The sequence below is a fragment of the Triticum aestivum genome, chromosome 3D, assembly GCF_018294505.1.
Source record: "Triticum aestivum cultivar Chinese Spring chromosome 3D, IWGSC CS RefSeq v2.1, whole genome shotgun sequence".
In the NCBI taxonomy this organism is placed as follows: Eukaryota; Viridiplantae; Streptophyta; class Magnoliopsida; order Poales; family Poaceae; genus Triticum; species Triticum aestivum.
Window position 1 is genome coordinate 545955995 of NC_057802.1, and position 71909 is coordinate 546027903.

Below are 71909 nucleotides of genomic sequence, written 5' to 3' on the forward strand. Positions count from 1 at the left end.
GTAGTGTAGCTCCTTGCTTGCGAGTACTTTGGATGAGTACTCACGGTTGCTTTTCTCCCTCTTTTCCCCCTTTCCTTTCTACCTGGTTGTCGCAACCAGATGCTAGAGCCCAGGAGCCAGACGCCACCGTCGGCGACGACTCCTACTACACCGGAGGAGCCTACTACTACGTGCAGCCCGCTGACGACGGCCAGGAGTAGTTAGGAGGTCCCAGGCAGGAGGCCTTGCCTTTTCGATCGTTGCTACTTTTGTGCTAGCCTTCTTAAGGCAAACTTGTTTAACTTATGTCTGTACTCAGATATTGTTGCTTCCGCTGACTCGTCTATGATCGAGCACTTGTATTCGAGCCCTCGAGGCCCTTGGCTTGTATTATGATGCTTGTATGACTTATTTATGTTTTAGAGTTGTGTTGTGATATCTTCCCGTGAGTCCCTGATCTTGATCGTACACATTTTCGTGCATGATTAGTGTACGGTCAAATCGGGGGCGTCACAGGCTGGCCGTCCGCTCTGATCTCTGGCGCCTCCTCTTCACCTTCCTCGTCCTCCTCGTCTTCTCCCTCGTCACTAGAGTCGATCACTTTGGCTGAGTCCTCGCCATCCTCCGGGTTCAGCCCGAACCACTCTGGTGGCGCCTCGGCGCCGTTCTCGGCCAGCTCCGGGATGAAGATGCTGGTGTTGGTGTACTCGGCGATCGCCGCCGCTCGCTTGACAAGATCACCCTCCACCGCCACCAGCTCCTCCTGGGCCTCCTGTCGAAACATGGTCAACTGAGCTAGATTTAGCCCAGGGTACCACGCCTTGACGAACTCCAAGGCCCGGCGTGCTCCGGCCCGGGCCGAGGAGCCCTTCCACGCCTCAAGGAGGCCGGCCGCCACCTCCAGCCAGTCGGCAGTCCGGCTGGGTGTGCGCGGAGCCGGCATGTCTAGCCACAGGGCGGCGATCGCCTGGGCGCCGACACGCTGAAGGCGGCGCAGCATCCGATGAGCCGGCCGAAGACTAGCCTGGATGCTGAGAAGCTGCTCGCTAAGAGTGCAGGGGGCGTCGGCAGCGATCTGCTCGCCTTCTACCCTCCGTCCTTCGCGATCGGCCTCGATAGCCTGGTTGGCAGCACCAGAGTGACCTGGGAAGAAGTCTGCTCGGACAAAAAGCAAAAGAGTCAGATCAGAAACAAGAAGTCGGCTTGATCAGAAGCCAGCGGCTTGAAGAAAGAGTAAAGAAGGCAGCTTACCGTCGACCATGTCTTCAATCTCGCCGAAGCCGGCTGTCAGCATTGCCTCCTTGTCGGTCCAGGCAGAGCGCTCGGTCTCAAATTCAGCAAGGAGACCGGCCTCCTTGTCCTCCGCATCCTTCTGGGTCTTCTTGAGAAGCTCCGCCTGCTCCGCCAGTTGCGTGACCAGCCGGTCACGCTCCTCGGCCAGTTTGTTGCAGTCCGCCTCCTTGGCACGCAGCGCGGTGTTGGCTTCGCCCAGCTGCTGCTGTAGGGCGGCGTTGGCCTCTGCAAAAGCAGAAGAAGAAAATGACATCAACAATCAACAAAGAGAGATATAGTTGCTGGGAAGATCCGGCCCGACTGCACAGCAGCGGCCCGAATCTCGAGGACTACAGCCCGCGGGTGCGCCAGTGCGCCCCCGCGGAGAAAGAAGTTATCAAATATCAACAGAGAAGAAGAACAGTTGCTAGGAAGATCCGGCCCGACTGCTCAGCAGTCGGCCCGAATCTCGGGGACTACAGCCCGCGGGTGCGCCAGCGCGCCCCCGCAGAGAAAGAAAAAGACTTACTCCGGCTCTCCGACAAGTCGACGGTCTGTTGATCCAACTCCTGGACTTTGGAGTTGAAGGTGGCTGCACGGAGGTTATGATAATCCTGCAGCAAAGATATCAGATAGTATTAGTACTCGGAGCTTGCCAATTAAAGTTCCGAGCCGCCTGCATGGATAATGAAACTTACATGGCGAGGATTCAAATCCAAAACCTAACATGAATTGATGCGATGATACAAAGTCAATTCGAACCAAACTGAGTACTATTATTCATTTTTCTTGGACATAACTCATTTTCCAGATGTACATTATGTAAACGTAATGGATAATGAAACTTTTCATGAACGAACCACCCGGCGCGGCAACGCGCGCCTGTTCTTCTAGTAAGAGTCTAAACTACGTAATAAGTATGCCACCGTCGGTGGTGGGTGTGGATGCTGCCAGCCAATGTTAATGAGTAATGACTGTCACAGCGTGTGAACGCCCTCGACGATAGCGCTAGTCAAGTCAAGTCGAGATAATTAAATCAGTGGGCGGCGTGAGAGCATGTGCACAAGCGTGAGTAACGGCACCGTGCGATAATCAAATTTCTGTGTGGCACGAGAGAGCATCCCATGCGGTGCGTTGTCGCCATCACCCAGCTCAGCTAGCCCCGCTCCCCCGGCGAGAGGGTGACCAGTTCGACAGCAAACCACCAGTGGGCGGGCGGGAAGAGAGGGAGGAGCCATGGCCGAGCTCGCGGCGGGTGCCGTGAGATCGCTGCTGGTCGTCATCCACAGCGAGACGGTGCTACTGCGTGGCGTGCGGGACGACGTGCAGTTCATCAAGGATGAGATGGAGAGCATGAAAAGCTTCCTGGCGCACCGGGCCAGGTCGACACCCCCCGGTGGCGAGCACGATGAGCAGGTGCGCACCTGGATGAACCAGGTGCGGCTGCTTGCCCAGGACTGCAACAACTGCATCGACCTCTACCTCTATAGGAGGAACCCCGATATCCACGGCGCCAGAGGCGGGCTCGAAGGCTACCTCTGGTGGGCACCCTGGTTCCTGCGCAAGCTGGCCGCGCAGCACCGCGCGGCTGACCAGCTGCGCAAGCTCAAGGAGCGAGCGCGTGACGTCAGCAAGCGGCGGTTGAGGTACGGCGTGGAGGTGCCGGCCAAGTCAGGGGAGGGGCAATCGGCGTCATCATCATCGTGGGCTGCTGCGGCCGAGGACGACGAAGAAGACAGTGACGGCCAACTCATGAGGGCAATGGCGACCGGTGGCCATTCTGGTCCAAGAGCCTTCATCCAGCCTCGCACTCTGGACGACTACGTCAAGGCAAAGCTATGGGAGTGGATATGTGGAATTACTGCAAACGCCGGCGAAACTCGGTCCATAGTCGTGGCGTCACCATACACATATTAGGATCTCCTCACCCTTATACATGAAATTTGGGGTCCGTCGTCGCCCCGCGGCTACGATCCCATTGTCGTGGTTGACATCCCGGCAGTGCACCCGGATTATGCGCCGCTAAGGCCCAAGGAAGTTCTCTTCTACATTCTGCGCGAGCTCAAGCATGCCAAAGCCAACCCCCAGGAGCAAGGCACAGAAGTGGACCATTGGGAAGTTTACGTAAGAAGATTGCAAATTTATAATGAAAAGAAGAGGGCTATTGCTCTTCTTAAAATCGAGAAGAATATCGAAGAGATGAAGGTTTATGGTAAGCTTGATAAAATCGGAAGTGATATTCAAGGTCAACTAGAGAAGGGCAATGGACTACCCAAGGTCGATTTTGACCAGTTGGACCTCGACGTACAACTTCACCTACTGCTCCGGGTAGCGTCTCAACAAGATCAAAAAGGGAAGAACAAAGACATGCATAGATTTCCAGCGTGGGACAACAATAACATCATCGTCAAGAAGCTTAAAGAGCATATGGAAGCAAAGGAGAAGGACAATAAGTTTGAAGAGGAAGAAGCAGCCAAGCATATGTGGGTGGAAGGAGAAGAAGCCGCGGCCAAGCATATGGAGGAGGAAGGAGTAGCCAAGCATCTGGAAGAGGGGGGAGGAAAAGTAACCATGCATAGGGAGGAGGAGGAAGGAGGCAGAGAAATCAAAAGTCAGCAGATGGCATGGATTCAGCTCGATGAGGCACAATATGCACACATCCTGCAGAAGCTGTTCCCCAAGAGCAACAGCAAGCCCCCGCAGGCTCAGGACAGATCCTTGGGCAGGCAAGCTACAAAGATCACAACGCCTACATTGGGTGGGGATCAAATCAAAAAACTATTCCACGACGCGAAGGAAGACATGTTACGGGACCTGCAGCAAGGCAAATATGACAGGAGTGAAGGGATAGAAACAGAAATTGCTTCTGAAACTTTTGCCTGTTTCATGGATCAGATGATGGTCAAAATGAAGAATGAGTTCAAAGAGCAGCTCAAGATCAAAGGGCTCGTGGACGAGATTAAAAATAACTTGAATCGTCTTCCGAATAAGTGTGAATGCCCCCTGTTTATCCTCAAAGTTGATGAGCTGATGGATGTTTCCACATATGAGGATACCAGAAATGCTTTGAGCCTGTTAAAATGCAGCGCCGATATGATGATCGTCACGGCCACAAAGGACATCCAGCTGGCCAGAGAATATTGCTATCCCCAGATGGAACCTATAGACTGTTCTCTTGCTAGCCTCTACCATGATACAATGCACGAGCTTACAGGCCAGCAGAAGAATGAAGACAGCTACAACCCCCAAATTTTTCATGATATCTTACAGCAGTGTGAGCCACATGAATTCAGCATGAAAATCTTCACTCATGCTTTGTATGCTAACCCCAAGAGGAGCGATGAGGAGTTACTCAAGCTGCACAAAACTCTCCGGGTTTTGCCAACAAGATCATTCAACAGCATCGCTAAGGTGATGTTCAAGTTCTCTTACGGTGATCTGCCTAAAGAATACAAGTCATGCTTGTTGTACCTAGCTATCTTCCCTCCCGGACAAAAGATCAGGCGGTCAACCTTGATTGCACGCTGGGTTGCAGAAGGGCTGACATCCAAGGAAGATTGGCCCAGTTCTGTGCGTCAGGCCAACCGATGTTTTGACGCACTCGTTGGCCGCTGCCTAGTTTATCCTGCTGATATTGATGCCACAGGAAATATAAAGAGCTGCGTCGTAGATGATCGAATTCATGGATTCATTACCACCATTGCCAGAAAACAACACATTGTGGAGACACGACTGCCACGTCACTTGGCTCGCCACTTCTCCATTTTCAATGATCTCCAACTCCGTAGCTCTGATACAATTGATAAATTCTTCCAGGGGCTCTCTAAATCATCTCATGTATCCTTGCTCAAGGTGCTAGATCTAGAAGGTTGTCGGTGCTTTCGTGGGAAGAATCAGCGGTACCTCAAGGAAATCTGCAGCAAGATGTTACTGCTCAAGTATCTGAGCCTGAGGAGAACAGATATTACCCAGCTACCCAGCGAAATCAACAACCTCCGTGAGCTAGAGGTACTGGACATCCGAGAAACTATGGTGCCTCCACATGCAACAGCAAATATCCTGCTATTGAAGCTGAAGCGTCTGCTTGCTGGTTACATTGATTGTTCAAGCAATTTTGGCTCTAGTGGAAGGATTCCTCATAGGATTGACAAAATGGTAAACATTGAGGTACTATCGAATGTCAAGGCCCAGAAGAGTCAAGATTTAAAAGATATTGGAAAGCTACGGCAGCTGAGGAAGCTAGGAGTGGTCATCGATGATAAGGATAGTCACCTCAAGAATTTGCTTGAGACGATCAGTGACCTACATGAGTGCCTCCGTTCTCTGTCAATCACTGCTATTCCTATAGCCACACCATGGGAATGGGAGGGTACTCCTTACAGTGCAGAGTTACCAGATGGCATAGGCTCTCTCTTAGAAAACCATCCCAAGATTCTTGAGAGTCTAAGCATCAGGGGAACCACACAGAAGGGGCGTCTTCTTCCATTGTTCATAAAAGGTGATAAAAACGAACTTGCCAAGGTAACCCTATGTCACACTCTGCTGAGCCAAGATGATCTGAAAGTCCTTGCCAAGCTGCCCAAGTTACGGTGCATAAGGCTCCAACACATTGCATGCACCGAGTCTATGTTGAACTTCAAGAAGGATGAATTCAGATGCCTCAAGTACCTTCTTGTTGAGGGCTCGGCCTTGACTAATATCACTTTTGAGCATGGAGCAGCCAAAGAGCTCGAGAAGATGGTTTTGTCTTTCACCGGCATAGGTTCTATTTCTGGAGTTGACTTTCTTCCAAAATTTAAAGAGCTCGAGATGAACAACAGCTTCTGTGGCAGTTTGTTATCATCATTTGACAATGCCAAACAGATAGCCAAGCTGACTCTTTGTGGTACATTGCTAGAGCAAGATGCTCTACAACTGCTCACCAAGAAACCAAATATACGCTCTCTGGTGCTCCTGGACGAGTCTTTTGGTGGAAGTCAGAACGAGATTACATTGAAAAAAGATGAGTTCTTATGGCTCAACCTCCTTGTTGTTGACTGCTTGGCCATCACCAAGATTGTCTTCACCAGCGGATCTGCTCCTAGGCTCGAGAAGATTGTCTGGTCATCTTCCACATCGCTCTCCGGCATTGAGAAACTTCCCAGGTTGAAGGAGCTCGAGTTCAACTCCAAGATTCTCGGCGACCAAGTCCCTGATGAGGTGAGGGGGGCCATTAAAAACCACAGAAACAATCCTAGTCTTAAACTCAATGGACCAGAAACTCAAGACTAGGCAAAAAGGAGATGAAGAAGAGGACGACGATGCTGCTGCAACATTCTCTTTCTACTGGAAGAAACAGATTTGACGCTGGAAGGGACTCTCCTTTGATTCTATCTTGTGCTAGTGTGGATTGCAATTTGTTCTGCTTGTCTGTTTACTTTCTGCTGCGTGTTTATGTCCTGTGTGCATTACAACTAAAGTATCTCTGTTTACTTGCTCTACATAAGTGCCCTAGTGGCTCTGATTGAGCATAAACGGTTGTATCTATGCTTGTATTTGAATTTGTGTGGCTTTCCTATGTATCGAACATCGTATGCATTCGTGTACGGTTTCATGTAATAAAGTGTGAGGTTTGTGGACACATTTGACTTCTTATTAATGTACATTGTGATATCAGTATGCTTTCATTGGGTTTCTGCAACTCAAAGATGAACTGCTGTGTGTATATGGTTACCTGTAATGTAGGCATCTGTTGGCCATTGTTTCAAACCAGCTGAGTAGCTCTTGCACTGATGCCTGACTATGTACTTGAAGCAGAACGTTATGCAGATTAAGCATTAGCGCCCCAGGAAGAACTGAAACTGTTTTCAGCTGTATGTTGGCGTACATTTGGTTGGCAGACAACCTCCTGATCTGCGTAATTTCTCCAATTGTTTGCTGGTGGAGAAGCCAATGCAGTTCCAGAATTTACCAATCCACTTAAATTTGTGCAGACACATGCAGCAATCACGACTCTTCGCTTGCTCATGTAAGAAATCAAATCGAAGCATGAGACCTGCAGGGACAGAAGCACGGCCTATTAGGCATCGAGGAGGAAATTCAGAAAGAAAATGTAATCACTGCTGCTCTAATTCCTCTTTGGGATCAGCAGATCGGAACGAGTTGGAGCCATGGAGGAGGCGTAGTGCGCCCACCTCGAATCTGAATGACGACGAGACGCAAAACACGACACTGACGACGGCTTTGTCCTTCCTCTTCGTTGTACTGGGCGATCTTTCTGATGTCGATCGAGGCCGCAACAGAGGAGGGGGAGGACCAGCAATGGCAAAGGGAGTCGGAGGCCACGGGGAGGGTGCGGCCGCCGACCCTGGCAGAGGAAGAGAGAGGGGGGTTGCGGGCGGGGATACGGATGAGACAAGGAAGTGCATTTTCCTTTAATTATTGGAGAAATTTAATTTTACTACCCAAACAATCCACCACTTTTTTTTTGAATAATTCACTTTTTTTAGACACAATACAGCCTATGCCCTCTTGTATCTACATATCATGATATGGATACCCTTGGTCGTTAATAAAGGGAAGATGATTTTAGCCGAGGTGATCGGACTAACACTGAGTGCATTTGTCCCGGCTAGGCTTATTACGTTCTTAGTGTTCTAAAGTGGGGAAAGGCGAGAGCTTCAAGCCCGCTTTCTGGTGGCACACCCCCCAAACAAGCACCACTCGACGAGGGGGGGGGGGGGGGGGGGGGGAGGGGGGCGGGGAAAGCTACAGGCCCAAAACCTTCGACCCTTCTTTCTATATGGGGGTGCCCAGAACTGGAATAAAAAGTCAGGGTAGCCCCAACTTAAATTCTAATGAATAAAGTGAATAAAAAGAGGGGGCAATCTAAATATTGCTAATATATTAGGACCATCTTATTAATAATTCTAATGAGTTATCTTGGAATTTAGAATCAAATAAAAAACCCTATATTATGCTCAAGGAAAGTAGATATAGATAGGAGCTTATGCCCTCAAAAAAATACACTAGTTTCTTAAATTAAAAATAAAAAGGATTTTTTTCTTACGTCGAGAAATATTTGTTTTTCAAGATAAACAATGTCCGTTAGGCACCTAATCTTTATGTCATAATAGACCCGAACACTTGCCTCGGATTGACTTCAATATATAATTGCTCCAGTGAATAACAAAAAAAATAGAAGGATGGTAGATAGTAAAGAAAAGAACTAATCACAATATCTATCTTTCAAAATCTATCTTTCAAAATATATATCTTTCAAAGATTCACTAAAAAGACAGTTGGCGGGTCTCTTTGTATGTCTTGTCCGGAAAGAGGAGGACTTAATGATTATTCGTTCGCCGGAACCAGAAGTAAAAATTGTTGTGGATAGGGATCCTGTAAAAACATCTTTTGAGGAATGGGCCAGACCCGGCCATTTCTCAAGAACACTAGCTAAGGGCCCTGATACTACTACTTGGATCTGGAACCTACATGCTGATGCTCACGATTTCGATAGTCATACTGGTGATTTGGAGGAGATTTCTCGAAAAGTATTTAGTGCTCATTTCGGGCAACTTTCCATTATCTTTCTTTGGTTGAGTGGCATGTACTTTCATGGCGCCCGTTTTTTCAATTATGAAGCATGGCTAAGTGATCCTACTCACATTGGACCCAGTGCTCAGGTAGTTTGGCCTATAGTAGGGCAAGAAATATTGAATGGTGATGTAGGCGGGGGTTTCCGAGGAATCCAAATAACCTCTGGTTTTTTTCAGCTTTGGCGAGCATCTGGAATAACTAGTGAATTACAATTCTATTGTACTGCAATTGGTGCATTGATTTTTGCAGCATTAATGCTTTTTGCTGGTTGGTTCCATTATCACAAAGCCGCTTCCAAATTGGCCTGGTTCCAAGATGTAGAATCCATGTTGAATCACCACTTAGCGGGATAATCAAAGACGCATTGCCCCAAATGCCTCTAGAAAGATCCGAAGTAATTCAAGCTTGTAAAGAGTTCAAATGCGAAGACGGTATAATAATCCGCTATGATGACAATGATGCGGTTATAATTTATCAAAAAGGCAATCCAAAAGGAACTTGAGTTTTTGGCGCGATTGCCGGGGAATTGAGAGAATTGAATTTTACCAAAATAGTTTCATTAGCTCCTGAAGTATTATAAATACTAGTAGGCGATTGGATTTCCTTTTCGTGCCATATGTCGCTTAGACTTTACTTTTTTTCCCCTCTGCCCTTTCAAAAGTGGTTACTCCCGATCCGAAGCACCCTCAAGATCGTCAGGTGTGGGTCAAGTTCCCTCATTATTGCTTAACTTCCCCTTTGGGGCACGAAAAGATGGACTAGGACTTAAGTAAGGGAGAGGACAACCCCTGTTTATGGCTTACCTTCAACGAGTTAGTGCTATTCCCATTCCTTACTTTGATCCGACCCTGTTCCCCGTCCAGTTTGCTTGCTCACTAGAAGAGTCAAGCGAGAGCAGCTAGTTTAGAAGGAAAAGGACACTTGGGGCTATTCGGCCTCACTTGTCGGAGACTGAACTACCGCTCGCTTACTTGCTGATCAAGGAGGTCATTTCCACTTACTCTAAGCATAGAAGGAAGAAGATTGAAAAACTAACAAACAAATTGTCTTCAGCCCTACTTACTTATAGGCTGACTTGGCCCAGGAAACAAGGTTCTATTAGGCTTGCAGGGCTTAAAAAAGAATGAGCTAGATCGCAGGTATTTGGATACGAGGTAGTAGCGGGGTCTAGTCGAAGCGGTGCGCAAAGTGTACAAAGGCGAGTCTCACGGGCAGCGGCACGTGAGGGGTCTCCCGAACTTCATGGAAGACGCAGTTAGGGAGTTGGAAGATGCACTTTGGACTCCTGCACCAGTAAGAATGGAACTGGAATAAAAAGTCGTAGGCATTCATATATACACACGTACACGCGCCCTATGAACACACACCCTACCCCTATGAGCACCTTCGAAAGACTAAGCCGTCATATCATCTAATCACCACAGGCGCCTCGTAGTCGACGGGAATGTCTCCTCCCACTGAACGTGCATTGCAGAAATCCTGAAATAAATACAGGATAATGCTAGCTACAGTACTTGGACCCTCGTCGGTTGGGGATATCACTATCCTCCTAACCACCCAAACACAGATTGGTTCATGAATAATTCACTTTTTTTAGTGGTGCTGCGTGGGGACGGGAATGAGTGGTCTTTCCGTCCTCTCTTGCGATGGTCGGGAGGTTTGGCGTGGGGTGGGCTCGGGGCCAAGGATGCTGGGGCGGCGACCCTGGATGGTGGCCTACACATCTTGGCTCTTTGGCGAGGAACGTGTTAGCTGGTCTTCAGCGTGCTTCGGCCATGTGGGCGGCGGGATTCACGGTTGTTGGTGGTCCTGGCAAAGCTGTCACCCATGGTGGCGCCTAGCTCTGATCTAGATCTGGAGTTCCCGACCATCGCAGTGGTCCCTTGTCAGGCTGGGTCTGTGGCATGTTCTATAGGCACATAAGGTGGAAGGGTCGAGCGAAAGCTTTGCGTCTCAACGCCAGTGGTGGTGATGCCTGTGGGTGTCACATTTCCTTTGGAGCGCTGCTTTGTGCTGGAATTTTGTCTATTTTGGGCCTAGCCCAATAGCAGTTTTGGAAATTCCTAATACATCCTAGAGGCCCACGCAGCCCATTCGTGCAAGGCAAGAGGTGGAACTAAAATTTAGTCCCACATTGCTAGTTTAGAGGGAGTTGGACCTCTTTATAAGGGAGGTTCTTTCCCCACTTGTATGAGCATGAGAACAAGAGGGACATCCACGCGCGCTCCTCCTCCGCCGCTCGCCTCGTCACGACGCGCCACGGGTTGCGGGAATGAGCCGAGCCGATGTCTAAATTTTTGCCACGCACGACGGGTATACGAACGGTCACACGAGAGCTGAAACGTTTTGCTGTAGTGACTGAATACGAACGGCGCACCTCTTCGCGTGCTACCTGTTCGCTTCGTCTCCCTCCGTTGCTTCACCTCCCGTCGCAGCCTGTTCACGTCCTTCTCCTGTGCCTATATAAGAGAGGTCGCTCCTCTCCAGATAGACACACCAGAAGATCCTCTTCCTCTCGCCACAAAGTTCCTGAGCACTGAGCTGCTGCTACGATCTTTCTCATCCCGGCTTGCGGCATGCACCGCAGGTCGGGACAGTAGGCCTCCGAAACCGCACCTTTTGAGTCCTGTACGGGAGAAGGGTGATAAGGTTTTTGGGGAGCGCTTCGCACGACTACTGACTTCTTCGTCACCGACGCCCCGGACTCCGACGACTACTTCCCCGACGACGACTTCTTCCCCGACGTCGACAACCTCCTCGACGACATGGCTGGCGAGGACACTGACCCCAAGTCCAGCGCTTCTGCTGCTGCTGTCCCGTACGTGTTCTTCCTCTATCTATTAGAGGTCCTGCTACAGTTCCTTGTTCTAGTGTTTGCCCTACATATGTTAGACTATGTTTCATATATGCAACTTGCTATATTGTCTGCTCTAGATGTGTTTAGTTACAGTTCATATATGAAGATGTTGTTTACCTTCTCTTTGTCAAATCGCATGACTTATTTTATCACTGCTATACTAGTCATGCTTTATCTAGTATTTCTGTTAATAAAATCATTCGGTAAATTGCTCATATTTCCAACAATCCAAAAACCTTATTATAGGCAATTTACCCCGAGTGGTTTTGTTGCTTTCATGAGACCTCCTATGTTTGAGGGTATCCACTATAAGAGGTGGCGCGTGAGAGCAGCCTTATGGTTTCAAACCATGAGTTGCTATGAGGCCACTCTTGGCAAACCTGAAGGAGAGCTTGATGCTCAACAGGCACAAGCTTTTCAGAAAATGGATACTCTGTTTAAGGCTGCTCTCTTGAGTGTTCTTGGTGAGAACATAGTTGATGCTTATGCGTCAATTGATAATGGAAAAGATATGTGGGATGCACTCGAGGCCAAGTTTGGGGTCTCGGATGTTGGCACTGAGCTGTACATCATGGAACAATTCTATGATTACAGGATGACTGAAGAGCGCTCCGTGGTTGAGCAAGCTCATGAGATACAGTCATTTGCTAGAGAACTTGAGCACTTCAGTTGTATGCTACCGGACAAGTTTGTTGCCGGAGGTATCATCACTAAGCTTCCTCCTTCGTGGAGGAACTTTGCTACCTTACTGAAGCATAAGAGACAGGAGTTTTCCGTCCCGGATCTCATTGGCACTCTTGATGTGGAAGAAAAGGCGAGAGCAAAGGACACACGTGCTCGAGGTATTGAGGGAGGATCTAGTGCCAATCTGGTACAGAAGAAGAACTTCCAGCCCCACAAGTTCAAGAACAAGGGCAAGTTTGATGGTAAAGCAAAGTTTGATGGGAAGAACAAGGCTGTGCAACACACGAACTTCAAGAAGAAGAATGACAAGAAGAAAGGTGTTTGTCATGTGTGTGGGGATCCTGATCATTGGGCTCCTAGTTGCCCTAATCGCTATGACAAGCGTCATCCTGGGAAAGGCGGCAAGACCGCTAATGTTGTCATTGGAGACACTGACATGAAGGATGCTGGGTATGGTATATTTCCCACTATTCTTTCAGTATGTCATTCTCCTGATTGGTTGATTGACACGGGTGCTAATGTGCATGTATGCGGTGATATTTCCATGTTTTCGTCTTATCAGACCGCAGGGACTTCAACCGTGCTGATGGGCAACGGTTCAAGTGCTTCTGTTCGTGGTGTTGGCACGGTCGATCTGAAGTTTACTTCGGGGAAGATCGTGCGGCTGAAGAACGTGCATTATGTCCCCTCCGTCAATAAAAATCTTGTTAGCGGATCTCTTCTGTGTAGAGATGGCTACAAGCTTGTCTTTGAGTCGAATAAATTTGTAATATCCAAGTATGGAACCTTTGTTGGTAAAGGCTATGAGTCAGGAGGCCTGTTTCGTTTATCCTTATCAGACGTTTGCAATAAAGTTGTTAATCATATTTGCAACAATAGTGAATCAAATGTGTGGCATTCACGTCTTTGTCATGTTAACTTTGGTTGCATGTCGCGACTAGCGAAGTTGAACTTAATCCCTAGTTTCACCACTGTCAAGGGATCTAAGTGTCAAGTGTGTGTGCAAGCTAAGCAACCTCGTAAGTCTCATGTGACTGCGGAAACGAGAAATCTTGCACCACTAGAACTCATACATTCAGATCTATGTGAAATGAATGGTGTTTTGACAAAAGGTGGAAAGAAATATTTCATGACGTTAATTGACGACTCCACTAGATACTGCCGTGTGTATCTTCTGAAATCTAAGGATGAGGCTTTGAACTTTTTCAAGATCTATAAAGCTGAAGTGGAAAACCAACTTGATCGAAAATCAAGAGGCTTAGGTCCGACCGTGGTGGAGAGTATTTTTCCAATGAATTTGATGCTTTTTGTGCGGAACATGGTATAATCCATGAGAGGACGCCTCCCTATTCACCTCAGTCAAATGGGGTGGCCGAAAGAAAGAACCGTACTCTAACTGATTTGGTTAACGCCATGTTAGACACATCGGGTCTCTCCAAGGCATGGTGGGGGGAGGCGATATTGACTGCATGTCATGTCCTAAACCGAGTTCCCACAAAGAACAAAGAGATAACTCCATTCGAGGAATGGGAGAAGAAAAGGTTAAAACTCTCTTATCTACGAACCTGGGGTTGTTTGGCGAAAGTCAATGTGCCAATTCCAAAGAAGCGAAGCTTGGACCAAAAACTGTGGATTGTGTTTTCCTGGGATATGCTTTTCATAGCATTGGTTATAGATTCTTGGTTGTAAAATCTGAGGTACCTGACATGCATGTCGGTACGATCATGGAGTCGAATGATGCGACTTTCTTTGAAGATATCTTTCCCATGAAGGATATGGCTACCTCATCTAATCAGGAGATGCCTAGTTCATCGAATCAGGAACCAGTTACAATTACTGAACCTGCCATTTCGATGGAACACTTTGAAAATCCTGTGGAGGAGAACAATGAAGTTCCTACTAGGAGCAAGAGACAGAGGACTGCAAAGTCCTTTGGTGATGATTTTCTTGTGTATCTCATAGATGACACTCCCAGTTCTATTTCAGAGGCCTATGCATCTGAAGATGCTGACTACTGGAAGGAAGCGGTTCGTAGCGAGATGGATTCCATCTTGGCGAATGAAACTTGGGAGATAACTGATCGTCCTTATGGGTGCAAACCTATAGGATGCAAATGGGTATTCAAGAAGAAGCTTAGGCCTGATGGTACTATTGAAAAGTACAAGGCTCGGCTCGTGGCTAAGGGTTATACCCAAAAGGAAGGTGAAGACTTCTTTGATACTTACTCACCTGTGGCTCGACTGACCACTATTCGAGTTCTACTTTCACTAGCTGCCTCACATGGTCTTCTCGTTCATCAAATGGATGTTAAGACTGCTTTCCTAAATGGAGAGTTGGACGAGGAAATTTATATGGAACAACCAGATGGGTTTGTACTAGATGGTCAGGAAGGAAAAGTGTGCAAGTTGCTGAAGTCTTTGTATGGACTCAAGCAAGCACCCAAACAGTGGCATGAGAAGTTTGAAAGAACTTTAACAGCTGCAGGCTTTGTTGTAAACGAAGCTGACAAATGTGTGTACTATCGCCATGGTGGGGGCGAGGGAGTTATCCTTTGCTTGTATGTTGATGACATACTGATTTTCGGAACAAATCTGAATGTTATTAAGGAGGTCAAGGATTTCCTATCTCGCTGTTTTGAGATGAAGGATTTAGGAGTGGCTGATGTCATTCTGAACATCAAGTTGTTGAGAGACGATGATGGTGGGATTACATTGCTTCAATCTCACTATGTGGAAAAGATCTTGAGTCGCTTTGGCTATAGTGACTGCAAGCCCTCTCCAACACCATATGATGCGAGTGTGTTACTTCGAAAGAATCGAAGAATTGCTAGAGATCAATTGAAATATTCTCAGATTATTGGCTCGCTTATGTACTTAGCCAGTGCTACAAGACCTGACATCTCTTTTGCTGTTAGCAAACTGAGTCGGTTTGTCTCAAAACCAGGAGATGTGCATTGGAAAGCTCTAGAGAGAGTTTTGCGTTATTTGAAAGGCACTGCGAATTATGGAATTCACTACACCGGGCACCCAAAGGTGCTTGAAGGGTATAGTGACTCAAACTGGATCTCAGATGCTGATGAGATAAAGGCCACGAGCGGATATGTATTCACTCATGGAGGTGGCGCTGTTTCTTGGAAGTCTTGCAAGCAGACCATCTTAACGAGGTCAACAATGGAAGCAGAACTCACAGCACTAGATACAGCTACGGTCGAAGCAGATTGGCTTCGCCGGCTCTTGAATGACTTGCCGGTTGTTGAGAAACCTGTACCGGGTATCCTTATGAACTGCGACAATCAAACTGTGATCACGAAAGTGAGCAGCTCAAAGGATAACATGAAGTCATCAAGACACGTTCAGAGAAGGTTAAAGTCTGTCAGGAAAATGAGAAACTCCGGAGTTATTGCATTGGATTATATCCAAACGTCTAAAAATCTGGCAGATCCTTTTACTAAGGGTCTATCACGTAATGTGATAGATAATGCATCGAGGGAGATGGGTATGAGACCCACAATATGAGTTGTTCACAGTGGTAACCTATTCTTTGTGATCGGAGATCCCGTGAATTAGATGTGGAAGACAAGCTGTTGGTCAACTGAGAGGAGAGTATCCTTACTATTAACAATACCACTCCATGAAGATGCAATACTCTCCTAATCTGCATGGCAGGTTGATGTATATCTTAATGTGTTCTAAGTGGCTCATTTAAGCAGAGATGTTGTCCTGCAGAACATCTTTTGAAGAACACACCTATATGAGTCTGATTGTCAAACGTCGCAATCTATGAGAGTAGGGTTCTCTCTAGTAAACTCATGAAAGGTCTCGGAGTATGACGCATAAGCTCCACCCGCGGGGAAGACCCACGGTAGCCACGTATCGGTCAAAGGCTTTATGTGAAGCTAGATTCGCAGAAAACTTACAGTTCAAGGCCCAGTCCACTGTTCAAGTTGCTTACTAGTGTAGCATAGAGTTCTAGGTGGAAGTTCAACTTAACAGTCTCCACTGCAGTACCAGTATATAAAACAGTGTTTTGGAACCAAAGGCAAATTTTGTGTGCCTCTGGGATCTGGTGGGGGATTGCTGGAATTTTGTCTATTTTGGGCCTAGCCCAATAGCAGTTTCAGAAATTCCTAATAAATCCTAGAGGCCCACGCAGCCCATTTGTGCAAGGCAAGAGGTGAAACTAAAGTTTAGTCCCACATTGCTAGTTTAGAGGTAGTTGGACCTCTTTATAAGGGAGGTTCTTTCCCCACTTGTATGAGCATGAGAACAAGAGGGACATCCACGCGCGCTCCTCCTCCGCCGCCCGCCTCGCCTCGCCTTGTCACGATGCGCCGCGGGTTGCAGGAATGAGCCGAGCCGATGTCTAAATTTTTGCCACGCACTACGGGTATACGAACGGTCACACGGTAGCTGAAACGTTTTGCTGTAGTGGAGACTGAATATGAGTGATGCATGTTCGCTTTGTCTCCCTCCGTTGCTTCACCTCCCGTTGCAGCCTGTTCGCGTCCTTCTCCCGTGCCTATATAAGAGAGGTCGCTCCTCTCCAGAGAGACACACCAGAAGATCCTCTTCCTCTCGCCACAAAGTTCCTGAGCACTGAGTTGCTGCTACGATCTTTCCCATCCCGGCTTGCGGCGTGCACCGCAGGTCGGGACAGTAGGCCTCCGAAACCGCACCTTTTGAGTCTTGTACGGGAGAAGGGTGATAAGGTTTTTGGGGAGCGCTTCGCGCGACTACTGACTTCTTCGTCACGGACGCCCCGGACTCCGACGACTACTTCCCCGATGACGACTTCTTCCCCGACGTCGACAACCTCCTCGACGACATGGCTGGCGAGGACACCGACCCCAAGTCCAGCGCTTCTACTGCTGCTGTCCCGTACGTGTTCTTCCTCTATCTATTAGAGGTCCTGCTACAGTTCCTTGTTCTAGTGTTTGCCCTACATATGTTAGACTCTGTTTCATATGCAACTTGCTATACTGTCTGCTCTAGATGTGTTTAGTTACAGTTCATATATGAAGATGTTGTTTACCTTCTCTTATATAAATCGCATGACTTATTTTATCATTGCCATACCAGTCATGCTTTATCTAGTATTTATGTTAATAAAATCATTCGATAAATTACTCATATTTCCAACACTTTGGTCCTCTTCCTCCCCTTCGACAGTGTGGGTGAAAACTTGTGTCTGCTTTGATGGACACAATGGTGATGGCGCATGGCAGTGTTACCTTCTCGGTATGTCGTCGATGAGTGTGGGTGGTTATCAGTGTAGCAACGAATCTCCTATGCTTCTCCTCGGCAACACTGTAGCAGCGTCTAGTAGTGCACGCGCTTTTTGCGGAGTGTGTTTTCTGTGTTTGATCAGCTTTTGAGGATTTCCTTAACACCATGTACCTTTGTTCGGCCAAATATAAAGCAGGGCGAGCATGTTTCTAGTACTCCCTTTGTTCAATTTTGTACTTGTACGACGTCTTAGACAGCTGAAAGTGAACCGTTTTAGGTGTTGTCTTAAATGTGTAAAACGTCTTGCAAAAGTGAACGGAGGGAGTAGTAGTGTAGCACACTGTCATTTCATGAGAAATACTGGCCATTAAAAAGACTTATATTTGGGAACGGAGGAAGAACAAGATGGTGAAGTTTCCTACAAGGAATAAGGTAGCTCCATCAACGTCTGGCCATTAAAATGTAAATTTGCACTGCAGCTACAGCAAAATCAAACATCTGGCCATTAAAAAGGAGAGGGAGAAATTCAAGCTTTGGGGTGGCAGCTCAAATTGAAAGGTACAATGCCGTTTCACAATCTTCAACAAAGGAAGGCAAAGCAAACCAATCCATTTTCGGGTTCACCACTCCAAACTATATACAGACACAATCAGGATTCCACTAAACTGGAGACCTCACACACCAACAATCTGCTTAAAAATCACTGATACATGAAGTGCAAAGCAAAACAACAACAGGTCATAGGCCTAATAACAACATCAGCGACCCCAAGTCTCAACCGGACACCAAAGTAGGAACAAGCTGGCACTAACATACACCCCTTAGTCCTCCACTATAGCTGCTTACATGGCCACATTTGCCAGTTACCATCACCTGCCCGCTTCGACTCCCCAGCTCGTCCGTGGTGGGTTCATCACCGAGGAGCCTTGCTCATCTAAGCCTCCGACCACGAGGGCGTCGCGGCTTAGATCAGGTGATGCATTGCGGAACCTGCCATCCTTGTCCTCCAGCAAGTTGCCCAGACCTCCCAGATCGCCTATCTCGGCTGCCATCCTTGGCTCGTCCCATGCCACTGGCTTTCTGCCCATCTCGATGTCGCCCACAGCTCTCCCCATGTTTGGGCTCATGAAACCGTTCGTCGAGCGAGGCCTCAGGCCCTGCTCCTGTGGAACTCTGGCGCCGAAGTTGTTTCTGGAAGCAGGGATCGGCGTGAAGAAGATCTCCTTGATGTTCTCCACGACCCCTCTGTTGTATGGGTTGGCCCGTTGGTCATAGCGATACCTGAAGTTCTCATATGTTGTCTACAGATGTAAAAGGCAACAATGGTTAGCAACTGACAGAACAGATCGCAATGCGAGACTGGGAATATACCATTTCAGGGAACATCATTTACCTGGTTAGTGCTCATGAGATACAAGTGAAACACTGAGAGGCCACCAACAAACCAAACCGCGATAAATGTATAGACAACCAGAGCGATAGACGCAGGGGTCTTTGCCATTGCCTTCCATATTGTTATCTGCTCCGCATCTCTGATCTTAATAATGTACACCCAGGAGAATCCAAAGACATAGAGGCAGAGAAGAGTCGTTGAGAAGACAAACATATAGAAGAACCTGTAATTCCGCTGCACAATCATATGCAACCTTGTAAGCACTTTAAATTATTTCAGGATCTATCAATCAAACAGAACTGGGCATGTTGAAACAGGAGGCGAGTCTATACACCACAATATGAAATGCTAGTATCCTATTCTGTCAGCATACGCAAGTGAATCAAATTAACAAGTGTACAGTACAACAAGAGATGAAATATTGCATAGCAAAGAGTTTAGACCTCTTAGATAAATTCTCAACAACCAAAATATGATCACGTCATGCACAAGACAATGCAAAAAAGAAAGTAGGACATGCTATTTATAGGTATATGTATTCGGTTAATGAACTTACAAGTCCTATGCACTGCCCAACCCATGGGCAGTGATGGTCAAATCGCTCGACACAGTTGTTGCAGATAGAGCAATGGGAGCATCGAGGAGGCCGGTACAGCATACAGGTGTCACAGTACTTTGTCTTCACAGTGATTCCATTCACAACGACATCCTTCACTCGGGGCAAACGCAATGGTGGAGTCTGGTTAGCTCCAACTTCAGCATTGCCTTCAAAACCTTCAGGTTCTGGAGGATGTGCATTTCGAGGTATGATTCCTGGATCCCTCCCAGAAGTGAGAAATAGAAGACTCAAATCCTGCAAAGTGACAGATGACAGAAGTGTCAAAGCACTAAGTGAAGAGTACTATGGATACATACATTAAAAATCACAAACAAAGACAACAACATTGTATTTATATCCAGTTCGCAAGATGTGAGGGGATAGCAGCATCAAAATATGCTAGTGCTACTAGCCAGTAAGTTCAAGAGTACAAAAAGCTATGGCCCCCTTCTTGATATCCACAAACTCAAATGCATTTATACAATCAGGATCAATTGGTCGATAAACATGTCATGCATGATCAAGGAAGGTATTACAGTTCAGTTAGCAAATATCATAGTTCAGATCTATATTATCTGGAACAATTTTAAAATAAAGGCACATACTAATCGTAGTACAATCTGTACTTCAACTCATATGTTTCTGACTTCCTATTGATTGGACATGTAATCACATAAAACCCAGAATAGATTCACAGCCTTGTAATCGAACCATATTGGTTCTTTTAATGGAAATTGGAGGCCTCTCTTTCATAAAAAAAGGATACACAGCATGTACATTATCTGAACTTGAAAAGCAGCTTGTAACTAATGAAGGTCCCACCGACTATCCCCAAACAATAGCATGTACTGAGTGCAAGACATATCTGAAAATCAAGGAAGAAGGTGATCCGAAAGGGGTACAAATGGTACTCACATATGCCGTGAATACAACTGCCACAACCATCACCGGTAACCCCAAGCCATAAGAGAAGCTATTCATCAATTCTTTCGCAACGAACACACAGAAGACCGTTACTGGAGCGATAATGAGGAACATGGTGACAAACAAGGATCTTGCGTCAGGTCCAAATATAAACCTCCCCTGGAGGAAAAATACCTGCAGATAGACAGTACATCATATCAGTCGCAGTCAAGCATTTTTCCACTGCTTACCTGCACAAAAACAGTCTGAAGATCCCATAAAAACAAACTTCGTCCCAAACCAATGTAGGCACCAATGACACTGTCTCTATGCATAATTCGTCCGACAAAGAAACAAGTGAAGCGAAATATACTTCTACAATTTAGCATCATCGTTTTAGCATCGTCAAGTGGAAGGATCATTAATACATTCATTACTGGAAGCATTAAGTCTCAGCTAAAACTCCTTTCCTTACCACATTAACTAGCACCGAATCAAAACTATCCACTGGCGTTTACTGCCCTTCTCGCGAACAAGAACAAGGACACCGCATACATGTCCCAGAACCCACACTCCACCAGCACACAATGCACAAAATCGTACTAGTAAAACACAAGGGAAAAAAACGAGCAACCATCTACGCGGAGCTCAACGGAAGAACCCTAGCATGCATTTCCGCAGGCCAATCTAGCGACCACCTCGAGAACGCACAGATCCGCGCGCGCGCCCAATAAAATGGGGGAGAGAAACATGGAAGGGGGGGTAGAGGAGAGGGGAGGCGGCTGGCTCACATTGTTCCCTTTCCAGGCCTGGTACACCAGCGGCCCCTCGCCGCCGGAGCCAGCGCCGGCGCTCGGCCCGTTCATCGCCGCGGCGCTCCCGGGCCAGCAATCCCCGGCGGGATCACGCCCCGGATCGCGGCATGGCCGCCGGAGAGCTCCCTCCCTTGCTCCCGCGCCCGTCCACTCCGCCGCCCGCCGCCGGGGCCGTGAGCTCCCTCCCAATGCCCGCCCGCCGCCGATGCCGGGAGCCCAGAGAGAGACACCTGACACACCAAAAGAGAGAGAGAGGGAGAGAGCGAAGCAGATGGAAGGGGGCTCGCTAGCTGGGGACGCGTAGTAATAACCGGGTCTGTGCCTTTTTTGTTTTACAACGAAGCCCCTGTAGTCTCAAGATTTTACGTTTATACACCCCGTAGTCATTAGATTAGAGCTGAGTAGCTCATTTGAATATGATTGAGTAGCTTCTCCCCTTTCTAGTCTCCATGTGTTTTGTTTTGTTTAATGGACGTTGGTGTGCTGTGATCTGTGTTGCTAAAAGTTGCTTGAGTGGGGTTAGTACAACTGAAATGTGGCACCATATGGTAACTCAAATAAACCCCTTGAGCTGGAAAAGAGAAGGAAAAGACATGGTGCATGTCTTGTGGATTGTCAGATATAACTGAAACATGTATGGTTGTAAGGAGTTGAGAAAAAAGAATAGGAATGCTGGTTAAAAATTGTACTGATCTCTTCGATACATATTAATTGTCATTTAGTACTACCCCTCCGGTCCATATTAATTGTCATTGATTTAGTACAATGCGGATCAAAAGGATGGTATAATTTTTTGGACAGCGCTACGCATCCAACGGCCGACGTGGGGAGAAAATCAGTCACCTCCAGAGCTGTTGAATCTGCACTGCGACCCGTTTGTGTGCAACATAGACCAGGTCGTGCTTGTTGTTTGCAAGACAGGACATGTTGCGTTCGCCGATCTGTGTCACATCAGTTCGTCTAGCAGGTGGACGTCATGTTGCAAACACACACAAAAAACACTTCCACTATCCCATCCTCGTCAAAGTTGAGCAAGAATACCTACCGCCCATCATCGAGAACCCATCCTTCCTCTAATCCAACCCTCTGCAACATCATGGCACACCATATTGTGCAGGATATGCTTGATCCGACACGGATCAAGCGTAACACGGAACCCCACTCTGTGCACCGTCGTCAAGGACATGTGTCGTCGTCGCAGATGCGGTATCCAGCCGCAACCGCCCTCCCTCGTACCCAGAGGCGTAGCCAGGCCCCAAGCTACTAGGGTCGTGGCATGGGGCGTGCCGGCCCGCTCCTTTGTTGACTGTAGCTACAAGATCATGGTTTGATATTGTTCACTACTATAGCAATGATGTTTGCCCGGGGCTTGTCTCCAACCTGGCTATGCCACTGCTCGTACCGGCCACTCTACAACAAGGCTCGTGTTGCACTCGAAAGGGTTGCAACAAAGCTCACGTTGCAAACCTAGACTATGCAGAGGCGGTCTAGGCACGCACGGTAATCAGTCGGATGAGTGCTAGGGTTTTCCTAGAATTTTCCATCAATGCTCACAAAAGAAAGAAGGGTAGAAATGCTAAGTGAGTAGTAGTACTACCGCCTCAAGAAACGTACGGTCTAGTTCATTGCAGTCACGCACTTCAATTTGCAGTCACGCACGATGAGTGAAGCCGGGTCCGAAAGTCAGCACTGACTGCCGAGCTAGCATCGCTGGAAGTAGAAAAAACCAAGGCGGGTTTGCTTCCACAGCAAGACCAACGAGGAAGCACATGCCGCGTCTGCATACGAGAAAGCAAAAGCAAAAGATGGATGGAAGAGATCGGAAGGCGACGAGATCGGTCGGCGGGGATCCTCTCTTCTTTATTTCTACTTCTACTTGAAAAAAGAAATGTGGGAAAGCGTAGGGGGTGGAATGCAAGAACAGCCTGAAAAGTGGGAAAGCGTCCCTCCTTGGACCCCTGCGGCTGCGTTGCACATTCTCTTTCAACCCGCTTTTTCCCGAAAGCGTTGTCGACGACGCCCCGCCGTGGCGCCAATCATTCGCGTCGCCGCCGTACGTGGTTCCGTTCGGGCGCACGGGCGCACCACCACTACGTGCCGGCTATGCACGCACGCCTGCGCCTTCCATCCATGTAGCAGTAGTTGAACGATGTATACGGTACCTGTACGACGTACGAGTGTCGTTTGAAGTTATACGTACAATGCGGAGTCAGCAGACGGGAGACCTCTTGCCGACTTGCACACTGATGAAATTTCTTCTTCTCCACACCGGGAAACCAACAATGCTCAAATTAGGTAAGGTAAGCATGCTGAGACTCCACTCTCGACGCAATGATGCGATGCTATTAGAGTCGACTAACCGCTACTTGCGGATGATCGGAACATCTTAACCAGCTCCACCACTGACCACGGCGTGCAAGTGCAAGTCCTTGTGGCGTCCGCGTCGCCAAGAGGAAAATGATTTTGTTACGGATATCCGAATGCTAACGCTCACCAAACCGCAATAAAGGGGTGCGTGGACCGGGAACTGTGCCGCCAAGCGGTGATTGATTAAGCTCCATGTGGGCCCAGCACGGAGTGGGGACCAGTATCATCTGGCCCGGGGCCGCATTATGTGGGTCGTACCACAGAAAGCCCGGTTTGAAAGAGGAGCAGCAAAAAGTTAAGAAGCTGGATCTTCGGCGTTTCCTATTTAGCCCTGCAGGCGCCCGTTTGTGTGCATTTCGGAAACTGGCGCCTGCATCGCCCCATGCTGGGCCGGCCCATATAGGGGGTGCGTGATGGTTTTTACTTCGGGAAAATTTTGTTTTTCCATTCTAGATTTTGCCAATTTTTCTTATGCCATTCTAGATTTTGACATTTCACTTTTGTCACTCTTAGTTTTTGACAATTATCACAATTGCCATTCCTGTGGCAAAAGCAAAATTTTCAAAGTTGCAATTGTGATAATTGTCAAAAGCTAAGAATGGCAAAAGTGAAATAAAATTATTTTGCTTTTGCCACATAATGGCAATTGTGATAATTGTCAAAAACTAAGAGTGGCAAAAGTGAAATATCAAAATCTAGAGTGGCATAAGGAAAATTGGAAAAATTTAGAGTGGCAAAAACAAAATTTTCCCTTTTATTTCTACGTTTTTAGAACGAAAAAAGTTAAGAAGCTGGATCTTCTCATCTAGCGAGAGGTTTTTTTTGCTACCGAGCCTGAAGAGAGCGCCAGACTGGGCCGGCTCAGCGCGGGGGAGGCCGTAGGCCTCAAAACCGATGGTTTTTTAACTGTGTTCTTTAACTTTTTGTTTTTTTCCTTTTTATACTTTTGTTAATACTTCTAAATATTATAAATACTTAAAAATAATAATTTACATTATTTTTCGATAAATATTAATCATGCTTCTAAAAAATGGTAAGTGTGCATAAAAAATGTTTTTTATGTATATGAAAAATGTACAATATGTATGGGAAAAAGTAGACATAAAAAATATACACCCTACATTTCTAAATATAAGTCTTTTTAGTGATTTCAATAAGGGACTACATACAGAGCAAAATGAATTATTCTATACTCTAAAATATGTCTATATACATCCGTATGTAGTTTCTATTGAAATCTCTAGAAAGACTTATATTTAGAAACGGAGGGAGTAAGTTTAAAAAATGTTAATCATGTATTTGGACAATGTAAAACGTGTATATAAAAATGTGCCTGATATATACAAAAAATATACAATGTGTATAGAAAAAGTAGACATAAAAGATATATTTTTAGAAAAAAAAAATCTTAACCGTGTATTTGAAAAATATTAAATGTGTATATAAAAAATGTTCCGGATGTATACAAATAATATACAATGTTTATGGAAAAAAGCAGACATCAAAAAATATTGTTTTAAAAATTAATCCTTTATTTGAAAAATATTAAACGTGTATATAAGAAATGTTTCTGGTGTACATAAATATGTATAAAAAACAAAGAAAACCAATAAATACTTCAAACCCGGTTAATAAACGTTCGTAGTCCAACTCTTGCAAGTATACTATGGTCATCAAATAAGCCCAAATTTACTATTGCCGACTATGACGACGTTGGCTAGCATTGTTAGCAGGGGAGCCCGGCCAATCACAAAAACCTACCCTTGCTCATGTTGCTTTTCACAATGTTGACAATATTGAAATTTCTACATGGTGTACTTCGTGTATTGAAGAAAGACTGGGTTGCGGAATGTTAGAGATGAACAACACAAGGAAAAACTAAAAAAGAATAGACCTGAACAACGTGAAGAACCAAAGGTTGGCTCATTGGCTGGATGTTTTGTATGGTTCAATGTCGAGCGGCGAGGCCGGTCCAATCCAAAAGCAGCTAGCGATACTGTGATAGTGGTACGGAGGAGTGCAGGGTGAAGACAACAGGCACCACAGTCCACGATGGTCCGCGATCGACAGGTCGAGAGGAAGGTTCCAACTTCCCACGTACGTACGTACGTACAAGGAGGCGAATGCATTGTGCGGCCAGCGAGCTACTTGAGCTAAGCATTAGGAAGACGAAGAACCATGGGTCGAAGAAACTTGCGTCTGAGTCGTTGCCCAATTGATTCTCCCAGCGATCTTTTTTTTTTGGATAACTTTCCCCTCCCCTCCCAGCTTCCCACCCACCTCGAGCTCACCTAGCCACCGCCGCCACCGCTGATGCCGGCGGTAGTGGCGGCGCCCGGCCACCGAAGGCGGCGGGCACGGTCAGCGCGCCCCGATGGGCCTCCCTCGCGTGGGGGAGCGGCGTCATCCGGGCGGCGCGCGGCGGATCTGATGGCGCACGACGGAGCAGGCGGCGGAGAGGAGGAGGCGGCTAGGGCTCGCGGGAGAGTTGGTCGCGGCGCGGTGGATCCTCCAGGAGGTGATGGCGCGGGACGAGCGGGCGGCGGCGTGACGAGGCCATGGCGGCGGGACGGCGCTCGGACAGGAGTGGCTGCCTTGCAGCGCCCGAGCCTGCTTCGTCCTCGGATGTCTCGGTCGCGGTGCCTGCTCCAGGTCCTGGTCGTGGAAGATGGAGGTGGAGGCGCAGGCTGGATGGGCCTGATCTGGACCGCAGGGGCTCGACACGGGCGTCTGCCGGAGTTGGCCTGACTGCTGCTGTGTGCGGCTCCTGGAGGTCCTTGATACGGCTGGGAGGGAGACCTGCAAGCTCGCAGCCGCGGGGAGGTGTGGTGTGTCGGGCTGTTTTTGCTTTTGCATGTGCTGCCTCAGACCATCTCCAGCCGCGTCCTCAACAGACCCCCCTAGGCAACTTTTTCGGCGCCGGCGCCATAAAAAGGCCCAGTCGCGCCCCTAGGACGACGAAAAGCGCCGGGCGCTTGGGGGCTCCGGCGCAAGGGAAAAGCGTGGCTGGGCCACGCCGTCAGGTGAAAAGTCAAGATTTTCTTCCCCGACTCGCCTCCCACCCCCCGCACTCTCGGCCGCCACTAGGTATATCCCGGCGCCGCCCCGCCGCCTTTCACCGGTAGATAGCCATTTCCCGCCGATAAAATAGCAGAGGTTCGCCGCGGCAGCCCCTCCGACACCAGCTGGGCGTTTCCCGCCGCCGTTTCCGGCCGCGGAGGGGCAGTTTAGCGGCGGGTGCACGCCCACCGCGCGCAAGGTGTTCGGCGATTTGCCTGCCTCGGCAATGGACTCGGATGACGAGGAAGTGCTCGCTGCGCTGCTGGAGGAGGAAGCCGAGGCCGACGTCCAGGAAGAAGAGCATCTCATGGTGCTCGCCGCCCTCGCTCAGCTACTGGCGAGCAATGAAAAGCCGCGGCGAGGTGGCTCGGCGCCGGGGCGGGTGAAAGCAAAGAACCGGCATGCTTTTCCTCAGGATTGTGAATTCCATCCAGGAGTTCGACAACTACTTCAAATGCAAGATGGATTGCACCGGTAAACTTGGATTCACCTCCATCCAGAAATGCACGACAGCAATGAGGATGCTTGCATACGGAGCTCCCGATGACTCACAGGACGACTATGGGCGCATGGCCGAATCCACCAGCATAGAGTGTTTCTACAAGTTCTGTCGGGCAGTGGTGGCAGTGTTTGGACCGCAATACTTGAGAACACCCAATGCGGAAGACACTGCTCGGATCCTAGCACAGAAATGCAGCAAGAGGATTTTCTGGGATGCTTGGAAGCATCGACTGCATGCATTGGAAATGGAAGAATTGCCCATTTGCTTGGCAGGGGATGTACAAAGGCGCCAAAGGCGGTTGCAGTGTGGTACTTGAGGCGGTGGCCACACAGGACCTCTGGATTTGGCACTCCTCCTTTGATTCTGCTCTCGGGCGAGGGCGCGCGTGTTTCTCCGCTACCATTTCTTCACAATGTGGGCGGATGGCTTCCTCCTCTGCGGCCGCCTGCTCCACCACATCAGCCGCCGCGATACGGCCTCGGCGGCCCTTATCCTCTGCTTCCCACGGCAGGCCACCCGTTCCGGGTGGGACCCATAGTCTGCACGACCGATGATGGGGAAGAAGAGGTGTTCCGGCTGTCAGGACCAGGAGGATCCAACACCAGAGGACCCGAGCGCCCGGTGAGCTGACGCTATGGCGTCGCGGCGGCGGATTCGTTCGTCGGTCGGGCACTGTCCTCCCGGGAGCGGCGTAGTGCAATGCGACTGCCATTGCCTCCTCCGACTCGCACGGAATGGCACCCCAGTCGACGGATTTGGAGTGGTCGGAGTCTGATACGCTGCCTGCAATGTCAGAGAAGGCCGAAACTCGCCGGAGGTGAGCTCGGGTGGCTGAGGGGAATGTAGTGAAATGGCTAGGGTTTGCTCCGACAAGCGGATGGGGACGAATATATGTGGGTCGGTTGGGCCAACATGGACCGGGTCCGACGTGGCGGACGTGCCCGGGCGCCTGAATATGAGGGGTGCCGGTCAGCCCGGGTGTTTGAGGCCCATTTGAAACGTCCGGCTGAATCGAAAAAACGTGGCCGATCAATGACCAGGCCACCCGTCTAGGCGTATGAGACGGGTTTAAGGCGCCCGGCTGTAAATGCTCTCATCGATCGTTTACAACTACAAGCGGGCAATCTTGGCCGCCGATTCCCGGGCCCCATGCACGTACTAGCAGACGACTCGATCCACGACTTGCGCGGGTGGCGCCGGAGCAAACGACCCGATCGACCGACGACATGCGCGGGTGGCGCCGAAGCAATGCCGTGATCCGGCCGGCAGTGTGACTTGCATGCCATGCCGTACGTGGTGAGGTCCCATGGGCACCTATCACGGGCATGTACTCTGGATTGCTACTGCTCTCATAATCACGCGCTCCCCACTTCCCTTGCTGTTTCACGGGCACTATATAAGCAAAGGATTATTGTCCCCAGGCATCGCCACACTACAACCCATTTGCATTTGCAGTCACTCGGTTAGCAGCTGTGTCTCACCCATCCCGTACTCCTCTGCCCATCTCGTTTCACCGCCCCAACTGAAGCCGGACACGCACTAGGACAAGGTGATCATCTCCCCCCTCTATACGAATTCCTTTTCACTATGCGGATATGCGATTCTCTAACAGTATACGCCGCTACCTATCGATTTATACATCCTATCATGCGTTCATCAGTAACAGTCAACACACATCTCACTCATGTTCCTTGGACCTGGATATCTAGCGGACATCAAATTTTTAGGCATGGCAGATTGAACTTTTTTCATGTCAAGTTGTGTTCGCCGAGGATGTCAAGGCTAGTTGGCGAGCATGACAAATCTGCATCAACTATTTTTCTGCCAGAAAAATTGCCGTGCTTTCAAACTGAAATTGACATCCTCGCGCCAATATAAAGTGCCATGAACAACGTTCGATTTGCCATGTCTGAAAATCTAACTTCGGATTTTTAGGCTTTCTGTATTTATTTTCAGGGAAAAAATGATGACAATGGCGGAGAAAGTGCCGGAGATGGTGGTCCAGACACTTGTGGACAAAGCCGTGAATAGAGCCGTCTCCTTCGTGTTCGGACTCCGCGGGGAGAAGCACTCTCAGGAGGACCTCATGAAGAGGCTGGTGACCGCGCATGACGACCTGGAGCTGAAATTTGAGAGGACGAACAGGCTGCCCATCACTGAGACGGCATTGCTCCGTCGAAGGATGGAGATCAAACAAGCCTTCCGAGAGTGCCATGACTTGCTCTCCAACCTGGAGCTGCAGCAAGACGAAGGGGCGCCCTCTCCCCCCAAAAAGGCCAAGTCTCTCTTTGCCTTGGGCACAAACAAGAACCTGCTGAGATCCTCGGACGTCGCAAAGTTCGAGCGGTCCGTGGAGAAGGCCGACAGGCTCCTGCGCGACTTGAAGGACGGCTTTACACTTGCCCAGTATAGGTTTTATCTCAGCCCTCTCGTCACAAAGCTTCTTCAAGGGAGGGCGCTCTGGTATAAGGAGGAGCAAGGATCCCAGGGCCGCTGCCTCATGGTGCACACGTGCCCTTCCGAAGAGCATGGTATGCTGGCAATGCTAGGCTTCAAACACGAAGATCTCAAGAGGCCAATGGCATATGTTTACTTCACGGTAACACTGCGGCTAACTGAGGGCACGGACATTATTGGGATGACCGCTGAGTGCCTCAAGTCACTTCAATCACTTCCCCGGTTCACGCCCTTGGTCGATCTAGCGGTCGGGGAAATCGCTGAGATATCTTCACAAGTCCTAGTTTCACCATGGCCGTGGCAATATACGAAGGTTGATCTCGCCAAGTTGGGCAGAATATCCCGTCAAGACCCATTCTGCTGCAAAGAAGATGGGATCTATTCTTGTGAGAACAAGGCCGTTCCATCTGAATTAACACGTAGATTTCCAGAATCAGTCATCGCCATGGGTTTTAACTGCCATATTTCAGCTCCTCGGAGCAGCTCAACTAGAACTAGAGTGCACAGAAACACCCACCCATATCTAATGTAGACCATTAGCTGCGCACCCCATTGCTTGAACGCACTCCTAAGTGACCGGAGTTTGCAGCAAGCAGAGGAGGCAATACAAACAGAGGCGATCGAGTCTTTCGTCCAAAAACCTGATGAGCCGTATAAAATGTATTGGTTCTCCGCACATGGTTGTGCAAAATTTATAGTATCAAAGCCTGTCGTTGAAACCAGCACATCAAACACTCAGAGAGTGTCATAAGAGAAACCGGCCCACCAAAAACACCTCCCACCTCCCTCGTGTGCTCCCTCCCGGCGCGAGCTGCCCGCATTCATGTCGTTGTAGAGCGCGGCGCTCAACATTAAAGACACTTAGAGCGGACGCGACCTCTCACTGCCTCCGCCATTGACGCGTCTCTGGTGTCCGCACCTGTTCAACGCCGGAGATGCGTGACTGGACGGGACACATATCTACCGCGCCCGTTCAATGTCGCTGTCCATCCGTCTGCAGCCCCTTAAGCAAGCTCCCCGGCCGAGAAACCCACTCCGGCGCCGTGCATTGACACACCCGGACGCCTGGCCTCACCGGAATTCTCTATATAAAGGCGGCCACACCGGCTAACTCCACACCACAATACCAGCCCCTCCACATCCTCCTCCCTTGCACTGCATCTGCCATGACCGCTAGCGGGAAAGCACTGTGGGACAGTCTATAGCCGGAGATGAAGCACGTCGTGGCCGCCCTTGCCGCCACCTGGCATAGCCGCCGTGCTAGGCGGATCGAGGCCGGCCAGCTCGCTTGAGGTCTTCGATGACGAGGACGACACCACGATGGAGACGGGTTTCGACGACTCCGCCCCGGCTCCCGCGCCTCCTGTTCAAGCCGGCTTCACCATGGAGCAGGCGCATGCGCAGTTCAACGCCGCCATGGCGGAGGTGCAGCCTACACCGACGCAGGAGGAACAGTGGTACAACCTGTTCTTTCTTAACCAGCACCGGCTGGCGGAGGGCCATATCTACGGCGAGCGCGTGAGCGAGGAGGCTGTGGCGGCCATGGCCGCGGCGAACCCAAATTTCATCGCGGAGTAGCATGCCATCTACAATGTCGTCCGCACTCAAGTCGTCGCTTGGCAGGAAGCGGCAGCCGTGGAGGCGCAGCTGCACGTGATCACGGAGGAGAGCAACGCCAGTTGCGCCTCCTACGCGCCGCCGATGAACCATTAGCCGACCCTGTGGGACGACGAGTGCGAGGCGCCGCCATTTTCCTCATCGACCTCACGTCCACCGGCTACCAACAAGGCGCGGACTCCTCCGAGGATGAGTAGGCCACGGGAGGTGGCGGGGCCTAGTGACCCATGTGGGCCGGCCCGTCTCCCACTACTAGGGAAAATCCTAGTAGCAGCGCTTGATATATGCATAGCAGTAGCGCTGGGTCAAGCGCTACTGCTAGCGCGCTACAGCTAAGTTCTAGCAGTAGCGCTGGTAGGGGCAGCGCTACCGGTAAGTATTGTTAGCAGTAGCGCTTCCTGGACCAGGGCTACTGATACCTGTCAATAGCGCTTGTCCACAGGAAGCGCTACTGCTAGGTGCTTTCCAGCGCTACTACTAATGTTCCTGCTTTCAGCAATTCGCACCCCTCTACGTATTTGTGTTGTATTTATATAGGCTCTATACAATAGTTTCATCAGATCATAGTAAACATATACTATTCTCATCATATCATAGACATACAGTAGTCTCGTCATACCATCATCATTATCATTCAACACAAATATCATCAAATCTCAAAAATAGCAATACACAAGTGCGATCATGTCATGTCTCGAATAAGTGCAGCTGCATGGTCATGGCACACACACAAGTTTCATCATCTCTATCTAAACCATGATGTAGAAGAGAAGAGCAATCAGCATGAGCAAGAGCGCGACTATGTAGTACCGGCGGTCCCGCCCCTGCTCAGGCTGGAGTGTCCACCTCAAGTAACTACTTTCCGCTTTGGCTCTGTTGTCGAACCCTCTGTGGCTAGCACCCGGGTACCTGTGCACCTGGGCCTGAGCGGTTGGCCAGTGGTCGTAGACTCCTGGAACCCTCCCAACGTACACGGCATAGTAGCCCTTCGCCATCTCTGATCTATGTACCTGCATCGTGAGTTGATGAATTGAACGATAATATGCAACATAATGTACTTAAGAAAACAAGGAGGCATAATTAGCAAAATACAAGCAACCAATAGTAAACATAAATGACGAAGTTCCTCATACCCAAACTAATTAACTAGAGCGATCTACGCTAGTTCAGGACCACGGTTTAGTTACATCACATAGTTTCGCCGTGCATAAATTCAAAAGTTTTGTCATAAAAAGACAGTAGCGACACATTGTCATCAACAAACAGTCCTCCATGTCGGCGGTCCAATCTTCATAGTCAGGGAGGAAGCACCCGAGCTTCTTGAAAGGCTTCAGGTCCAAACGCTGAGCGAGTAGCAGTGCTCGGACATCTTCCCGCGTGATTGGCCCATGGTAGAACATCCCTGTTGATTCGAGGACCTGCTTCATGATCACTTGGGCAAGTTCACTCTGTACGTGATAAAACTCAGCTCTGATTCGATGATCCGGTGTCCTTCCTATGCTTTGGCCCAGCTGACAATCTCGGCATCGTTGGTAGTAGGTGACATGCGAAGGCGTTGATTATCCCTTCTGTACTCGAGTAGGTGATGCATGAGGTAGAATCCATCAGCCATACTGGTGTGCGGTTGCTGGATGCAGCAGAAGTCGGTCTTATGACCGAAAGCCAGCCCGCGATTCCTGTACTTTTTCACCTTGATATATCCACCAGACAGGCTGAAGGTTAACAGGGCACTATCGAGAACACTCTTTATGTTCTTGTAATCCTTTGTCCTGAGGTTCTTCGATGAGTCCAAGTACATCGCATGGAAGTATTCCGGGTACAGAACGATGAGGACGCCCCCCCCCCCCGCCCGCGCTGCGCAAATTAAGTACGCCTCAAATTAGCCTCCATGCTTGCAAAGGAATGATTAACACTTACGAAAGGATATGTGCGGATGACTTACGTGGGATGATAAGGCACGAGAATCGCTTCCTTGTCCTTATTAGCGATCATGAATTCACCGAGGTACTTCCTCGCATAGTCACGGTGCTCTTTGCAAACTGCCAACAAGAAGCTCTCGTGCATATAGAACGGGTCCGTGACACAGATATATTTGATGTTCTCGACCCTGATGAAGTAGTTCAGATACAGCGCATACATGCGGATGAACTGGAAATCCAGCTTGGTCATGTGGAACATGTTGTAGATGTAGTCAAATCGCAGGATGAACTTATTCGCGGGCCATCTCTCGGCGTACAACCTCCCACCCGGCACCTGAGCCGCGTAAAGCGGGTATCCTGGTTTTTCCGCGACCAGAAGGCTTTTCTCTCTGGCCAGCACATCTTCATGGAGTCTCCTTAGATCATTGTTCAGTATGTGCTCTAGCGCTTTCGCAGGTAGGATCGGCTGGCCGGCGACATGGAAGTGTTGCGCACCTTCCACAGGTATTCTGTCTACCACCCGGGGCTCCAGAGGCGGCTGGCTGCTTGAAGCAGCTCTGGCTCCTTTAGGGCCTTTCTTGTCCGGTCTCCTTCTTTGCTTCTTGGTGGGTGGCGGTAGTGAGCCCACCATACCTTCCCTAACCACCACCCCCAGTGTCATCGGGCTAATCAGTGGACGGGCCTCGGGGGGTTGCTGGGTACAAGCGACATCTGGAGGCGTCTCCTGCGAGGATCGCTTGAAGAGAGACTTTTTACATTCCACCTTAGGACGTTCCGGCTCCGGCAAATCAGGCAGCATCAAGTCATCATCTCCACGCTCATAGCCTGAGTCTTCGTCGTCCTGAGCCATCAATCCTCCATCATCATAGGCGGTATTGAAATACTTGTCTGGGTCATCATCATCCTCCATGTCATCATCGACATTTACTTCTTTAACAATGGGGGCTACATCATCTGGCACTAATGGAGGCTCTCCCTCGCGTCGTCCGCTATCACTCGCCACGACAGGTGCAGGTAATGTGGTAGGTGGGTGGTGTTCATACCTTCTTGAGAAGGTGGCGTTGGCGTGATACTGGGCGCCTCAAGACGAAGAAGAGACTTCGGCCAAGGCAAGAACCAGCCCTTGCATGCGCCAATCATCTTAGGGGTCTCGTTGTCATCGACTAGTACCGGAGGAGGCAAATCCTCGAAGTCCGCAAAGGCACTGGCCACGTTAACCTTGAAGACGCCATCGGGCATCTCTCGGTTGTGGAACATGCGGTCCTTCGGCTTCACGATCGTTGCCTTTCCCACGACCACCTTCTGGCCCTTGATGTCATAGAGTATGGTGCATGGAGTGTCGTCGGCCTACGAAGGAGACATGTCTGCGACGTCAAACATCCGAAAGGCAACTGAAACGGAAGACTATAGACATGCTAGTGAAAAGGGTATGACGCGTAATTACCGTGAGGGCGTCAAGCTCAGCCAGCGATGAAGGCCCACCGAGCATGCAAGAGACGGATGTCGGGCTGCTATTAACAGGGGCGGGACCTTTTGCGATTGCTTGAGAAGGTGCTGGTGCTCTGGTGTTCACCGAATTGCTCCCGACAAAGCTGGGAAGGGGAAAATCCTCCGACCGTGCATTTGGATTGTTCTTCGTGAAATCCCATAGTGCCGGAAGCAAGCTGACCACCGCGTGAGTGACCGCTGCAGAGACGGCCCTGAGCAACTCTTCTTTGGTCTCAGCTTTGGTCTTATTGACCGCAATCTTGACCTTCTCGTCGATGCTCTGCTGAGTGACGGCCCGTCTCTTCCTTCTTTCCTCTGGCTCCTCGTGGTAGCATGTCTTCCACGAGCACCATCTCCGACGCCATGCACACGTCCATAGGACGGCGGCTTGTCCACCGGGACCTTTTTCAGTATGTTCAGGGCTCGGTTGAATGGGGTGTCCCACTTGGGCCTCGCCGACGACTGTGATGACTCATCGCTTTCGGCTGCCTTTTGGTGTTGCTCTTTCTGCAAAAGGAACGTGGATGGTTTACTAATGTGACAAAAATTGCAGTCGAATTGATTGGAAGCTAATATGATAATGTGGTAATATAACAATTACCAGAAGTCTCATGAACTCCCTCGTGTTCGGGTCCGTGTAAAAGATATTTTTTTTCTTTGTCCCACTTGTACTGGGCCCTGATCCAGTCATGCTCCACCGGGTCGGTGAACTCTGCCAAGGGGTCTGGGATTCCATGACTTTCACATTCGGCGTCCTCCTTGGCCCATACGTGCCTCTTCCCCTCGTAACCATGGCTTCCGAGGCGGTGGGGAGGCGTGTTCCTGGCCTGGAGTGCCTTCATTTTCTCCGACTTTGCCTTGACACTTTCTTTACCAAGGTTCTCCTTGAATTTTGCAAAGTCCTCTTCCATTATTGACGGATTGTCAGCATGAATCTTGGACCACGGTTCATTCTTCGCAATCGCTTTTTTCACCCGAACTTTCCAGGAGGACAAGTCGTTGGTGAACGTCACCATCGCCTTGTCGTTTATCTTTGTCATGGCAGGATCGTCCCACGGATCTTTATAGTCTTTTTCATTTTGGCCGGGGAACAAGAACCTATTGTGCAACTTCTTTAGGAGCATGTTCTCCATATGTGGTACGAGCCTCAACCTCTCGTCGTTGATGTTGGCGGTTTCCCTGAGGATGCATCCAAGTTGATTGCCCCAGCAAGAGCACGCATCCTCTGGCGCCGTTGGCTCTAACTTCTTGGGGTGCATCTCCGTGACCACAATTTTTCCGATGCCAAGCTCGTTTCGTCTTCGTGTCCTCTTCTTCTTCGGTGCTTTACCGGCTACGACAACATCGTTGCCGGTCTCGGGGGTGGTGTCGGTGCCGGTGCCAGTGTCGGCGTCGGTGTCGAGGTTGGTGCCACTGCCGCCACCACGCAACCCCATCTGGTGTTCGTCCAGGTAATCGAAATAGTGATTTGCTGCCTCGATGGGGTCTTCGAGGCGAGCAGAACCACCCGCGACTTCGGCGTCGGTAGACATGTTTCCTATTCAACAATTGTAAATAAAAGATATAATGAAGAGAAAAAAGGGGCCTAGCTATATTTGGTCGGAATGTTGATTCATTCCCCTTCCGCAAATCCTGGGTACTCCATATGTCCTAGTTTCTAGCACAAGTCATGCAGAAAATCACGGAATTTTTTGGCATAACCTTTGCTAAAAAGTGGACATATGGAGCGCGTGAAATTTGCCCGAACGAAAATGAATCAACATTCCGGCAAAACATAGGCCACTCAGATATTCTTCGACATTCAACCAACATATAACATCAATGACATATATCATTCAAGCAAAAGCATGCTTGTACTTAAATGCACAAAAATGACCAAAATAGCTACAAACTTGCTCCTAGGGTTCATACATAGCTAACTCCTAGCACAAACTTGCTCTCTCTCTCTCTCTCTCTCTCTACTGTTTTTGCTAACTTGCTCAAAATTTTGCTAACTTTGCTACTATTTTTTTAATTTGCTACTGTTTTTATATCTAATTTTTTGCTACTATTTTTTTTAAATTGCTACTGTTTTTCTAAACTTTGCTATTGTTTTTTTAAATTGCTACTGTTTTTCTAAACTTTGCTACTGTTTTTTTTAAATTGCTACTGTTTTTTATACCTATTTTTTTTGCTTACTTGCTACAAATATTTGCTAACTTGCTAAAAAACAAAAAACTAAAATTTGCTAATCAGCTACTGCCCAAATTTGCTAACTTTGCTAACTTGCCCTAAAATTTGCTAATCAGCTACTGCCCTAATTTGCTAACTTTGCTAATTATTTTTGCTAAATTTGCTAACTTGCCCTAAAATTTGCTAAATTTACCCTAAACAGAGAGAGAGGAGGGCAGGGGAGAGGAGAGGCTTACGGCGAGGGAGCTCAGGCTCGGGCGGCGGCAGTCGAGGGCGGCGGACGGAGACGGCGGCAAGGTCGAGGGCGCACGGGCAGGGGAGAGGCGGGGCGGCGTTGTGGTCGAGGGCGGGTAGGGGAGACGCCGGTGAGCTCGAGGCCGGGCTCGGGAGACGGCCGGCGACGAGGTCGACGGCGGCCAGGGCGACGGATGGCGTGAGGGCGGGCAGGGCGACATCGGCGGCGATAGAGTGGGGGAAAGAGGACGGGGAGGAGTGGGGTTGGGACTTGGCGGACTTGGCAAAATTTGAGCCCCCGCGGTGGTTAACTCAAAGTAGTAGTAGCGCTGGATTGTGAACCAGCGCTATAGCTAAAAATAGCTATAGCGGTTGTAATGCAGCGCTACTGCTAATGGCACATAGTAGTAGCGCTTTTTTAGTACCCAGCTCTATAGTTAAACTTTTTATTCTTTTCTTTTTATTATTTTCCTTTTCTAGTTTTTAGTTTTCTTTTCTTTTATTATTTTCCTTTTCTTTTCTGTTTACTTTTCTTTTCTTTTGTACTGCTTTCTCCCTTTTGTTTTTGTTTTTTTGTTTTTCTCCCGACGACGGAGTCTCCCTCTCCCCCACTACGCGGATATCACCGGAACCACGCATGTGGTGGTAACATATCACTTGACCAATAACGGTTACTTAAGTGCGTACACAAAATACATACATACATATATATACATACATACATATATATATATATATATATATATATATATATATATATATATATATATATATATATAAGTGTGTAGGTTTCTGATCAGCTGCGTCGACGACGTTTCACATTGAGCTTCTTCCCTTTCTTGTTCGTTGCCGAGTAATTGAGCCCCTCCTTATGACTTTTCCGGAGCCATGGATTACGATCTTTCTTAGGTAATGTAGTATTGATTCTTCTTTTCACGTATGCTTCATCGTCATCGTCATCTTCCCTCATCGGGTTGCCGTATTGGTCGTAGTCTTCCTCGTTGGCTACTCCATCCATTCCGACGATGCTCCTTTTGGATCTCCTCACGACAACACGGCTGGGATTGGCCGGGTCGGTTATGAAGAAGCATTTTGTCACATGCTTAGCGTGTACCCATGGCTCATTTTTGGCGATGACGTTAACGTTCACGGGAGTGCTCTTCGCGTCGGGTATAGACATGGTGGTGAAATCTTGTTTTCTCTTAGGACGTCCTTGGCCCATCTGACACGGAACATCGTCGCATCATGCATTCCAGCATAGTCAAGCTCCCAGATCTCTTCGACCCTTCCGTAGAATCTTTCAGTTGTGCCGTTGGCGTCAGTCATGCATTGAATTGTCACCCCGGAGTTCTGGTAATCACTGTCCATGTCTTTGGCCTCCATGTAGAACGTGTACCCATTGATATCGTAGGACTGATAGGTCGCGAGCTTGGGCGCGGGGCCATGTGCTAAGGCGTGTATGAGCAATCCGTCCGAACTGCCCTCTTCCGGGGGATTTTCAAGAACTTGCTCTTTGAACAAACGCAAGAAAGTGGCGTTGTGCTCTACAGTAACTTTGCCGTTCGTCTTGAGCATGCCCTTATCACGGTACTTCTTTGCGATGCTTTCTTTGTGCTGTGCCACATAATCATCTACCACATCTAGGTGTTGTAGCACTACTAAGTTAGCCTTGTGATACGTCTCCAACATATCTATAATTTATGAAGTATTCATGCTATTATATTATCCATCTTGGATGTTTAATGGGCTATACTATGCACTTTTATATTATTTTTGGGACTAACCTATTAACCCAGAGCCCAGTGCTAGTTTCTGTTTTTTCCCTTGTTTCAGTGTTTCGCAGAAAAGGAATATCAAACGGAGTCCAAACGGAATGAAACCTTCGGGAGCGTGATTTTTGGAACGAACGTGATCCAGGAGACTTGGAGTTGAAGTCAGGGAAGCTTCGAGGTGGCCACGAGGCAATGAGGCATGCCTGCCCCCTGGGCGCGCCCCCCACCCTCGTGGGCCCCTCGTGGCTCCCCTGACCGACTTCTTTCGCCTATATATGTCCATATACCCTAAAAACATCGGGGAGCAGAATAGAACGGGAGTTCCGCCGCCGCAAGCCTCTGTAGCCACCAAAAACCAATCGGGACCCTGTTCCGGCACCCTGTCGGAGGGGGATCCCTCACCGGTGGTCATCTTCATCATCCCGGCGTTCTCCATGACGAGGAGGGAGTAGTTCACCCTCGGGGCTGATGGTATGTACCAGTAGCTATGTGTTTGATCTCTCTCTCTCTCTCTCTCTCGTGTTCTTGATTTGGCACGATCTTGATGTATCGCGAGCTTTGCTATTATAGTTGGATCTTATGATGTTTCTCCCCCTCTATTCTATTGTAATGGATTGAGTTTTCCCTTTGAAGTTATCTTATCGGATTGAGTCTTTAAGGATTTGAGAACACTTGATGTATGTCTTGCATGTGCTTATCTGTGGTGCCAATGTGATATCACGTGATCCACTTGATGTATGTTTTGGTGATCAACTTGCGAGTTTCGTGACCTCGTGAACTTATGCATAGGGGTTGGCACACGTTTTCGTCTTGACTCTCCGGTAGAAACTTTGGGGAACTCTTTGAAGTTCTTTGTATTGGTTGAATAGATGAATCTGAGATTGTGTGATGCATATCGTATAATCATACCCACGGATACTTGAGGTGCATTGGAGTATCTAGGTGACATTAAGGTTTTGGTTTATTTGTGTCTTAAGGTGTTATTCTAGTACGAACTCTAGGATAGATCGAACGTAAAGAATAGCTTCATGCTATTTTACTACGGACTCTTGAATAGATCGATCAGAAAGGATAACTTTGAGGTGGTTTCGTACCCTACAATAATCTCTTCATTTGTTCTCCGCTATTAGTGACTTTGGAGTGACTCTTTGTTGCATGTTGAGAGATAGTTATATGATCCAATTATGTTATTATTGTTGAGATAACTTGCACTAGTGAAAGTATGAACCCTAGGCCTTGTTTCCTAGCATTGCAATACCGTTTACGCTCACTTTTATCATTAGTTACCTTGCTGTTTTTATATTTTCAGATTACAAAAACTTATATCTACCATCCATATTGCACTTGTATCACCATCTCTTCGCCGAACTAGTGCACCTATACAATTTACCATTGTATTGGGTGTGTTGGGGACACAAGAGACTCTTTGTTATTTGGTTGCAGGGTTGTTTGAGAGAGACCATCTTCATCCTACGCCTCCCACGGATTGATAAACCTTAGGTCATCCACTTGAGGGAAATTTGCTACTATCCTACAAACCTCTGCACTTGGAGGCCCAACAACGTCTACAAGGAGAAGGTTGTGTAGTAGACATCAAGCTCTTTTCTGGCGCCGTTGCCGGGGAGATGAGTGCTTGAAGGTATATCTTTAGATCTTGCAATCGAATCTTTTTGTTTCTTGTTTTATCACTAGTTTAGTTTATAAAAGAAAACTACAAAAAAATGGAATTGAGGGTGCCTCATATGCTTCATATTTTTAATGTCTTTAGTGAAAATGATGGGAAGGAAAATTGTGCTCAAGTACTAGAAGAAGAATTACATAGAATGCTTGGCATAAAATATGTGAATGACGAGCATGATTGCAATGTTGTTAGTATGAATTCTATGAATATCCATAGTACTAATGATGATTGCACTAGTCATGATGAAAATGTCTCTTATAAGCACGTCAACTTTTGTGGAATACATAGAGCTTGCAAGTACACACCAAATAGGGAAGATAGATTTTGCAAGAGGCATAAGTATTTGGAAACTAAATGGTTGCAAGAAAGGCTAGATGATTGTGCTGAAAGATTCAATATTTATCCCCATCCTTGTGAACTTTGCAATGAACATGGTCACTTAAAACTCCAATGCTATTTGTTTCATGATCAAATCGTGTCCAAAAATTGTGATAACTTGATTACCCTTGAGCATCATAAAGAGCTTAGTCTTCTTTTGGGGTATGAAGAAATGAAATGTATAACTGAGGGTATTCCAAAATTTAATCTTGATAAATTTCTTGATTTTGATCTAGAGGAAATTTATATGTATTGTGCGGTGAATTGCATTGAAAATCCTTATATTGCCAATTACATAAAGAAAAGAAAACAAATAGAAGATGAAGATAATACTAATGAAAGGGAAGGGACTTCCCAATATCCTCCTATTATTTCTTATGATGAATCAGGTAACGAGGAGGAGCCCTCTATCCAACCAATCTCATCAATAAGGAGCTCAAAAAAGAGGGTTAAACCCACACACGATGTGAAGAAGAAAAAGAAAAGACGAAGAAACAAAGGTAAAAAGGTATCCCTCCCAAATGATGTTGCTCCTATTACTCATTGTGATGATGATAATTGCTATGCTATTGGTGCTATCCATACTATTAATGATGAGAGTGATTATGCTTATGATATGAAAAGGCCCAAGCTTGGGGATGCTATGTTTGATGAGAATGACATGTTTGTGAATATATTTGCTGCAATTAATGTTTGTCCCAAGCTTGGAGATGCTATGTTTAATGAAGATGATATTTCTATCCTCCCAAGTTTTGATATGCAAATTTGTTATGATGATAGCATGCCTCCTACTTATGATGATTATATTGATGAAAGTGGGTTTGGAAGAGTGTCAACTTTAGGAAGTAATGATCCCACTATTTTGGAGGATGTTGAATCTTATTGTGACAATTATGGAAGTGGACTTGGAGAGGTCATGACTTTATTTAGTGATGAATCCACTATTTCGGAAGAGGTTTCAATCGATTATGATGAGAACAAAGTTGCTACCTATGATGATTATTGTGATGATACTTATGCTATAAAGAGTAGTGATGATTATATTTATAAAACTTGTCATGATTATGAGTACCCATTCTCTGAACATTACTCTTTTAATGTGGAAACAATTTATAGTATTCGAGTCTCTTATGATACTCCCACTATTCCGAATGAGAAAATTTTTGCTTATGTGGAGAGTAGTAAATTTTCTATGCTTGTAGATCATGAAAAGAATACTTTATGTGCTGGTTATATTGTTGAATTCATTCATGATGCTACTGAAAATTATTATGAGGGAGGAATATATGCTTGTAGGAATTGCAATAATACCAAGTTTCCTCTCTATGTGCTTAAAGTTTCGAAGTTATGCTTGTTTTGCCTTCCTATGCTAGTTGATTATTGTTCCCATAAGTTGTTTGCTCACAAAATCCCTATGCATAGGAAGTGGGTTAGACTTAAATGTGCTTGCCATGTGTTTCATGATGCTCTCTTTATGTTTCAATTCTTATCTCTTATGTGAGCATCATTGAAATCATCATGCCTAGCTAGGGGCGTTAAACGTTAGCGCTTGTTGGGAGGCAACCCAATTTTATTTTCGTTTCTTGCTTTTTGGTTCTGCTTAGTAATAAATATTTGATATAGCCTCTGGTTAGATGTAGTTTTATGTTTTAATTAGTGTTTGTGCCAAGTAAGACCTATAGGATCTTCTTGGATGATAGTTATTTGATCTTGCTGAAAATTCCAGAAACTTTTTGTTCACGAAAACAATTGTTTAGAATCACCAGAACGTGATAAAATACTGATTCCAATTGCAGTAGATCAATAAACAAATTATATAGGTCGTCCTATTTTGGTAGGATTTTTTGAGTTCCAGAAGTTTGCGTTAGTTACAAATTACTACAGACTGTTCTGTTTTTGACAGATTCTGTTTTTCGTGTGTCGTTTGCTTATTTTGATGAATCTATGGCTGGTAAAATAGTTTATAAACCATAGAGAAGTTGGAATACAGTAGATTTAACACCAATACAAATAAAGAATGAGTTCATTACAGTACCTTGAAGTGGTGTTTTGTTTTCTTTCGCTAACGGAGCTCACGAGATTTTCTGTTAAGTTTTGTGTTGTGAAGTTTTCAAGTTTTGGGTAAAGATTCGATGGATTATGGAATAAGGAGTGGCAAGAGCCTAAGATTGGGGATGCCCAAGGCACCCCAAGGTAATATTCAAGGACAACCAAGAGCCTAAGCTTGGGGATGCCCCGGAAGGCATCCCCTCTTTCGTCTTCGTTCATCGGTAACTTTACTTGGAGCTATATTTTTATTCACCACATGATATGTGTTTTGCTTGGAGCGTCATTTTATTTTATTTAGCTTTGCTTGATGTTTGAATAAAATACCAAGATCTGAAATTCTTAAATGAGAGAGAGTCTTCACATAGCTACATAATTATTTAACTACTCATTGATCTTCACTTATATCTTTTTGGAGTAGTTTGTCATTTACTCGTGTGCTTCACTTATATCCTATGAGTAAATGGTTGAATGATTTGAATGTCATAAATCTGAAATTATATATGTTTCATATGCCTTTCCCATGGGGAGTAATGACTTCACATATAAGAAGTAGAGGTGGTAAATTTATTGAAGGCTAGCAAACATTGTATTGGTCACTTGAACAATTCATGAAAGAATATTGAAGGAAGAAAGATTTCACATATAAATATACTATCTTGGATATCTTCTATGATTGTGAGCCCCATTAATTATTTTCAAACATGAGCAAATTAGTTGAAGTTGGACAAGGAAGACAACATAATGAGTTATGCTTGGGTATATTTGTATAGAAGTTATATTGTTATGGATCCTCTAATATGTGGTGCTTGCTATTTAGAATCCTTTGCTAGCCAAAATATCTGTACTAAGAGGGAATACTGCTTGTGCATCCAAACTCCTTGAACCAAGTTTCTTCCATAAGTGTCCACCATATCTACCTATATGCGGTATTTACCTGCCATTCCAAGTAAATTTGCATGTGCCAAACTCTAAACCTTCAAATAATAATCTATTTTGTATGCCCGAATCGCTCATGTAGCGACTAGGGGCTGTCATTATCTTCCATGCTAGGTGGGTTATTCTCACGATGAGTGGACTCCGCTCATCATTCATGAGAAAATGGCTGGTAACTGGGATGCCCAGTCCTATGATCAAAAGATCAAAAACAAAATCACAAATAATTTAAACAAAACTCCCCCAGGAATGTTGATAGTTGGACGGCACCCATTGTTTCGAACAAGCCATGGAGTGTGAATGTTGGTGTAGGGGGAGTAAAAAATTTACCTTTCTGCGTGGGAACCGCCTATGATGTATCTAGTATGGAAGATATTGGGAACTCTTGGTCGTTATGTTGACAATGAAAGCATACCTCTCAAAATTATTTTCATCTCTGTTTTAGCTTCAAGCTCTGGCACCTCTGCAAATCCCTGCTTCCCTCTGCGAAGGGCCTATCTTTTACTTTTATGCAAGATTCAGTAGTATTCCTTCTCATTCCAACCTACTCTTTAGTTGGCAAGCATCATGTGGTGGAGAAAGATCTAAGCATATATGGCCATTCAAATATATTTGAGCATGAATTATTACTGTTGACATTACCCTTGAGGTAAAAGGTTGGGAGGCGAAACATTAAGCCCCTATATTTCTCTGTGTTCAATGAATACTATTTGTTCTAAAAATATGCTTTGAGTGGTAGCAATCATGGAAGACTAAATGATAGTTGAGTATGTGAAGTTTGTTGAATCAAAGCTCTGACATAGACTCTTCCTGAAAATAAGATGAATTGTAATTGTTTGATGACTAATAACACGGTTTGTTAGTTTTCAAGAAAGTTTATGATCTATACTTTAACATGTGAATAGTTTGTTACTTGATCATGCAAAGTTTTATGATATGAGCTACTGTTATGACATATAATGATGCTAGAAAAGGTGATTGAAATTATCATTAATTAAACTTGTGCACCTGCTAGCATTCACACTTCATAAATTATTTCTTTTATCATTTACCTACTCGAGGACGAGCAAGAATTAAGCTTGGGGATGCTGATACGTCTCCGACGTATCTATAATTTATGAAGTATTCATGCTATTATATTATCCATCTTGGATGTTTAATTGGCTTTACTATGCACTTTTATATTATTTTTGGGACTAACCTATTAACCCAGAGCCCAGTGCCAGTTTCTGTTTTTCCCTTGTTTCAGTGTTTCGCAGAAAAGGAATATCAAACGGAGTCCAAACGGAATGAAACCTTCGGGAGCGTGATTTTTGGAACGAACGTGATCCAGGAGACTTGGAGTTGAAGTCAGGGAAGCTTCGAGGTGGCCACGAGGCAATGAGGCATGCCTGCCCCCTGGGCGCGCCCCCCACCCTCGTGGGCCCCTCGTGGCTCCCCTGACCGACTTCTTTCGCCTATATATGTCCATATACCCTAAAAACATCGGGGAGCAGAATAGAACGGGAGTTCCGCCGCCGCAAGCCTCTGTAGCCACCAAAAACCAATCGGGACCCTGTTCCGGCACCCTGTCGAAGGGGGATCCCTCACCGGTGGTCATCTTCATCATCCCGGCGTTCTCCATGACGAGGAGGGAGTAGTTCACCCTCGGGGCTGATGGTATATACCAGTAGCTATGTGTTTGATCTCTCTCTCTCTCTCTCGTGTTCTTGATTTGGCACGATCTTGATGTATCACGAGCTTTGCTATTATAGTTGGATCTTATGATGTTTCTCCCCCTCTATTCTCTTGTAATGGATTGAGTTTTCCCTTTGAAGTTATCTTATCGGATTGAGTCTTTAAGGATTTGAGAACACTTGATGTATGTCTTGCATGTGCTTATCTGTGGTGACAATGTGATATCACGTGATCCACTTGATGTATGTTTTGGTGATCAACTTGCGAGTTCCGTGACCTCGTGAACTTATGCATAGGGGTTGGCACACGTTTTCGTCTTGACTCTCCGGTAGAAACTTTGGGGCACTCTTTGAAGTTCTTTGTATTGGTTGAATAGATGAATCTGAGATTGTGTGATGCATATCGTATAATCATACCCACGGATACTTGAGGTGACATTGGAGTATCTAGGTGACATTAGGGTTTTGGTTGATTTGTGTCTTAAGGTGTTATTCTAGTACGAACTCTAGGATAGATCGAATGGAAAGAATAGCTTCATGCTATTTTTCTACGGACTCTTGAATAGATCGATCAGAAAGGATAACTTTGAGGTGGTTTCGTACCCTACAATAATCTCTTCGTTTGTTCTCTGCTATTAGTGACTTTGGAGTGACTCTTTGTTGCATGTTGAGGGATAGTTATATGATCCAATTATGTTATTATTGTTGAGAGAACTTGCACTAGTGAAAGTATGAACCCTAGGCCTTGTTTCCTAGCATTGCAATACCGTTTACGCTCACTTTTATCATTAGTTACCTTGCTGTTTTTATATTTTCAGATTACAAAAACTTATATCTACCATCCATATTGCACTTGTATCACCATCTCTTCGCCGAACTAGTGCACCTATACAATTTACCATTGTATTGGGTGTGTTGGGGACACAAGAGACTCTTTGTTATTTGGTTGCAGGGTTGTTTGAGAGAGACCATCTTCATCCTACGCCTCCCACGGATTGATAAACCTTAGGTCATCCACTTGAAGGAAATTTGCTACTGTCCTACAAACCTCTGCACTTAGAGGCCCAACAACGTCTACAAGGAGAAGGTTGCGTAGTAGACATCACCCTGTCAAAGTCGTTCCGTCGATCCGAGTAGTCCACGTGCAATTCCCTCCGGCCGTTATTGTGACCATCTCCTTCGAGCTTCCCATCGTGCTTCTTGACGGGCAAACCAACAACAGGGTCTCCGACGCTTATATAATTCTCGCAAAAGGAGACGCACTCATGCGTCAGATAGCCCTGGACGATGCTCCCTTCCGGATGGGACATGTTATGAACGAATCCTTTGATGACCCCATTCATCCTCTCGAACGGCATCATGCTGTGAAGGAATGTCGGCCCGAGGTCGATGATGTCGTCCACGATGTGGACACACAGATGCACCATGACGTCCAAGAACGCGGGCGGGAAGTACATCTCAAGCTCACATAGTATGACAACGATCTCTTCCTGTAGTCTTCGGAGCTGCTTCACACTTATGGACTTTCGAGATATAACATCGAAGAAGTTGAAGAGACCAGTAAGCGTGTCACAGACGTGCTTCTCCATTATCCCTCTAATGGCAACCGGGAGTATATGCGTCATCATCACGTGACAGTCATGAGACTTCATCCCACTGAACCTTTTCTTCTTGGGGTCTAGAAATCTGCTTATCTTCCCACAGTAACCAGAACTGACTTTGATTCCCATAAGGCACTTGATGAATTGATCGATCTCCTTCGCACTTAAGGTGAAGCAAGAAGGGGGGCAATAATTCTCCTCCTTCTTGTTGACTTTTCTGCCCCTTTCCCCCTCCTCCGTCTCCTTCTCCTCCATCGACTTTTTACGGTGGAGCTCTTTCCTGATCTTCAAATCTTCCAAGTCTTTCCTTGCCTTCGGCCCATCCTTGGTCTTCTTCGGCATGTTCATTAGTGTGCCAAGCAAGCTCTCGAGGACATTCTTCGTGATATGCATTTGATCAAGGCAATGAGGCGTGTCGTGATTGGGCCAGTACTCCAAGTCCCAGAAAAAAGACCTCGTTTTCCATACCTTCAGCAGCGGCTCCGACGCCTTTTTGATCTTTCCCGGCGTGGGGCATTGTTCCCAGTTTCTCAACAGCTCGTCGATTTCAGCGCCGCTCCTCTTACGTGGAGGTCCTCGAAGCTCAGCCAACCCATTGAATAGATCTCCATGTTTCTCCACGAGTCATCCTTCTCGAGCCATCTACGATGCCCCATGTACACGATTTTCCCGGACCCGCCATCTTTCGTTGACGTAAGCTGCTGAGACGTTGTATCATCCATGCACCTCGTGCATCTGCAGTATCCGTGGCACACCTGGCCTGAGGTGTACCCGTAACCGAGATAGTCGTGCACCATCGTCATCAGCGCGGCTCTCATATGGAAATATTCTCCTTTGCTGGCGTCCCATGTCCATGCCGGTGTTTTCCATAACATGTCTAGCTCCTCTTGCAGAAGCCCCATATACAAGTTAATACAATTTCCTGGTTGCTTCGGCCCTTGAATCAGCATGCTCATGTGTATGTACTTTGTCTTCATGCACTTCCATGGGGGGAGGTTGTACATCCATACAAATACGGGCCATGTGTTGTGGTTGGTGTTCTGGTTTCCAAACGGATTCATGCCATCGGTACTCGCACCAAGCATGATGTTCCTTGGATCTTCTGCAGAAAATCCATATACGGCGTTGAATGCTCTCCACTGGCTACCATCTACGAGGTGTCTCAGCCTCGGATCATCTCCATCGTCGGGCTTCTTCCTCTCTGCGTGCCAGCGCATGAGCTTTGCTTCCTTAGGATCTACGAAATACCGCTGCAGACGTGGAGTGATCGGAAAGTACCATACAGCTTTCTGAGGAGCTTTCTTTCCTGCCTTCTTGTATCGAGAAGCATTGCACACTGGACAACTGGGTTTTTCCGCGTGCTCCCCCCGATAAATGATGCAATCATTGATGCATGCGTGGTACCTAATGTGCGGCAAATCAAAAGGGCAAACGATTTTCTTGGCCTCCTTGACACTAGTAGGACACAGGTTCCCCGCGGGAAGAACTTTATTATATAGAAACTTCAAATGCTCATCGAGGCTTTCGTCTGTCCATTTGTTTTTGGCCTTCGTCTTTAGAAGTTCGAGCGTGAAACTCAAGCGGGTCACCTCGGGATCGCAACCATCATACAATGGAGTCCTCGAGTCTACTTCAAGTTGCGCCAGCTTGGCTTCCTCTCTAGAAGCAGCTCTCTCGCTAGTCGTACTCTTGCGAAGGAGGTCTCGAACATGAGGATCCTGCACGACTGCACTTAGTAGCGTCGAAGACTGCGGCGTGACCGCCGCCTCTTCTCAGCCATGTCCGGACTCTTCTTCGCCGTGTCCGGAATCTTCTCCGCCGCCGTCGTCATTTCCGCACTCTTCCCCGCCGACATGTCCAGCGCCATCGTCTTCTTGTCGATCGGTCATCTCTTCGTTTAGCCCCCTGTCATTATTCCCTGCCATGTGGATGTCCTCATCATCATCATCATCTTCTTCTTCACTTATCCACTGAGTATAGCCATCCATGAAACCATTCATCAGCAGGTGCGCCTTCAAAGTGCCACGATCAAAAGGGTCCAAAAGGACTCCTTCCTTGCATCTTGCACACGGACATCTAATCCTAGTCCGATTATTTGCATACATGTCCATCACCGCGGATTGCATGTACCGCTCCACCTTCCATCCACTCACCTTCATGACCGACTGCACGGTATAACAAGCAAAAGGGTTATGAAATAAATAATGCATGCTTCAAAGTCATATATATATATAATTTTGGCATGACCTTGCCTAAAAATAGGACATATGAGTTTGCTCGAAATTCACCGAAACGGAAATAAATCGATATTTCGGTAAAATATAAGCAACTCGAGGGCATGTCAGTAGCACAAATCTCTCCATATATATATATATATATACATATATATATATATATATATGGAAAATCCATCCTACCACTTGGGGGTAGTTACCTCACATGTCTCATATACTACCATGTGGTAGTATATATTCTACTTTATCATTTTAAGTATGTTCATATACTATATATAATATACTCCAAATTAAGTTACATGAAAAAATTGCAAGTTAGCCCATGGTTTTTATTATATTTGTGAAATACGTACATATTTGTACGTAAAAAAAAGCATACTCAAAATACGATACATACTACCAAAAAAGTAGTATATATACTACCTAAACATTCTTATATACTATATACTACGCGTACATACTCTCCTCTTTGATAGATACTACATATAACATACAAAACTCAAGTGGTGGTAACTACCACTGGTGGTAGATAAAATTTGTCATATATATATGTATATCCCAAACACACATATTCCCATTCTTGAAATGAACAACTTTTTACTCACCTATATATATCTCCCGAGAGAGACCGAGAGCACGCGGTTAATTAGATGATGTGGAGGAGGGTGGTTGGCTACATAGCTAGCTAGATCTAGTTGTTGAGGAGGAGAGGTGAATCTAGCTAGCTAACTAATGGAGAGGGGTTATGGTGGATGGGGGCATTAATGGGGGAGAGAAGAGAGGTGTAGGAGAAAGAGAGAGGCCATTTAAAGAGAGGTAGGAGGAAGAGAGAAGAAGAGAAACAATGGTGGAGCTAGAGTGGAGAGGGGAGAGGGGAAAGGAGGGGGAGAGAGGGCAAAGTGGGGGAGAGGAAGGGGAAGGGATGGAAAAGGTGGTACCAGCTGCAACTAGCAGTAGCGCTGCTTTGCAAAAAGCTCTACTACTATTGGACATAGTAATAGCGCTTTCCAGGAAAAGCGCTACTACTAAGGAGGGCCCACTAGCAGTAGCGACGCATAAAAACAGAGCGCTGCTACTAAACTGTTAGTAGTAGCGCTTTTTTCTGTACACCGCTACAACTACGAAAACAGTCGGTGACCTCGTCTGGTCCCACATAGTAGTAGCGCTTTTCTGCTTCACAGCGCTACTACTATGGAGTTACTAGTAGCGCTTTCCTGGAAAAGCGCTACTGCTAAATAGCAGCAGTGTTTACTTCTTTCCAGCGCTACTACTATGCTACTGTGTATAAGCGTTTTCCTAGTCTCGTGTTCTACTCTTCCTCACCGGAGACTGCACCTTCACTTCATTGGTCTTATCGCCGGTGCTTATGGAGACAGCGGAAGGAGGACGACACGGGCTTGGACGCCAGGCGCCGCCACCGTAGTATAGGTTTAGGGGTGGGTCTTTTTTTGTTCTAAATGTTCAAAATGTAGTTAAATTCGCCGTGTTTGTATGAAATCCGTCATGTTTGTATGAAATCTGGCCGTGTTTGCATGAGTTTCATCTGGTTCGTTAAAAAAGAGTTTGATATGTATGCGGCTAGCGTTGGATGTCAAACTCTCGCATCCATGTCCGCGGATTGGTCACCCCCTGTCCACAAACGGACGTAGAAGGTTTTTTGCGGGTTGCCGTTGGAGATGCCCTAACAACACATTCCACCAATCCTGAAACTTCGGACGAGGCGTGGCAAGCAAGCCTTCCCACTCTCACCCTCTTTACTTCTGTACCATGCGAGGGTTGCCTCAAGAGGCACTAGTCTACATCACAAGGAGCAAGGAGGGTTCTCTATTTCAAGTGAAGAAAAATTTCCGACTCACCTTTTGCAAAGAAATTTCTGCTTTGTAATAGAAAATACTTCATTTGAGTAAGGCGGAAAGCTTTTCTTTGTATTGAAGAACAATGGAGAATTTGAGTTTGTTTCTTGTGGAAAAGTTTCGCTCCTGAAACACTTGTTGACGAAAACGCAAATAGGGTCGAAGCGCGCAAGACACAAAGTTATTGATTATCTCTTCTCTTGGTTACAATAAAAACAACAATGTTCTTATGCATAATTGACAGTGCGGGAGTGACACAATTTTAATGGATCACATGCCCCGGTAACCAAGTGGGTCGTCTGTTGGGGATCGTTGCAGAAATTAAAAAAATTCTACGCATCACCAAGAACAATCTATGGAGTCCTCTAGCAACGAGAGGGAAAAGAGTGCATCTACATACCCTTGTAGATCGCGAGCAGAAGCGTTCAAGTGAACGGGGTTGATGGAGTCGTACTCGTCGTGATCCAAATCACCGATGACCGAGCGCCGAACGGACGGCACATCCGCGTTCAACACACGTGCGGAGCAGCGACGTCTCCTCCTTCTTGATCCAGCAAGGGGGGAGGAGAGGTTGATGGAGATCCAGCAGCACGACGGCGTGGTGGTGGAAGTAGCGGGATTCCAACAGGGCTTCGCCAAGCACTGCGGGAGGAGGGAGATGTGTCACGGGAGGGAGAGGGAGGCGCCAGGACTTGGGTGCGGCTGCCCTCCCTCCCCCCTCTATATATAGGGCCCCTGGGGGGGCGCCGGCCCTAGGAGATGCAATCTCCAAGGGGGGCGGCGGCCAAGGGGGTGGCTTGCCCCCCAAGCCAAGTGGGGCGCCCCCCACCCCTAGGGTTTCCAACCCTAGGAGCAGCGGGAGGCCCAAGGGGGGCGCACCAGCCCACCAGGGGCTGGTTCCCCTCCCACTTCAGCCCATGGGGCCCTCCGGGATAGGTGGCCCCACCCGGTGGACCCCCGGGACCCTTCCGGTGGTCCCGGTACAATACCGGTGACCCCCGAAACTTTCCCGGTGGCCGAAACTGGACTTCCTATATATAATTCTTCACCTCCGGACCATTTCAGAACTCCTCGTGACGTCCGGGATCTCATCCGGGACTCCGAACAACTTTCGGGTTACCGCATACTAGTATCTCTACAACCCTAGCGTCACCGAACCTTAAGTGTGTAGACCCTACGGGTTCGGGAGACATGCAGACATGACCGAGACGACTCTCCGCTCAATAACCAAAAGCGGGATCTGGATACCCATGTTGGCTCCCACATGTTCCACGATGATCTCATCGGATGAACCATGATGTCGAGGATTCAATCAATCCCGTATACAATTCCCTTTGTCAATCGGTACATTACTTGCCCGAGATTCGATCGTCGGTATCCCAATACCTTGTTCAATCTTGTTACCGGCAAGTCACTTTACTCGTACCGTAATGCATGATCCCGTGACCAAACACTTGGTCACATTGAGCTCATTATGATGATGCATTACCGAGTGGGCCCAGAGATACCTCTCCGTCATACGGAGTGACAAATCCCAGTCTCGATTCGTGCCAACCCAACAGACACTTTCGGAGATACCCGTAGTGCACCTTTATAGCCGCCCAGTTACGTTGTGACGTTTGGCACACCCAAAGCACTCCTATGGTATCCGGGAGTTGCACAATCTCATGGTCTAAGGAAATGATACTTGACATTTGGAAAAGCTCTAGCAAACGAACTACACGATCTTGTGCTATGCTTAGGATTGGGTCTTGTCCATCACATCATTCTCCTAATGATATGATCCCGTTATCAATGACATCCAATGTCCATAGTCAGGAAACCATGAGTATCTGTTGATCAACGAGCTAGTCAACTAGAGGCTCACTAGGGACATGTTGTGGTCTATGTATTCACACATGTATTACGATTTCCGGATAACACAATTATAGCATGAACAATAGACAATTATCATGAACAAGGAAATATAATAATAACCATTTTATTATTGCCTCTAGGGCATATTTCCAACAGTCTCCCACTTGCACTAGAGTCAATAATCTAGTTACATTGTGATGAATCGAACACCCATAGAGTTCTGCTGTTGATCATGTTTTGCTCTAGGGAGAGGTTTAGTCCACGGATCTGCTACATTCAGGTCCGTATGTACTTTACAAATATCTATGTCTCCATTTTGAACACTTTCACGAATGGAGTCGAAGCGACGCTTGATATGCCTGGTCTTCCTGTGAAACCTGGGCTCCTTGGCAAGGGCAATAGCTCCAGTGTTGTCACAGAAGAGAGTCATCGGGCCCGACGCATTGGGTGTTGGGGAACGTAGCAGAAATTCAAAATTTTCTACGTATCACCAAGATCAATCTATGGAGTTTACTAGCAACGAGAGGGAAGGAGTGAATCTACATACCCTTGTAGATCGCGAGCGAAAGCGTTTAAGAGAACGGGGTTGATGGAGTCGTACTCGTCGTGATCCAAATCACCGATGATCCTAGCGCCGAACGGACGGCACCTCCGCGTTCAACACACGTACGGAGCAGCGACGTATCCTCCTTCTTGATCCGGCAAGGGGGGAGGAGAGGTTGATGGAGATCCAGCAGCACGACGGCGTGGTGGTGGAAGTAGCGGGATTCCAACAGGGCTTCGCCAAGCGCTGCGGGAGGAGGGATATGTGTCACGGGAGGGAAATGGAGGCGCCAGGGCTTGGATATTGCTGCCCTCCCTCCCCCCCACTATATATAGGGCCAAGGGAGAGGGGGCAGCCTTGGCCCTTCCTCCAAGGAAGGGTGCGGCCAGGGAGGAGTCCATCCTCCCCAAGGCACCTCGGAGCTGCCTTCCCCCTTTAGGACTCTCCCTTTCCCTTATCTCTTGGCGCATGGGCCTCTTGGGGCTGGTGCCCTTGGCCCATATAGGCCAAGGCGCACACCCCTACAGCCCATGTGCCCCCCGGGGCTGGTGGACCCCCCTTGGTGGACCCCCGGACCCCTTTCGGCACTCCCGGTACAATGCCGATAATGCGCGAAACTTTTCCGGCGACCAAAATAAGACTTCCCATATATAAATCTTTACCTCCGGACCATTCCGGAACTCCTCGTGACGTCCGGGATCTCATCCGAGACTCTGAACAACTTTCGGGTTACTGCATACTAATATCTCTACAACCCTAGCGTCACCGAACCTTAAGTGTGTAGACCCTACGGGTTCGGGAGACACGCAGACATGACCGAGACGACTCTCCGGTCAATAACCAATACCCATGTTGGCTCCCACATGCTCCTCGATGATCTCATCGGATGAACCACGATGTCGAGGATTCAATCAATCCCGTATACAATTCCCTTTGTCTACCGGTATAGTACTTGCCCGAGATTCGATCGTCGGTATCCTGATACCTTGTTCAATCTCGTTACCGGCAAGTCTCTTTACTCGTTCCGTAACACATCATCCCGTGATCAACTCCTTGGTCACATTGTGCACATTATGATGATGTCCTACCGAGTGGGCCCAGAGATACCTCTCCGTTTACACGGAGTGACAAATCCCAGTCTCGATTCGTGCCAACCCAACAGACACTTTCGGAGATACCTGTAGTGCACCTTTATAGCCACCCAGTTACGTTGTGACGTTTGGTACACCCAAAGCATTCCTACGGTATCCGGGAGTTGCACAATCTCATGGTCTAAGGAAATGATACTTGACATTAGAAAAGCTCTTAGCAAACGAACTACACGATCTTGTGCTAGGCTTAGGATTGGGTCTTGTCCATCACATCATTCTCCTAATGATGTGATCCCGTTATCAACGACATCCAATGTCCATGGTCAGGAAACCGTAACCATCTATTGATCAATGAGCTAGTCAACTAGAGGCTTACTAGGGACATGGTGTTGTCTATGTATCCACACATGTATCTGAGTTTCCTATCAATACAATTCTAGCATGGATAATAAATGATTATCATGAACAAGGAAATATAATAATAACCAATTTATTATTGCCTCTAGGGCATATTTCCAACAGTCTTCCACTTGCACTAGAGTCAATAATCTAGTTCACATCACCATGTGATTAACACTCACAGGTCACATCACCATGTGACCAACATCCAAAGAGTTTACTAGAGTCAACAATCTAGTTCACATCACTATGTGATTAACACTCAATGAGTTCTGGTTTGATCATGTTATGCTTGTGAGAGAGGTTATTAGTCAACGGGTCTGAACCTTTCAGATCCGTGTGTGCTTTATGAATATCTATGTCATCTTGTGGATGCTACCACGCGCTACTTGGAGCCATTTCAAATAACTGCTCTACTATACGAATCCGGTTTACTACTCAGAGTCATCCGGATTAGTGTCAAAGTTCGCATCGACGTAACCCTTTACGACGAACTCCTTTTCACCTCCATAATCGAGAAAATTCCTTAGTCCACTAGATACTAAGGATAAGTTCGACCGCTGTCATGTGATCCATTCCCGGATCACTATTGTACCCCTTGACCAACTCATGGCAAGGCACACTTCATGTGCGGTACACAGCATAGCATACTATAGAGCCTACGTCTAAAGCATAGGGGACGACCTTCGTCCTTTCTCTCTCTTCTGCTGTGGTCAGATCTTGAGTCTTACTCAATACTCACACCTTGTAACACAACCAAGAACTCCTTCTTTGCTGATCTATTTTGAACTCTTTCAAAATCATGTCAAGGTGCGCGTTCTTTGAAAGTATCATCAGGCGTCTTGATCTATCTCTATAGATCTTGATGCCCAATATGTAAGCAGCTTTATCCAGGTCTTCCTTTGAAAAACTCCTTTCAAACAACCCTTTATGCTTTCCAGAAATTTTACATCATTTCGGATCAACAATATGTCATTCACATATACTTATCAGAAATGTTGTAGCGCTCCCACTCACTTTATTGTAAATACAAGTTTCTAACAAACTTTGTATAAACCCAAAAACTTTGATCACTCCATCAAAGCGTATATTCTAACTCCGAGATGCTTGCTCTAGTCCATGGAAGGATCGCTGGAGCTATCATACCTTTTAGCATCCTTAGGACAAAACCTTTCTGATTGTATCACATACAACCTTTCCGTACGAAAACTGGTAAGGAAACTTGTTTTTGACATCCATCTGCCAGATTTCATAAATGCAGCTAATGCTAACATGATTCCGACGGACTTAAGCATCGCTACGGATGAGAAAATCTCATCGTAGTCAACTCCTTGAACTTGTGAAAATACTCTTTGCCACAAGTCGAGCTTCATAGACGGTAACATTACCGTCCACATCCGTCTTCTTCTTAAAGATCTATTTATCTCAATGGCTTGCCGATCATCGGGCAAGTTCACCAAAGTCCATGCTTTGTTCTGATATGGATCCTATCTCGGATTTCATGGCTTCTAACCATTTGTCGGAATATGGGCCCACCATCGCTTCTCCATAGCTCGTAGGTTTAGTATTGTCTAACAACATGATATCTAAGACAGGATCACGTACCACTCTGAAGTAGTACGCATCCTCGTCGTCCTACGAGGTTTGGTAGTGACTTGATCCGATATCAAGTCTCCACCATCCTCCCACTCAATTCTTTCGAGAGAAACTTTTCCTCGAGAAAGGACTCGTTTCTAGAAGCAATTACTTTTGCTTCCAGATCTGAAATAGGAGGTATACCCAACTGTTTTGGGTATTCTTATGAAGATGCATTTATCCGCTTTGGGTTCGAGCTTATCAGCCTGAAACTTTTTCACATAAGCATCGCAGCCCCAAACTTCTAAGAAACAACAACTTAGGTTTCTCTAAACGGTGTCATCTCAACGGAATTGCGTGGTGCCCCTTTTAAAGTGAATGCGGTTATCTCTAATGCCTAACCCATAAACGATAGTGGTAATTCGATAAGAGACATCATGGTATGCACCATATCCAATGATGTTCGGACACACCATCACACTGTGGTGTTCCAGGCGGTATTAATTGTGAAACACTTTCCACAATGTCTTAATTGTGTGCCAAACTCGTAACTCAGATACTCATCTCTATGATCATATCACAGACATTTTATCCTCTTGTCACGACGATCTTCAACTTCACTCTGAAATTACTTGAACCTTTCAATAATTCAGACTTGTGTTTCATCAAGTAAATACACTCAGCATCTACTCAAATCATCTGTGAAGTAAGAACATAACGATATCCACTGCATGCCTCAGCACTCATTGGACTGCATACATCAAAATGTATTACTTCCAACAAGTTGCTCTCTTGTTCCATCTTACTGAAAATGAGGCCTTTCAGTCATCTTGCCCATGTGGTATGATTTGCATGTCTCAAGTGATTCAAAATCAAGTGAGTCCAAACGATCCATCTGCATGGAGTTTCTTCATACCAATAGACATGGTTCGCATGTCTCAATCTTTTCAAAAACGAGTGAGTCCAAAGATCCATCTAGATGGAGCTTCTTCATGCGTTCTATACCAATATGACTCAAATGGCAGTGCCACAAGTATGTGGTACTATCATTGTTGGGGAACGTAGTAATTTTAAAAAAATTCCTACGCACACGCAAGATCATGGTGATGCATAGCAACGAGAGGGGAGAGTGTTGTCCACGTACCCTCGTAGACCGACAGCGGAAGCGTTATCACAACGCGGTTGATGTAGTCGTACGTCTTCACGATCCGACCGATCAAGTACCGAACGTATGGCACCTCCGAGTTCTACACACGTTCAGCTCGATGACGTCCCTCGAACTCCGATCCAGCCGAGTGTTGAGGGAGAGTTTCGTCAGCACGACGGCGTGGTGACAATGATGATGTTCTACCAACGCAGGGCTTCGCCTAAGCTCCGCAACGATATTATCGAGGTGTAATTTGGTGGAGGGGGGCACCGCACACGGCTAAAAGATCTCAAGGATCAATTGTTGTGTCTCTGGGGTGCCCCCCTGCCCCCGTATATAAAGGAGCAAGGGGGAGGCAGCCGGCCAAGGGGAGAGGCGCGCCACCGGGAGTAGGACTCCTCCTTTCCTTGTGGGAGTAGGAGAAGGGAAGGGGGAAGGAGAAAGAAGGAAGGGTGCGCCCCCCTTCCCTAGTCCAATTCGGACCAGACCATGGGGAGGGGTGCGGCCACCTTTTGAGGCCTTTCTCTCCTTTCCCGTATGGCCCATTAAGGCCCAATACGAATTCCCGTAACTCTCCAGTACTCCGAAAAATACCCGAATCACTCGGAACCTTTCCGAAGTCCGAATATAGTCATCCAATATATCGATTTTTACGTCTCGACCATTTCGAGACTCCTCGTCATATCCCCGATCTCATCCGGGACTCCGAACTCCTTCGGTACATCAAAACTCAATAAAACTGTCATCGTAACGTTAAGCGTGCGGACCCTACGGGTTCGAGAACTATGTAGACATGACCGAGACACGTCTCCGGTCAATAACCAATAGCGGGACCTGGATGCCCATATTGGCTCCCACATATTCTACGAAGATCTTTATCGGTCAGACCGCATAACAACATACGTTGTTCCCTTTGTCACCGGTATGTTACTTGCCCGAGATTTGATCGTCGGTATCTCGATACCTAGTTCAATCTCGTTACCAGCAAGTCTCTTTACTCGTTCCGTAACACATCATCCCGCAACTAACTCATTAGTCACAATGCTTGCAAGGCTTATAGTGATGTGCATTACCGAGTGGGCCCAGAGATACCTCTCCGACAATTGGAGTGACAAATCCTAATCTCGAAATACGCCAACCCAACAAGTACCTTTGGAGACACCTGTAGAGCACCTTTATAATCACCCATTTACGTTGTGACGTTTGGTAGCACACAAAGTGTTCCTCCGGTAAACGGGAGTTGCATAATCTCATAGTCATAGGAACATGTATAAGTCATGAAGAAAGCAATAGCAACATACTAAACGATCAAGTGCTAAGCTAACGGAATGGGTCAATTCAATCACATCATTCTCCTAATGAGGTGATCCCGTTAATCAAATGACAACTCATGTCTATGGCTAGGAAACATAACCATCTTTGATTAACGAGCTAGTCAAGTAGAGGCATACTAGTGACACTCTGTTTGTCTATGTATTCACACATGTATTATGTTTCCGGTTAATACAATTCTAGCATGAATAATAAACATTTATCATGATATAAGGAACTAAATAATAACTTTATTATTGCCTCTAGGGCATATTTCCTTCAGTCTCCCACTTGCACTAGAGTCAATAATCTAGTTCACATCGCCATGTGATTTAACATGAATAGTTCACATCACCATGTGATTAACACCCATGGTTCACATCGTCATGTGACCATCACCCAAAGGGTTTACTAGAGTCAGTAATCTAGTTCACATCGCTATGTGATTAACACCCAAAGAGTACTAAGGTGTGATCATGTTTTGCTTGTGAGATAATTTTAGTCAACGGGTCTGTCACATTCAGATCTTTCTATGTCTACAATGCTCTGCAAGGAGATACTCTAGCTAATTGCTCCCACTTTCAATATGTATCTAGACCGAGACTTAGAGTCATCTAGATTAGTGTCAAAACTTGCATCGACGTAACCTTTTACGACGAGCCTTTTGTCACTTCCATAATCGAGAAACATATCCTTATTCCAGTAAGGATAATTTTGACCGCTGTCCAGTGATCTACTCCTAGATCACTATTGTACTCCCTTGCCAAAATCAGTGTAGGGTATACAATAGATCTGGTACACAGCATGGCATAATTTATAGAACCTATGGCCGAGGCATAGGGAATGACTTTCATTCTTTTTCTATCTTCTGCCGTGGTCGGGTTTTGAGTCTTACTCAATTTCACACCTTGTAACATAGGCAAGAAACTCTTTCTTTGACTTTTCTATTTTGAACTACTTCAAAATCTTGTTAAGGTATGTACTCATTGAAAAAACTTATCAAGCGTTTTGATCTATCTCTATAGATCTTGATGCTCAATATGTAAGCAGCTTCACCGAGGTCTTTCTTTGAAAAACTTCTTTCAAACACTCCTTTATGCTTTGCAGAATAATTCTACATTATTTCCGATCAACAATATGTCATTCACATATACTTATCAGAAATGCTGTAGTGCTCCCACTCACTTTCTTGTAAATACAGGCTTCACCGCAAGTCTGTATAAAACTATATCCTTTGATCAACTTATCAAAGTGTATATTCCAACTCCGAGATGCTTGCACCAGTCCATAGATGGATCGCTGGAGCTTGCATATTTTGTTAGCACCTTTAGGATTGACAAAACCTTCTGGTTGCATCATATACAACTCTTTTTTAATAAATCCATTAAGGAATGCAGTTTTGTTTATCCATTTGCCAGATTTCATAAAATGCGGCAATTGCTAACATGATTCGGATAGAGTTAAGCATAGATACGAGTGAGAAACTCTCATCGTAGTCAACACCTTAAACTTGTCGAAAACCTTTTGCAACAATTCTAGCTTTGTAGATAGTAACACTACTATCAGCGTCCGTCTTCCTCTTGAAGATCCATTTAATCTCAATGGCTCGCCGATCATTTGGCAAGTCAATCAAAGTCCATACTTTATTCTCATACATGGATCTCATCTCAGATTTCATGGCCTCAAGCCATTTTGCGGAATCTGGGCTCACCATCGCTTCTTCATAGTTCGTAGGTTCGTCATGGTCTAGTAACATAACTTCCAGAACAGGATTACCGTACCACTCTGGTGCGGATCTTACTCTGGTTGATCTACGAGGTTCAGTAATAACTTGATCTGAAGTTTCATGATCATCATCATTAACTTCTTCACTAATTGGTGTAGGTGTCTCAGAAACTGGTTTCTGTGATGAACTACTTTCCAATAAGGGAGCAGGTATAGTTACCTCATCAAGTTCTACTTTCCTCCCACTCACTTCTTTCGAGAGAAACTCCTTCTCTAGAAAGGATCCATTCTTAGCAACGAATGTCTTGCCTTCGGATCTGTGATAGAAGGTGTACCCAACTGTCTCCTTTGGGTATCCTATGAAGACACATTTCTCCGATTTGGGTTTGAGCTTATCAGGATGAAACCTTTTCACATAAGCATCGCAACCCCAAACTTTAAGAAACGACAACTTGGGTTTCTTGCCAAACCACCAAATAACAATTATTTAGGTTTAACACCAATCTCGATGGTAGAGGGAGCATGCGATGCTTGATCACATCAACCTTGGAAACACTTCCAATACATATCGTCATCTCACCTTTAGCTAGTCTCCGTTTATTCCGCAGCTTTTATTTCGAGTTACTAACACTTAGCAACCGAACCGGTATCTAATACCCTGGTGCTGCTAGGAGTACTAGTAAAGTACACATTCATATAATGTATATCCAATATACTTCTGTCGACCCTGTCTGCCTTCTCATCTACCAAGTATCTAGGATAGTTCTGCTTCAGTGACCGTTCCCCTCATTACAGAAGCACTTAGTCTCGGGTTTGGGTTTAATCTTAGGATTCTTCACTAGAGCAGCAAATGATTTGCTGTTTCATGAGGTATCCCTTTTGCCCCTGCCCTTCTTGAAACTAGTGGTTTTACTAACCATCAACAATTGATGCTCCTATTTGATTTCTACCTTCGCGGTGTCAAACATCGCGAATAGCTCAAGGATCATCATATCTATCCCTGATAGGTTATAGTTCATCACGAAGCTCTAATAGCTTGGTGGCAGTGACTATGGAGAACCATCACTATCTCATCTGGAAGATTAACTCCCACTCGATTCAAGTGATTGTAGTACTCAGACAATCTAAGCACATGCTCAACGATTGAGCTTTTCTCCCTTAGTTTGTAGGCTTAAGAAACTTGTCAGAGGTCTCATACCTCTTGACGTGGGCACTAGTCTGAAATCCCAATTTCAGTCTTCGGAACATCTCATATGTTCTGCGACGTTTCAAAAACGTCTTCGGTGCCACAATTCTAAACCGTTAGCATTACGCACTGGACTATCACGTAGTCATCAAAACGTGTATGTCAGATGTTTCGCAACATCTACAGACGACGCTGAGGTTCAGCACACCGAGCGGTGCATTAAGGACATAAGCCTTCTGTGCAGCAATGAGGACAATCCTCAGTTTACGGACCCAGTCCGCATAATTGCTACTATTAACTTTGAACTAAATTTTCTCTAGGAACATATCTTAAACAGTAGAACTAAAGCGTAAGCTATGACATAATTTGTAAAGACCTTTTGACTATGTTCATGATAATTAAGTTCATCTGATTATTTAATGAACTCCCACTCAGATAGACATCCCTCTAGTCATCTAAGTGATACATGATCCAAGTCAAACTAGGCCGTGTCTGATCATCACGTGAGACGGACTAGTCATCATCGGTGAACATCTCCATGTTGATCGTATCTACTATACGACTCATGTTCGACCTTTCGGTCTCTTGTGTTCCGAGGCCATGTCTGTACATGCTAGGCTCGTCAAGTCAACCTAAGTGTTTCGCATGTGTTCCGAGGCCATGTCTGTACATGCTAGGCTCGTCAACACCCGTTGTATTCGAACGTTAGAATCTATCACACCCGATCATCACGTGGTGCTTCGAAACAACGAACCTTCGCAACGGTGCACAGTTAGGGGGAACACTTCTCTTGAAATTTTAGTGAGGGATCATCTTATTTATGCTACCGTCGTTCTAAGAAAATAAGTTGTAAACATGACAAACATCACATGCAAATCATAAAGTGACGTGATATGGCCAATATCATCTTGCGCCTTAGATCTCCATCTTCGAGGCGCGGCATGATCACCTTCGTCACCGGCATGACACCATGATCTCCATCATCATGATCTCCATCATCGTGTCTTCATGAAGTTGTCTCGCCAACTATTACTTCTACTACTATGGCTAACGGTTAGCAATAAAGTAAAGTAATTACATGGCGTTTTCATTGACACGCAGGTCATACAATAAATTAAGACAACTCCTATGGCTCCTGCCGGTTGTCATACTCATCGACATGCAAGTCGTGATTCCTATTACAAGAACATGATCAATCTCATACATCACATATATCATTCATCACATCCTTTTGGCCATATCACATCACATAGCATACCCTGCAAAAACAAGTTAGACGTCCTCTAATTGTTGTTGCATGTTTTACGTGGCTGCTATGGGATTCTAGCAAGAACGTTTCTTACCTACACAAAAGCCACAACATGATATGCCAATTTCTATTTACCCTTCATAAGGACCCTTTTCATCGAATCCGATCCGACTAAAGTGGGAGAGACAGACACCCGCTAGCCACCTTATGCAACTAGTGCATGTCAGTCGGTGGAACCTGACTCACGTAAGAGTACGTGTAAGGTCGGTCCGGGCCGCTTCATCCCACGATGCCACCGAATCAAGATAAGACTAGTAACGGCAAGTAAATTGACAAAATCGACGCCCACAACTACTTTGTGTTCTACTCGTGCATAGAAACTACGCATAGACCTAGCTCATGATGCCACTGTTGGGGAACGTAGCAGAAATTCAAAATTTTCTACGCATCACCAAGATCAATCTATGGAGTTTACTAGCAACGAGAGGGAAGGAGTGCATCTACATACCCTTGTAGATCGCGAGCGGAAGCGTTCAAGAGAACGGGGTTGATGGAGTCGTACTCGTCGTGATCCAAATCACCGATGATCCTAGCGCCGAACGGATGGCACCTCCGCGTTCAACACACGTACGGAGCAGCGACGTCTCCTCCTTCTTGATCCGGCAAGGGGGGAGGAGAGGTTGATGGAGATCCAGCAGCACGACGGCGTGGTGGTGGAAGTAGCGGGATTCCAACAGGGCTTCGCCAAGCGCTGCGGGAGGAGGGAGATGTGTCACGGGAGGGAGAGGGAGGCGCCAGGGCTTGGATATTGCTGCCCTCCCTCCCCCCCCACTATATATAGGGCCAAGGGAGAGGGGGCAGCCTTGGCCCTTCCTCCAAGGAAGGGTGCGGCCAGGGAGGAGTCCATCCTCCCCAAGGCACCTCGGAGGTGCCTACCCCCTTTAGGACTCTCCCTTTCCCTTATCTCTTGGCGCATGGGCCTCTTGGGGCTGGTGCCCTTGGCCCATATAGGCCAAGGCGCACACCCCTACAGCCCATGTGGCCCCCCGGGGCTGGTGGACCCCCTTGGTGGACCCCCGGACCCCTTTCGGCACTCCCGGTACAATACCGATAATGCGCGAAACTTTTCCGCCGACCAAAATAAGACTTCCTATATATAATTCTTCACCTCCGGACCATTCCGGAACTCCTCGTGACGTCCGGGATCTCATCCGGAACTCCGAACAACTTTCGGGTTACCGCATACTAGTATCTCTACAACCCTAGCGTCACCGAACCTTAAGTGGACCCTACGAGTTCGGGAGACATGCAGACATGACCGAGAAGACTCTCCGGTCAATAACCAACAGCGGGATCTGGATACCCATGTTGGCTCCCACATGTTCCACAATGATCTCATCGGATGAACCACGATGTCGAGGATTCAATCAATCCCGTATACAATTCCCTTTGTCAATCGGTACGTTACTTGCCCGAGATTCGATCGTCGGTATCCCAATACCTTGTTCAATCTCGTTACCGGCAAGTCACTTTACTCGTACCGTAATGCATGATCCCGTGACCAAACACTTGGTCACATTGAGCTCATTATGATGATGCATTACCGAGTGGGCCCAGAGATACCTCTCCGTCATACGGAGTGACAAATCCCAGTCTCGATTCGTGCCAACCCAACAAACACTTTCGGAGATACTCGTAGTGCACCTTTATAGCCACCCAGTTACGTTGTGACGTTTGGCACACCCAAAGCACTCCTATGGTATCCGGGAGTTGCACAATCTCATGGTCTAAGAAAATGATACTTGACATTTGGAAAAGCTCTAGCAAACGAACTACACGATCTTGTGCTATGCTTAGGATTGGGTCTTGTCCATCACATCATTCTCCTAATGATATGATCCCGTTATCAATGACATCCAATGTCCATAGTCAGGAAACCATGAGTATCTGTTGATCAACGAGCTAGTCAACTAGAGGCTCACTAGGGACATGTTGTGGTCTATGTATTCACACATGTATTACGATTTCCGGATAACACAATTATAGCATGAACAATAGACAATTATCATGAACAAGGAAATATAATAACAACCATTTTATTATTGCTTCTAGGGCATATTTCCAACATCGTCATGTCGGAGTCGCAACCCCGGTTGATAGTAGAAGAGTATAACATGTACGGACAACAAATCATCATATGTGACAAGAGTCAGGACGACATGGCACCAGTGCCGGGACAACATGCTAGCGAGGAGGAACCGACAAATCCTATTTGATGGCCCATGGTGTCGATCGGGTCATGGAAAGCCCATTTTGAAAGAGATCTTCTTTCGCCAGTGCTATATCTCGCTTAGTGCGAGATGCACAATAGCTTCTCCAACAAGGTCAATCAAGTGGTCTGATCCAATAAGCAGTTTTGGGAAGCTTCTAAAGACCGGTTCGCGGAATCTTCCGCCCAGTTTTGGCTTGTTTTGGGAAGTTCCACCTAGTTTTATTCTTCTTTTCTTTGGTTATCTCTATCCCCTTTCTCCGACCTTGATAAAGCTGTGAATTCACTAAATTAGGGTGGTACCCTCTGCTATCTCGCGACCTCTACTGTAATCAAAAGACTGAAGGACCTTATGGAAGATGAAAAAAGCAAGGACTAAAATGAGAAAGGAAGGAGTTCAGGTATCATCTTCTTTGTTTTTTCTTATGTTTTTTTCTTTTTTTTCTCAAATACATGCGGCTTTTTATTGAACACACATTGACCATTTTTTATACAGGTCAAACATTTTTTAGATACATGTTAAACACTTGTCAACTACACATTGAACATTTTTTTAAAACATAGTGAACATTTTACAAAACATTTTTAAACACGCGCGCCCAGGAGTGCTCCATGGACTTGCTGCAGGAGGAGGGAGGAAGCGGAACGACACGCGCTGGATCAGCCGACTGTTCCTAAGCTTTTCCCCAAAACAAAACCAAGAAAAGCAGATAAAAAAACAAAGGAAAGAAGTTCAAAATAAAAAAAGAATTGTGCATTCAGGATCAGATGGTAAATCACAGGGATACCCTAGTGTCGTAACAGGCTTATCGGGGCGGGCACCCCTCTCGCATAATTAAGCGAGCCTATACCACTCCTCATTTCCCTTTGCTGCCTGAAGGATCATGCTTTCTACAGGACGCACCCCGTCCCATCTTAAAGACCTCGCATCCATGCGCTCGCTCCCTCGGACCGAGGTGGGACTAATATGTTGCTGAACCTGCCACGGACAAACAGGCCTATACAAGTGGGCTCGCCATCCGAAATCACAGATTGTCCCATCGTGATTAGGCTTGCCTTCCAGAAGCAAGTGTTAAGCAATATAAACAAAACGGGGATGTAGCTCAATTGGCAGAGTGCCCGCTTTGCATGCGGGAGGCACAGGGTTCGATCCCCCGCATTTCCATATATCTTCTAATCTTTTTTATGTATTTTGCCATGTATTTTTAGGCCACAGTCAAGTTTTTTCATAGCGCCCTTATATTATTTTTCCTATCTATTTCATCATGACACCATTCAATTTCTTTTTCTACATCGTTTCATGATGCCTCACAATCTCTCTTTTCTCATTCTCTTCTTCTTTGAGAGTGATGTTCTCACCATTATATTTTCCTTATCTATTTTGTCATGTGTGATGCCATCATTAGGTTTATTTTTTTCCCATCTATTATGTCCTATATTTTCATGCCACCATTAAGTCTCCTTTTTTCCTAGTTATTGTTGTCATCGTCGATTTTCTCGTGCTCTTCCTATTTGAGAGCGGATGTTTCCAAGTTTGATGGCTCCAACAGTTTTCCTTGGGAGGTCCTAATGGCAAGCATGATCTATTATCTCTTCATCATGACATCCTGCATTGATACATAGGGTCTATAGAAAAGAGATCAATCCACTTACATAAAGAACATATGTTATATATTGTCTACACAGGGGCGAATCTACTAGGGGGGCTTTAATAGGCTCAAGCCCCCCCCCCCCCCTCCATTGCTGTAAAATTTGCATTTACTACTAGTTTTAAGGCCCAGCCCAGCTACTTGCAGGCCCAATCCAACACATATTTGCATGACCCAGGCAGCCCAGCCCCCCCTCCATTATTTTCTAGATTCGCCACTGGTCTACACCATCAAATGAAGTTTCTCATTTCTTATGTTTGTATGCCATCATTAAGTTTATTTTCCCATCTATGATGTCCTATATTTTCAAGCCTCCATTAAGTCCCTTTTTCCTCTTGGCGCAAAAAAAAACTTGTTTTTTCCTAGTTATTGATATCAACATCAGTTTTCTCATTTTCTTCCTCTTTGAGAGCACATTCTTTCCATGGTTGATGGCTCCAAAATTTTACTTGGGAGCTCCCAATGGCAAGAGCTATTCTTCCTATTCTTTCTCATCATCATAGCATCTTGCATTTATACATAGGGTTTGTAGAAAAGTTATATGTTTGTGTACCACCATCAACACTACTCATAGCCCGGAGAAACTAATGTCTAAACAGGTCACTCCAGAACGCTCAACTTTGACTACATCAACATGAGTGAGAAAGTTATCTCATTCTCCAACCACTTCAAATGACTGGTGGTTTCATTCCTTATTGTTTTTCATTTAAGCATAGTTTATATGGAAGCTAACATTGCACTCAGTATTGTATGTTTGTCATCTCTGATGATTGTTCATGCAATGAACGTCACGACTAGCATGGGATATCCCTTCGTAACTATGGGTGCTTTATGTGTAGCACTTTTCGAATCGTGCTTTACTAGAGATGTTGGTAACATTATCACATCACCAACTTGTGCCATGACCCATGGGGAGCGCTTATATCTCATGGTGACAGATTACAAAGCTCTATCGATTGTTTATTTTCTGTCTACCCCATGCGTTCATGTTGTATACTCCATAAGCACGCTCCCGCTATCGCGGCGGACAAGTTTGACCGTACCACTTCTCATGATGTTGTCAATCGGTCAATCGCTACCTCATGGCTCAACTGTAACCTTCACATGAACCCGCATGATGTGGACCTAGAATGACTGCCACAACCATGTTAGGTTGCATTGTCTCCTTCCCTCATATGCTTCCTTTTAGACATCATGAGTGTTTTAACTTGAAGTGGCAATAGCATGTTGTGGAGGCCAAAAAGGCAAAAACTAAGGCACTTACTAATTTTATATTAGGTCGAGCTGATATGCTAGCTCATATCCTTGGGACAACCATGAAAAAAATAGTACTCAAGTAGTTGCCTCCAAAATGTTTCAGTGTAGTACTCCCTGTTTTGTTGGACTCCGGTACAAATCTGACGTCGGATTTTTTTACCATGGCAAATCGAACGTTTTTCATGGCAAATTATGTTCTTGAACAATAACAAGTTTAGTTGGCTAGCATGGCAAATCCGTCTCAGTTCATATCTTTTTTTTTTTGGCAAGAAAAACCGTGCTTGCAAACTAAATTGCCATCATGGCGACAATATAAATTTCCCTAAAAACGTTGGATTTTTCATGCTTAAAAATCTGGCATCAGATTTTGGTGTTTTCGTTTCTTTTTTACTTTGTGTATATGGTTTGTCTGAAATCAAACTTCATAAGGTTTGATCAAATTTGTATTGAATATTATCAATATTAGACAAATACTTCCTCCATCCTAAAATATAAAACCATTTTTAACACTACATAGTGTAAAAAATGGTCTTACATTTTAGGACGGAGAGAGTGTAATATAAAAGTATATTTCATGATGGATCTAGATATTGATTTTGTATTGTGAATGTTAATAATCTTTTTATAAACTTTCCATGTGCTTTTACTTACTTGAGACAAAATTAATATGTGAAGTTTGCGCCGGAGCTCCGAGTCGACACCGATTCCAACCGGAGTCCGATTGGCCCTGATCGTGTCCGACTCGGTTCATGTCTCCACCGAACCGTCTGTGAAATTAAGCCTGTGTCCGTGTTTCCTTGTTTGATAGCCATTGCCTAGTAGGATTGGAAATAATACTCGTGTAGGTTAGCCTAATATGTTTCCTGTCCCGGAGCCCCGCCGCTCCGGCCGACGACGGCGCCAACAACGGCGACTTCCTCCCCGCGGACGAGCTGCGGGAGGTGTTTCTGCGGCTGCCGTCAAAGTCTCTCGGCCGCCTACGCACGGTCTGCCGGTCGTGGCGGTCCATGCTCTCCAACCCGCTCTTCGTCGCCGCACACGCGTCCCGCTCCCGCGCGGACTCCATCTTCGCCGTCGCCGTCCACTACCCTGGCCACGACCGAGTCGGCGTCAACCTCGTGGACGTGTCCACCGGCGCCGTGCTGAGGTGCATGGACGGGCTAGCCCTAACCAGGCGTCGATTCTGCGTGGGCGGCGAGCTCCTCTGTTTCGTGGACCCTAGACCTGGTGGCGGCGCAGGCGCAGTCCAGGTGCTCGACCCGGCCACAGGCGCCACCACCAACGTCCTCCAATACGGCGAAACCACGACGCCAGAAAATGACATTGGCTGCGGCGCCTCGTTGTACTTGGTCGGGCACGTGCCTTCCACCGGAGAGCACAAGGTGCTCCACATCACGGACGTCAGCGGCAAGCAGCCGTGCGAGGTCTTCACCATCGGCGCCGGCCGCGACAGCAGCCGACAATGCCAGCGCTGGAGGCCAGCGCAGAGCCCTCCGATGCGCGTCGACTTGATCCCCCGGCGCATAGCGGTTCAACGGCGTGGCCTACTTCCTGCCCTCCCACAAGAGCGGGCGCCGCCTGCCGGACTACGACAATGTCGCCGCGTTCGACCTCGACAAGGAGGAGTGGAGGCCCACTGAGCAGCGAGGACCCGGGCCACCGTGGCCAACTCCTGCATTTCAGCCTGGCCGAGCTGAATGGCCGCCTCATCATGGTCCATCACAACTACCAATGCAAAACCATCGACATGTACTCCCTCTCCCTAACGGACACGGGGGAGGGGGTAGAGTGGTCGAGGGGGCCATCTCTGTGTCTCGACTCAGTTCTCAACCGTAACTGTAAAGGGGAAATTCTGGCACAACCATTGATGGAGCTCGACGACGGGAGGATCATACTCTTTGTACCAGGGACAGAGCACAGCGTCGTGCGGGTGTATGATCCAAGAAAGGAGACTAGGACGGACGTCATGGAGATGCCTATGGGTCATATTATTGTCGGGTGCTACAAAGGTAGCCTCCTTCCGTTTCATGGGGTGTGTAAAGCCGGGTGTGTTTGTGGATGAACTTGCACTCCAATTTGGTTGTACTTCAGTTTAGATGAAGCTTTAGTTTGACATTTGGTTCGTCCGCATCCAATTTATGTGAGGCCACGTGTGACTTCTCCTAGTGAAATTCTTAAATCCATTGTCAAAAATCAATAATCATGAGTAACAGTTATTTTCTTTGGGTGTTTAATTTTTACATGAGTTGCACACAAAAATCAAAAAAGAAAACACAAAATATAAAAATAAAAAGAAAGAGAACAAAATAGAAAATGAAAATAGTAATAATAAAACCATAAAGGCGAACACAAGAACGTGAAAACTGGACATAAAGCGCAACAACTGGGACATGGAAAGCTCGTGGATTTAACGAAGAAAAAAACCCAAGGAAACCGGGTAAACCGCCTAAGCTGCCCCGCTATTGGGCCTTGGCCCATATCGGGTGCCGGTGGCTGTGGGCGATTGCCATGCCATATATTTTGTCTAAAAAAATTAGTTAAGGGTTAAAGGTCACTTCCCACCTTCTCAGACATTGTTTTTTTCTTTGCAATATGGGAGTTACTCATTGTAAACATCTTATCTCTTGAACCATGCGCCCAAATCCTGAACCATTTTTACCGTTTGATTTTCTCTAATAGATGTCTTCCAAATCAGATCACATGACATTTGATTCCTCCACATCTAATTTCTGTGAGGCCGCATGAAACTTCTTATAGTGAATTTCTTAAATCTGTTGTCAAGAATCAATAATCACTAGAAGGGTCACACTTCGCTGAGCCGTTGGTGTTGTTGGGTTTCTTAAAAATAATTAGTCACTGTGTTTTAAAATATAAGGTGTATTACTTTTAAAAATTCCTAACATTTTTAGTTTGATTAAATTTGTAGAGAAATATATATAAATTCATAATATCAAATCGGTATGATTAGATTCATCATGAAATGCATTTCCATAACTTCAATCGGTATGACCCAATCCCAATTGGAAACTTCAATTGAATGTGAGCTTTTTTTAAACTAGGAAGCGTAGTGTTATAGAGGATGAGTAACATTTGTTTTCTTTGGGTGTTTAATTTTTCAACCAGTTGCACACAAAAAGAAAAAAACACAAAATATAAATATAAAGAAAGATAAAAAATAGTAAATGAAAAGAAAAAAAAATATAAAACATGGAAGACTAACGCAAGAACCTGAAAACTGGACACGTGGAAAAAAATTAAGAAATAACCAAGGATGCCCGTGGCTCATATCGGGTGCCCGTAGGCGATTGCCTTGCTATATATATGGTGTGAAAAATTAGTTAAGGGTTACTTTG

At 46.4% G+C, this 71909-nt stretch overlaps 4 protein-coding genes and 2 non-coding genes across 6 annotated transcripts; 4 read left to right on the plus strand and 2 right to left on the minus strand.

Annotated features, from left to right (window-relative positions):
* Positions 1 to 2460: 2460 nt before the first annotated feature.
* Positions 2461 to 3168, plus strand: LOC123080359 (disease resistance protein Pik-2-like). The gene has a single exon (XM_044503265.1). It carries the CDS (start codon positions 2488 to 2490, stop codon positions 3166 to 3168), a length of 681 nt encoding a protein of 226 aa, XP_044359200.1. The 5' UTR covers positions 2461 to 2487.
* On the plus strand, positions 2896 to 6879 carry LOC123080358 (disease resistance protein Pik-2-like). The gene has a single exon (XM_044503264.1). The coding sequence runs from the start codon at positions 3451 to 3453 to the stop codon at positions 6520 to 6522; it is 3072 nt and encodes a 1023-aa protein (XP_044359199.1). The 5' UTR covers positions 2896 to 3450; the 3' UTR covers positions 6523 to 6879.
* Positions 6880 to 18174: 11295 nt separating this feature from the next.
* LOC123080360 (probable protein S-acyltransferase 7) lies at positions 18175 to 21572 on the minus strand. Its single transcript, XM_044503266.1, has 5 exons — positions 21281 to 21572; positions 20502 to 20684; positions 19545 to 19841; positions 18989 to 19222; positions 18175 to 18896 (listed from the first exon to the last, which is right to left on the minus strand). Exons 1-5 carry the CDS (start codon positions 21353 to 21355, stop codon positions 18465 to 18467), a joined length of 1221 nt encoding a protein of 406 aa, XP_044359201.1. The 5' UTR covers positions 21356 to 21572; the 3' UTR covers positions 18175 to 18464.
* A 7093-nt stretch (positions 21573 to 28665) lies between these two features.
* Positions 28666 to 30407, plus strand: LOC123075298 (uncharacterized). The gene is made up of 2 exons (XM_044497940.1): positions 28666 to 28782; positions 29169 to 30407. The coding sequence occupies exon 2, from the start codon at positions 29197 to 29199 to the stop codon at positions 30220 to 30222; it is 1026 nt and encodes a 341-aa protein (XP_044353875.1). The 5' UTR covers positions 28666 to 28782; positions 29169 to 29196; the 3' UTR covers positions 30223 to 30407.
* Positions 30408 to 66410: 36003 nt separating this feature from the next.
* Positions 66411 to 66516, minus strand: LOC123081182 (small nucleolar RNA Z279/snoR105/snoR108). The gene has a single exon (XR_006438679.1). It is a non-coding gene; the product is annotated as a small nucleolar RNA Z279/snoR105/snoR108 (small nucleolar RNA).
* Positions 66517 to 66742: 226 nt separating this feature from the next.
* Positions 66743 to 66815, plus strand: TRNAA-UGC (transfer RNA alanine (anticodon UGC)). The gene has a single exon. It is a non-coding gene; the product is annotated as a tRNA-Ala (tRNA).
* The last annotated feature ends 5094 nt before the right edge of the window (positions 66816 to 71909 follow it).

Coding starts and splice junctions, on each gene's coding strand:
- LOC123080358 (XM_044503264.1), top strand. CDS start 3,451: ATGAAGGTTTATGGTAAGCTTGATAAAATCGGAAGTGATATTCAAGGT.
- LOC123080359 (XM_044503265.1), top strand. CDS start 2,488: ATGGCCGAGCTCGCGGCGGGTGCCGTGAGATCGCTGCTGGTCGTCATC.
- LOC123080360 (XM_044503266.1), bottom strand. CDS start 21,355: ATGAACGGGCCGAGCGCCGGCGCTGGCTCCGGCGGCGAGGGGCCGCTG. Junction 20,685..21,280: donor AGGCCTGGAAAGGGAACAAT/GTGAGCCAGCCG, acceptor GTCTATCTGCAG/GTATTTTTCCTCCAGGGGAG. Junction 18,897..18,988: donor ATCTCATGAGCACTAACCAG/GTAAATGATGTT, acceptor TTACATCTGTAG/ACAACATATGAGAACTTCAG.
- LOC123075298 (XM_044497940.1), top strand. CDS start 29,197: ATGATGACAATGGCGGAGAAAGTGCCGGAGATGGTGGTCCAGACACTT.